We start from the raw sequence: 60,948 nt of genomic DNA, 5'->3' as shown, positions 1-60,948 counted from the left end.
GTTGTTGGGCATACTGAACTTAACTTGTTCATCATATAAGCATGAGAGAAAGAAAGCATGTGTGTATTCTAGAAATGCAAATGCAAGTGAGCACACTGCATTTTCATTTACAAATTATCAGCTAAATGGTTTTGTAAAACAAACAGACTGAGCAGCATGTAGCCATAAATTTTATCTAAGTTATTGCTATTGTTATTGTTGGGTTTAACGCCATTTTTCAGCACATGATAGGCTATGCATGGCAGCCAGTATTAATGGTGGAGGAAGAACCTGGGAAAACCCCTGGTAGAACCACCAACCCACGAGAAGCTACTGGCAGGCTTTCTCACATACCCACATTGGCCGAATCCTAGTCTCGAACCCACGCAGACAGAGGTGAGATGGCAGTGATCCATAACTGAGAGCGCTTTAGACCACTCGGCCACTCAGGGCCCCAAATTTTATCTAAGAATTGTAACACAATCATAAAAATAAAGTTTGTCATGTACAACTTAACCATGTGAAGTGACACTTCCTGTTCTTGATCAACCTGTTGACTGGGATTGTGAAGTGCAATTGAACATCTTGGAATGAAAATCTACTCACACTGATAAAACAAATAAAAGAAAAATTGCTTTAATAGTATTTGTATATTTTCATGTATAAATCAACATTTCTGTTCTTTATTTCTATTTTTAAATTGGTGTCTGACACAGGTTTTCATTTGAAGAAAGTGGATTTTTATGGATTTTGTATCAAAGATGAATTGATTTATCACTTATAAAAATGTTTCATTCTTATGCATACCAATTTTAACAAATATACATCCTAATTAATAACTATATGCATACATTTAGTAAATACAAAAATATAGAAGAAATCTGAGGAATGTAGACTCCAATAAAAATGTGTACATCCCATGCATTGTCACCAGCAATATGTGTTGATATGATGTCACCAGAAGCAAAAGGGAGATAAGTCAGGTCATCTTGGAATACCTGGATAAAGCAAATATGACACAACCCCATGATCATTAAATTTCTGGCCTACATCTTGAACATCTGAATGACCACATCTTGAAAACTGGTACAAAAGCTTTGAAGGCCAGATTTCCCTTTCATCACATGCACCTCTACCATGGAAATACCCCACTCCCTTGATAATGTGTGACCCCACTTATAATGTGGTAACAGGTATAAGATCCCATTTTTTTTTACAATAGGAAATGTCAAAAGAATTTACCCTTATTTGCTCATAAAGAATAAAAATTCATCAAAATTGGTCAAATAAATCTTAATATATTGCTTGTTTTACTGTCAAAATACGCAGTTAGTGCCCAGAAATTTTAATCAACATCATGAAATTTTCAACTGATAATAAGAAATCCTTTATTTTGATACATTTTCTTTGCAAAAGAATATAGGTACACTGTAAATAACAGTCTTTGATAAAATGTCTATCAGTGAAAATGTTACTGATGCTTTCAAGAGGCAAAACTTTAAGAAAACGCTAGCAGTGAAACAAGTTTTATCAGGTGAAATTTGTATTTTAGTTATATATTTTAATTCAGCGCTAGTGTAATTGTCATAAATGCAATATGCCCTTTTGTTTTCAAATGTGAAAAATATCTGCAAGTGTTTCTCTCAGAACCTTAACTGATGGCTGTGTTTTGATCTCCAATTTGTAGTTGCATTTGTTGGATTGTTACACTCTGATTAAAAACAGACCTGCTTTGTATTATCATTGTGTGTGTGTGTGTGTCTCTCTATCTCTCTCTCTCTCTATATATATATATATAATAATTATAGTATCAAATAAGGGCTAGTGGTCACAGTAGTGTGTCAAGTCAACTCGTTTCAATTGACCATTTGAACACAGAAATGGATGTATAGGTAACAATTAAACTACCTTAAATTATCCTAGTCAATCACAAAATAATGTGATCAAAGATAGCAAGGCAACCAAGTGAAAGGAGTACCCAGTGAATTAAAAGTTTTGTTTGATTGATAAAGTTCATTTCGGAGAAGTGAGTTCCGAATTTTTGTAGTGAACTTAAAATTCCTGAATTGGCATTCAGAGATTCGCTCAAGGATGAGCAGAAGTTTCACTATTACTGCACAGAAATCACAGCATTAATATTTCACTAGTAGGAACACTCCAGTGGTCTAGTGATTAGAGTGTCCGCCTCCCGCATTGGGAGGTCAGGGATTGAACCCCAGCCGAGTCATACAAGACTTATAAAAAATGGTATTAACAGCTGCCTGCCTCACTAGGTGCTCAGCATTAAGAGGTTAGCATTAGGACTGGTCGGCCTGGTGTCAGGGTAATATGACTAGATGGGACTTCATACTACATGTCTGCAACATGATGCCCCAGTGTATACATCACTATAAACTGCTACATTGAAGACGTTGTAGCAATATGACTGAAAAATTGTTAAAGCTACATTAAAAATCCAACTCTCAAACACACATTTCACTAACAAAACAGTTTTAAAAACGGGAGTTTTAATGTTGGCTGTCTTTGCATGAAACAAATGTCTCTACACAATGTTTTGTAGGTACACATTGAGGCACACATGTACATGATGCACTGAAACCTCATGGAGTTGTTTTTCATAATCTTTCAAAGATTGGTTATTTTGAAAATAAAGGTTGTTGCTGTTGTTGTAGGATGTAATGCCATTTTTCAGCACAAGATAGGCTACACATGGCGGCCAGTATAAATGATGGAGGAAGAACCCAGGAAAACCCCAGAAAGAACAACCAACCCACAAGAAGCTACTGGCAAGCTTTCTCACATATCCACATTGGTCAAATCTGAGACTCAGACACATGCAGACAGAGGTGAGATGGTAGTGGTCTGTAACGGTGATCGCTTTAAACCACTCGGCAACTCGGGGTCCCGAAATTAAAGGTAATTTACACTGAAAAGCAAACAGTTTAAAATTATCAGAAAAAGTTGTTTACTGAGAACTATTCCCAATGCGATTATAAAATGAGTATTCATCCACTAAACAGCTTTCTTGATGTCTGCATTTTTAGAGATCCCTTGGTAACTCGTGCCCTGACTTATAGTGCAGTCTGTGTTTTTGGACCCAGTTGTACACAAGTTATCAAGGAAGAGGTGTATATTTCAAAGGATGCCTTGGTGGCTTAGTGTGTTAAAGTGTGAACAATTTGGTGAAAAATGAACCATACTGAGGCTGTTGCTTGAACTGTCTTATCTCTAAGTACACAATCAGTTCATCAAATCAGCATTTTCCATGACATGCTATACACTTCCCAGACAATGCAAACCATCTAAACAAGTTGAACGGTATGGTCATTTCAGATGAACTAACTTGATTCAGTTCATGTTATGGACTGCTTAAAATGTGGTCCTGGAAATCTGCACATCTAAAGTCCCTCAGTATGTCTACCCTTGTTGTCTGGGTAAATCTTAACTTCTTTCTCCAGGTTCCCAGGTTTTCCCTGGGCAGCAGCCATAAAGTCTTTTGCCAGTTCCGGGTTTTCTTCTGCCCACTTCTCTGCTGTGTTCTTTTCAAGCCAGTCACTGGAACTGATTTGATGCTTCACCTGCATCACTAGACCTTCCAGGGAATCTATAGGGAAAAAGATTTATTTTTAATGTTATTAGTTTTATTGACTATTAATTAAATCATTTTCATGTGGCTATAAGAACCAGAATGTTTTTATTTATCCTTAATTATATATAAAATAGTGAACTTTTTACCAGGCAATATAGGGTCATGTACATTTTGCTAATTTTTTTCTTCATGTTTTCCAAGGAAGGGTTGAACCTGGGGGGTGCAATCTAAGCTTCAGATTCTTTCTGTCAGCCATTTCAATAAAAAAATTGTGTATTACATGTATCATCATTATTGTTACTATTATTATTATTATTACTGCCTGAAAACTATGAAGAGAAATTAGAGAACATGGAGAACACATTATTTTTATTATCATTATTATTATTATTATTATTATTATTATTATTATTATTATGTGGTAAATAACCTAAAAAACTGCATTTTTTTAATATTCCAGTGTCATATGCAAGTCTGATATTTAAAAAATTAAATCTGATGTCACAAATTTAAATGCATCAAATCAGAACTGGGCTGATCATATAAGAATATGCAAAACATACCTGGAGCAAATTAAAGCAATATTTTTTCCAGCCAAGAAGCGATTTCATTTTTCTTTTAATTTCTCGCATCAACATCAAATAATCAGTGCTGTATCACTATTGTAAAATTTGTCCATTCATTGTCTGGCATCCTTTGATTAACAAGTACAATTTTATCTTTAAGTCACTAGCCCAAAGTTTCACAAAAAATATGAAGGTTGTATGGGTCTGAATTCCTCTGTAATCTCCATAAAAAATCTGTTTCAGGATAGTCAGTAAATGACTGTACATACATATTCCACTACACAACACAAATGTCAATGATTGTACATACGTATACCACTACAAAAGTAACACAAAAGTCAATGGCCGTACATACGTATACCACTACACAAGCAATACAAATGTCAATAGCCAGTAAGTTAGACAGACATTGCATACATAAGCATGCATATCCACTTAACCTTGCAAACAATGACATGAAGTACTAGAACTAGGGGCGTTTTAGATTTTGGTTTACTAATATAAATCAATGCCTTATATATCCCATGACTTTACTAATTTCTACCCTCAAATTACATGCAAGTGTGCAGTGTGGTTAAAATCTGGGTTATAAAAAAAAATTCTAACACCAGCATGATTTTGTCATTGTATTATTGTTTATTATGTTTATTAAATTGTTTTATCCAAACCTGCACAATATTTTCCCTGGATGGAACTGGAAGTTCTGGTCAAGTAAATATCAGAAGACTATACACCAACAGCAAGAACATCATCGCAGTTGTCCCAGCTCACTTTAGGTAGATGTGCATATTGGTGTATTATGTTTGTGTTTTGTGTCAGCCTCTGGAAAATATTTTCAAGCATCACATCATCATACACAATGTTATTCGTGCATGGGTTGGGGGCCCCGAATAGCCGAGTGGTCTAAAGTACTCTTCGTTACGGATCACTGCCATCTCACCTCTGTCTGCGGCGGTTCAAGTCTCGGATTCAGTCAATGTGGGTATGTGAGAAAGCTTGCCAGTAGCTTCTCGTGGGTTGATGGTTCTTTCCTGGGTTTTCCTGGGTTCTTCCTCCACCATTAATACTGGCCGCCATGTATAGCCTATTGTGTGCTGAAAAATGGCATTAAACCCCACAACAACAATCATGCATGGGTTGAGGTTATCAGTGGCAGGAGCTCCATCAATTGTGGATGGTGCAATTACCAATCCATGTAAACACAATTATACTCATATTCAAGAATAGTTGGGTTTTCTCAGATTCAGCTGAACCAACAATGAGCATGTGAACAGAGTTTGAAAAGATGTCACTGTATTTGGGTGGTTTGGGATTTGCCTGTACAGAGATGTAAATGACAATAAAATCTTTTGCAGTTTTTCTCTTTTGTGTTGATGCCATGTTGAATATCTCTTGTTTCAATTATGCCTTCATATTGTGAGTGATGCCACATGAAAACTCATACTGCAAAATCCAATTCCTGTTCAGACACATAATGATACAGCCACAATCACAGAAACTTGTGTTTGATATGGAGCAAAGAAATTCATATCCTTGAGAATCAGACCTTTCAGGCCTATCAATGGAGCTGAAAGTTCCATGTTTTTCAGAAAATCAGCGGTGATTTGTGTTAACAGTACTACCAGGGAGATCGTGAAAATACCCTGGTGAAAAACAACTCCATGAATACAATTACTACAGGCCTGAAGCTTGTCTGGATATAAGACTGGACTCTATTAACAATCGACCTAAGCCTGGAGAAGAGCCTACAAACCGCAATGATACTGATCGTTACTGACATGATATTATGTGTCAAGCATCAAATGATATCCATGCAAGCCAATGTGCCAATATCAATCTTATATATTTCTTGAACGCGATCAATCATGTACTCGGAGAAAGAATCACTAGCTGGATCATCCAAGCAAGTAAAAAAGCTATGATTGCTCTTGGTGTTCGCTTGTATGACATTTGGTGGACAGAGTCAAGAAAGTCCACTCAGTGAAGGTAAAACTGTAATATAACAAACACAGACAAGAAATTGATTGCAAAATACTACAGTCCCTGAGTTAATGGAAAGGTGAAGCAGCTGTTGAACAGTTAGCAGGCACAGCAAAAGTTTCAGTCATGGTTAGCCAAACAAGCATCGTGGCAAATTCACCTACCCACACCAAACAAGACTTCCCATGGATGGCTTGATGTGAAGACACCCAACGAAATTCACTGGGTTGATCTTGTTTTTTTCCAAGTGATTGGGTACACAGTTGCACATACAAACACATGCTAACCATCATAGATGTTGCCAGCAGACAAAAAAAAGACGAGCCATATATGTCCAAAGATTCAGCAACTGTCGCAGATGCACTGAAACATATTTATACATGTTTGCCATGAACAGGGCCAAAGCTGTTGCAGATGGATCTGGGCAAAGAATTTCATGGAGCTGTTGCTGTGTTATGGGCAAAACATAAGGTGCTGGTTTGTGTTGGACATGTTAATATACACTGTGATCACATTTTAACCGTACACTTGCAGAAAGATATTTTTTGGCACCAATATGCACAGGAATTTTTAATGAATTGTAATCAGAGTTCTAGTACTCTAAAGTGATCTTGGATCAGGAGTGCTAGCATTCTGCAGTGATCTCAGACCTTGAGTGCATACACTTTAAAGTGATCTTGTGAGTGGGTGACGTGACTTCACTAGGTCATAGCAGTGTTGAAAAATGAAAAAACATGCATAATCAGAATAAAACCCATTGAGGTGATTCAACAGAAGACCATTGCCGTTATCCATAAAACAGTTTACAGCCATCCATTTAATCTCACTTGAAAATAGTTTGGTTTGGTATCTGTATGCGCTGGGCAAATTACATTTATAATCTCAGACCATACTGACATTCCAGGACAGTCAACATGTTACCATCAAGCACCTGCTGGCAACAAGTTGCAAAGCCACCAAGTAGAGAATTCAAGCAAGAGGAATTGCAAGTCATTTCTGGGGATAAGGAACTACCTCCAAGATTTATTTTGAAATCCTAAGGTGATTTACAACTACATGGTGCCCATATGTGTAAGCGGTGACACCATCAGAGAAAATCTGTCGCTCAGTGTCAAGTGGGTACAAACTTACTTTGGTGCAACAATACACACCCATATGATGTATTTTACTCCTGATCACTCATGTCAGAAAACCTTGGTGACAACAACCTTTTGCCATTTTAATATTGTTACCTACACCATATATTCCTAAATAGGCTTGCCTGCACATTCATCCTTGAATTTAGCCATGACTTTCTTCATGGTGTTACTAAACAGTGGATAATCTTTTAGATACTTGCCTGTGTCAAATTTGCCAGTAAGCGATGCCTCACACGTCTGTGCAGACACTGTTGGTAGTTACATGCAACAATAATGATTAATGTCATCACTATACCTTGATCAAGTTATAACAGAACTTGTTCATAAAGAGCTTGGAAAAAATCGAGCACTAACATGCCTAAGTAAATAGGCTTTATCAGCCTCAGATTTCTTTTTCAACTATGAACAGCGATGAGTCTGCAATCAAATAGTTTTCATGACATGAATGGGAGTCAGCAGCAAGCCTGCTATGTTTATCTTGCTCACTGTCCCAAACAAGATCAATCACAGGCTGTCCCTAACAAGATCAATCACAGGCTGTCCCTAATAAGATCAATCACAGGCTGTCCCTATTAGCAAGATCAAAATGTATTCACTTTCACAGGCTCTCCTTAGACATTGGGATTGTGCATGTAGTCACTGGCTGAAATCCCTATGTGAGACAACAACAAATTTAATGACTCGATCAGTGTAAAATGAGTTTCAGCAAACTCGTTCAAGTCACTCATGTACTCATAGGGTTAGATTCCTCTGCAAGTAAGGCAGACATTTCCAGTTTGGCAGGGAAGCATCACCATATGGACCAGTGACTGTAAAACAATCAAAGCACCACCATATCAACCAGTGATTATAAAACAATCATTACCATTCACTGCAAGGTTGCTAACTAGTTTATCCAGACTGGTACTGAGAAACTGCAGTGAGTCAATGAACTGCAGCTGACTCAACCGGTATTTCTCCATGTTGTTGGGAATGACACATATTGGTGCATCTGTAGCCTTTGTACTCCTTGCATGATCAAGTGACTATTGTACCCATGTAGGTTATGAAGAACCACAGTGATATTTGTTTTATCAGGGTAAATTTGTACCTGTACAAAACATGTGATGTTTGCAGCTCCTCTGTATTGTTAAAACTCTGTGGTCTTGAACTACGTAACAGAAAAGAGCGAAAACCACATATTTTCTAAAATTCAAAAAACAATTTATTTCCCTAGATTACACAGTGAAAATTTAAAAAGAGCTTACATTATTGTGAATTAAATCCCAAATAGTCCAAAAAGTTCAATCACAGGTCCAAATGTTTGAAGTTCTAATTAAATTCCAGTGGTGTTCCAAATAAATCTAATACTGAATGTGTTGATGTGCCTGTTGTCTCTAATGTGCCAATGTACCAATGGCCTGGAATGTGGCAATGTGTTAACAGTCTTTTGATGTATCACATTAATATAATCCAAAATGTCCTAGCCTGAATACACTAGACCAGGTAATTCCAAATTAATGTTTAAGTCCAAGAATATATTTGAGCACTTTGTAATTTGAGTAAGTAATAATTTGAATGAAGAAATCCACCCAAATTAAAAACAAAATACAATATGACTGATTCCACTTTGGATATTAAGGCAAGAATTAGTAATTTTTCAAGTAAATGATAACAGTACCAGGATACAGGTAAGTCTCCTTTCTAAAACATTCAAAGTTGTCAACAAGTTTATGAATGTCCAAGTGGAAAACTGATGTCCTAGACCAGTGCTGTCCAACCCGCAGCCCATGGGCCGCATGAGACTCACGGGCTGGTTTTAAATGGCCTGCCAGAGCTCAAGCAGCTATGTAGTCATTGCTTTTCAGTTTTCTGCTGCAGCCCTCGGCTTCAAGAAAAACATTTTTCAGTGGCCCATGATGTCAAAAAGGTTGGACAGCATGTTTACTGCCATTAACAATGATTTGAATAATGTTAGAGAATTAATATCTATGAATTACGTTATTTGCAAAATAAATGGTTCAGGTCAGGTACAACATTAATTTCATTATGGACAAAGGTCAATTACAAAATAGAGATATACATAACATATAATCATTAAGAAAAGCCAACAAACAATACAAATTAGATATACATAAATGTATGAGCGAGAGATATGGGTGTGATCATGACTTTAGAGCATCCAGTGGCCACTGAAAATTCACATGTATCATGGGTTATAATAAAGTTTGCAGGCATGGAGAGCTATTGATGGATCAATTTCGCGATTACATTGAGTGATTTAACAAACACCTCAACTGAGTCCTGACCTCAATACAACATTGGCTGCTCCATCACATCTTACTACAGTGAAGTGAAACCTACTTGTGTTCTACCTGAATGAACTGCAGGTCACCACCCCTGGTCTGCATAGATGATATATGGAACTTCATTTTTCATTGCACTATGGTGAATTTCAAACTGTTTCTTGCCAAGTCCACAAAAATAAAAGTCCATAGTCATCAAATGTCAATATGGAAAATTTTTTAATATGGTACTTGCTGTGTTGGTTAAGTGACCGAGAAAGATGTTTTTATCCACAAGTAATTATACTGCACTTCTGAACCATTAAAACCACTCAGTAACAAAATTTTGCTTTGTACTTGAGAGGATAGTTCAAACACATAAAAGGCTTTGCTCAAAGCATAAACATCAACAGCAATACCAGAGTTAAGTTCTTTAAACTATCTGAGTAAGTTTCCAGTCTAGCACTGACCAATTTAGTCACCTTCTAGGTTGAACCCTTACAAAACTGGGCAACTGGAAATCAGCTTGCCCGACCAAGTACCATATAAACTTGCTAACAAAAATTGAGTTCAACAGCAAATGCCATAGACCCTGATCTTTCACTGCATAATGCACCTGCAGATCAGGATCAATACTGTCTGATAGCTCCTCAAAAACTGCATAGATCTAGATCTGCCAGCACATTATGCTGTGGTGTTATAGTTCAACTTGCAAGCGAGTATATGCTGTTAGACAGAAATTACTTTCAAATTTATATATAATTCCAACCTTACATACCTTTGAAAATTTTTCATCCAACTTTCATGAAGTTTTTGCAAGTTATTCAGTAGTTTTGTTTTGATCACTGGGAAATATTTCAAAACAAAAAACATCACTTTTAAAGATTAATGCATGTGGTGCATTATCCATTTGTCAGAGAGGTCCATTTTTTGGAATGGTCTGTTTTTGGAGGAGTCACTAATAAAAATTCTTAATCAGGCTGTTTGGAATTTAGTCCACAAAATGGGTGATATTTTTCTCGAAGCATTATAAATTATTTTTTTTACCACAACCAACAACAACATAAGTCTCCAACAGTAATAACCAACAACATCAATAATCACCACAACCATTAGCTCTCACTGACCTGCATAAGACACTGGTAAAAAAATAAAAGAGAATCAAGAGATCTATTCTACACACCAGACTTCTGATTTTTACAACTGGCTTCAGCAGATGAAGTATTGAAATTCATGGTCTGCTCTGAATTACATTTGTGCCCATCTTGGGGGTCATTTTTCTCTGTCTCTTCATCCAGTTTGTCAGCCAGTGTTTTCATCAGATTTAACAAGGATGCTACATAAGAAAAATAGTTCTTAGAAGATTACATTTTATTTATATTTTGCTGACTGTATAACACATTTTTGTACAGGTCCTATTTTTATATGAAATTTCTTAATTGACTTTCATAAAAAAAAAATTTAAAAGTTTAATTCGTTTGGCATATTATTTGTTAACATTAGCAAGCAAAACATTAAAATTCTTTTTTTTAAAAATTGTTAAATGCAGAATTTCATTAAAAAAAATTGGCACAAATGAAATATTATATACATTATGGGATTAAAATTAATTAGCAATGCATAATGTAGCAAAATGATGTACAGAAGCCATGAACATTTACCATCTGTACATGCTTACAAATCCAACTGCAAACCTGGTATTGAAGGTCATTAATAAAAGAAATTCCGACAGAAACGTCCAGCTTTAAAGAAGTGACCATTATAAATTTTTCACCAACATGCCAGAAGTGAGAATCAAACATAGAACCCCAAAGGTTCAAATCATGTTTATTACTCCTGCTATACAGACACCATATTATAAATACTTTCCAAAGTGCTCTTGTCAAATCTCTCTTAGTCTGTACTCAACAAAATACAACTTGCTCTTTTATGTGAAATTAAATACAGGAGTGCCTCAATACAAAGTTGTCTGTGGGAACTGTTGGGTATACAATCTTATAAAGAAGCACATTATACATAGTACTGCATTATACAATGTGATCCATTGCTTATACAAGCAAACATGTTGTAATGAAGACTGCTGTATTTTTCCAACAAAATATACAATAAAGTGATAATTTTAAATGTTCTAATGTTACATCAAAGCAGAGGTCAATGTTGCTGTCTTTCATGTGTGTGTACACACACACACACACATTCTACACCAAATATTAAGAAACTCATTATTTATATCATGATGGCCAAACAGTGGGTTTTAATTGGAAAAGAAAGGTTTGACTACCCTCATCATCCATGGTTCTTTGTTTATTCTAGAGTGAACTGAAGTCTTGCTATGCCACTTTTTTTATTTCTTCTTGAATTGACTGAAAAAAAAGAATGTAAAAACAAATTCATGTAAAAAGGAATTGAAATCATCAAACATGTCTTTTTCACCCAAACCTAAAAATTAAAATGGGACCTTTTGAAACTTTTCTTATCAAAATTTATTTATTCCAATACATGTAAAGAAAATTGAATATTTTGGGTAAATTTCAATGCAACTCAAAATGTTTTTATTTTCCTATTTACAGCTCAAGAAACGTACAAAGGGTAAAAAAGATGGTTCAAATTAACAAAACCAGTCACTTTAAAAACTGACATTAAACTAGACATGCACCGAGTCCATTCACCTTCCGGAACAGGGTGTTAATCAGCAAGCTTTTCAACATTATCAATCAAGAACGACAACTCAAAATGTGCCAGGTAAAAAGGACACAATCCCGAGATATTGATACGAAGACATGCATTAAAGTTCAAAATTCAAAGCACTCAAGCGTGGTAAAAACAATTATATTGAAATTTAGAGGATGAGAGATTATTAACTTTAAACAATAACATCCAAAAGCATACAATATAAATTTTAGAATTGACTGAGAAGTTTCAGTTAAGTGAACTATTCAAACTTCCGTCTTCCTAACTTAAGATTTCTCTAAAGTCTACGGCACATCCAGTACGTTATTTACATCGAATCTTACTGCAGATTGTTAAGTAAAAGAAAATGAATTTGTAAAATAGGTTGATTCGCCAATGTAAAGTAGTACTCACTCTCGCATACAACGGCCAAAGGGGAAAAATTACAACAACGGCAACAAAACATGCAGAAGGTACACAAGAAACTTTGACCCGGATTTTTATACGTCATTGTTAGCAATGAAAAATAGTCAGTTAATACAACGTAATTAATTTAAATTCGGGATGTTTTTTGAAGCCTGTTTTCAAAGCAAACTACTGATTATTCAGCCAATTTTATCAGATTGAATTATATTTTTGTAGCATTATTTAAAATTCGGTAAAGATATAAATACATACAGGTACACTGATATAGTGCCTTTGTACATACGTGTATCAGCATTAGAGTTGACTATATTATGGCAAGATTAAAACCTTTGCTCATTAATTAAAGCCACCTACTAGATCATCCCCCAATTGTTGATCCATCAAGAGAGGTGATGCTTCAGGATCCTGTTTGTGCACACAGGTGCTCTCTGAGGCATGAAAAACATGTGCTGCACTATCCAACAGCTCATTATGACTGTTTAGTCATAATAGCAAAACAAGCACTCAAGTGGGTTATTCAGCTGGCTTATTGTGGTTAGAGGATCCACTTCAGATGTGGGAGATCGTGGGTTCAATCCCTGGCCGAGTCATACCAAAGACTTACAAAAATGGTACTAACAGCTGCCTCACTTATCGATCAGCATTAAGAGGTTAGTGTTAGGACTAATCAACCTGGTGTCAGGATAATGTGACTGGGTGGGACATCATGCTACATGTCAGCGGTATGACGCCCCAGTGGTAGACATCACTATAAACTGCCACACTGCAGACATCGTGGCAATATGACTGAAAAATTGTTAAAGCTACGTTAAAAATCCACAATCACACACACACTCACAGATTGCTTATTCTGAGCAATCTCATGATCAGGTACACTTCATAAAGTAGATTGATAAATCTGCCCCTCATCTATGATAAGATTGACTGGTGGTTTGGGGACTGATATTGTCTATTCATTAAAACATACCAAAATCTGCATCCACTTTTGTCTGTACACATTGGTGTATATTTTATACACTTGCCAGAATTTCTCACAGCTGTTGAGCTACCATCTGCTAGAGGGTTCTTTTGGCGATATGTACATACTATTTCCGGATCAACTCTTATGTTTGGCAATTTGTAAATCCACATGGAATAACACAACCCTCTGTCCTGTGACCATTTTGAATTTTGCACTTGATATGGCAGTTACCAAATACTTGTGTCTAAACAGTACATAGGTGTGTTTCTGAAAGATTTGCATGCAACAAAATTGTACATTTTATTAAACAGGTGACATCAGACCCACATATCATCCATCAGTATCAACACAGATTTGGGTGGCTGATTTTTATCAGACTACTCATGAAGATCTTAGCTAACAAAATTTTAGGAACTTTGACAAGTCTTACATTTGAATGTAATGTTTCCATTCAAGACGTCATGGAGTCATTTGGATGGCATCTACCTTTATTTGGATGAGTTCCATCTTTGTCATTGGCATTGCATAGGTAAGAGGTGAACCTCATCTGGCATCTGTTGGCTGCCTAGACTGTTAGCTGAGCTGGTTCATCACAGCACATCCTTCATTCCAAGCATGGAGTTTTTAACTTTTACTGGATTCACCTGGGAGACTTTTCTCAAAAAGGTGAAGTAGCATGGTTTGGCTTGCACAATATTTTAAGTTTATACTTTCTTTTCCAGTTGTACTTCCTTTATGTTAGGAGAAAGTTCTTCCTTTTTTTTTCAAGGGCACAGTGATATTGCCCCTAAGGTGTGGCAGGGATAGAGGTTGGATGCTCTTGCATTACCTTCTCCTTATTTGCCTTATTTTAATGTGATTGAGTAATGTATTCAAAGGAAATTGTTTCGTAAATCATGTTTCTTGGAGAACACTTAATTTTCACATTGTTGTAAAAACCCTCCCACCTTCCCTGTATGTGAGCTTCCCATTACTAACCTTACTAAAGCATAACCATGTAATTATCTAGTATATCCAGTAATCTAGTGGAGGCAAGGGGTGGTAATTTGTAAGAGTTAATTCATTTCAGAAATATGATAAATAGATAGAAAAATTACTTTTTTAATCTTTTCAAGAGGGCTGGATTCAAAATGTAATGAATTTGTTATTCAAATGTTAATTTCATTATGTAAGTACCGCTCCAGTTGCCTAGTGGTTAGAGCGTCCACCTTGGATGTGGGAGATCGTGGGTTCGATCCCCAGCTGAATCATACCAAAGACTTACAAAAATGGTACTAACAGCTGCCTCGCTTGGCGCTCAGCATTAAGAGGTTAGTGTTAGGACTGGTCAGCCTGGTGTCAGAATAATGTGACTGGGTGGGACATCATGCTACATGTCTGCAGCATGATGCCCCAGTGCTAGACATCACTATAAACTGTCACACTGCAGACATCATAGTGATATGACTGAAAAATTGTTAAAGCTACGTTAAAAATCCAAATCACACACACACACATTATGTAAGTATTTGAAGATAAATATAATTTGCAAAAAATTCATTCTGTTAACATTGAGATAATGTAAACTTTTAATAAGGGAAGAAAGAAGGAAGCTAACAAAGAGACATATATCCAAAACATTATTGACCTTTTTATGTTTTTCATCAGGCATGGACACCAAATGTGAGACAGAAGTTTGATGAAGATAACACCAATATATATGGGGGGGGAGGGTTTGCATGTTCTTTCCAGTTTGTTGCTTTCACTGTTTTACTTTTTGTAGATGAACTTGAGCTGTTCAGGTCAGAATTTTTCCTACAATTATTCCAGTATAGACTTGTATATTTGCAGGGAGCCTGTTATCCATTTTGATTGTTTTAATTGAAGAATATGAAAATGATGTAGAAAATTATACAGAATTGATATCCTTATGCAATTATTAGCTCAAATTTATCATTAACAATAAATGGAAATAAATCAGGTGTGTAATTGAGTAATAGACTGGAAAATTTGATCCAGCATTCATCTTTTGTTGAAAATATGATTGTCTCTGACTGTTGTTATGTAATAATTCCTCTTTAACTAATGGTGAGTTTGGTTTTCCCTTTTGTCTGTGTTTTGACAGGCTATTGTGACATTTACTGGATAATTGTCTTTCATTAAATTGTTAGCTATTTTACACACACTTGTCTGGTGTTATATATTCAAAGAGAAAATGTTAGGAAAAGTCACTCCTCACTTTTTATTATCTTTGTTTTGGATTTAGCAAAAAGTGATATGGCCATGGTATTTGTCTTGTGCAGAGAGCTGATGTTCACAAAATGGAGAAGTTCATTATACATAAATTGGAAACAGAAGTTGTTTGGAGATAGAACTTGAAGAGAATTTGTTCAGAATCATCACAATGAAACAGAAGATGTTATTTTGAATTTTTATTATTTTATGCAGCAAATGTCCAGTATTGATTTTCAGTTTAAATAAAATTCATTAAATCATTTCTTCTTTCAGGAGTGATCTGTGGAGTAAGCATGGCTGAGCACTCACCATCTCCAACACCAGAGAGAGCCATTTATGGATTTGTGCTGTATCTAGCCGCATGTGTGGGCTTTGGTACATATCTCTGAGCTTGTCTCTTTCTACCAGTATATCTGAATATTCTTAGCATTAGAAACTACCTTGAATAGATGGTCATTGAAGATTATTTGTATGCATTTTTATTAGTGCCACACTCTTACCCAAAAGTAGGTCACAGTGACTGCTTTTCCCATTTTACTGGTTTTTGTTAAATTTTGCATTTGGTTCATGATCAGATAGGTTTTTTTAGTACATTGTATGTAACCTGGTATTACTAATTTATGAAACTTTGTGACTGAATGCATTTTGATGAATTCCTCTCCTGTGTCACAAAAGTAGGTTACTGTGACCTATATTTCATCCTTCACCAACTTTGGTTTCATTGTATGTTTATTTCAGAGGTTCTGTTCATTGCATAATCATCAAACTCGATGATTGTATGTAGCTTAGTACCAAACCTTACCAACAAAGACTGTCACTGTGACCTACATTTTATATTTTACTGATTTAAGTAAAGGTTTTGCATGCAGCTCGTGACCAAATATTTTGTTGCACCCTGTATATATACTGTTGTAACCAAATTCATGAAACTTGGTGAGGGAATGCATCATGATGTGTGTTACACCCTCAGTATGAAAGTAGGTCACAGTGCTCCAATATTTCATGCTTACTAACTTTATTTAAATTTAAAGTTTTAAGTCTATTTCTCCAGTTCTGTTCATGCTAGAATCGAATCATCAAACAACATTATTATATGCATCTTTGTTAGTATTTTGACTTGTATTACTAAGTTTACTGGCTTAGATTAAGTCTTTGCACTCAGTTCATGACCTGATAAGTTTACACATTTTTGTACTTAATAATTTTTTTCTGCTAGTACCATGCGATTTGTGTGTCTGGATGAGCACTACCTTCTCATTTCAATGTAGGTCATTATGGCCTATATTTTTTACTTCACTGTCAATCTCTTGGATAACATCCGACTGGGATATTTCATATAAAACAAATTTTGCGCTGTCAGGTGAACCCAGCTGATATAGCAGAATCATCCCTGTATTGAGGAATCTACCAAAAGGTGATGTTATGGCACCAACCAGACATAAGTGGAATTTAAAAACAAAAAGAATCAGTCCTTTTTTGTCACAAGGTTTAGAATGTTTAAGGGTTTTATTTGTCCAAATTTAAAACAACCCTAAAAGACTTTCTTCCTACCACTATGTGCGGCTAAGTGGAGTAACATTAACTTTTTAATTGTTTAAATTAAAACAAGTTGCATGCAATTAAATAATGATTTCATTAGTTTTACTTGTTTTTAGTGATACATTCATTGATTTGGTACACTGTCATTTGTCTGATTCTGTTGTTATGGGAGAGTCTCAAAATAAAAAGAGTTGTTGATTTTAAAATTGCATTTTTTCTAAACCCAAATGTTTTTTTAATATTTATTCCATTTAATAATGGTCAGAAGTGAACCTTGAAATAAGCAGTTCATCCAGGTAAAAACCTGGATAAGACCTGGACATTTTTGTTTTAAAAAGGCATGGAAACTCTGTGAGTAGACTCTGGTTTATGGCAACATTCTAACATGCCATTTTTCAGTCTATATCTACTTAATATAACTGTATACATGAAAGGAAATCACTAAATAGTTTTGATTGCAATGTCTCTAAACCTTGTTTCAAATGCAGTTGATTTATTTTGAGCATGCCTTGAAAGTAAGAATTTAAACTAGTATCACCATTTTCTGGTGGCAATCACACAATAGAGTTTTACACATTTGTGTTGACTGCAGGGTTATAAATGTCTTTTGGGAGCACACAATAGAACTGATTCTTCCAGTTAATGTGATATCTGTTTTAAATAATTGAATTTTATTATGTGCACTATGAAAATGCTGTATAGTTATAATTTCTATATTACTTTCATCTTTGTTCTTATATGGATCTCTGCATTCATCTTTTATTTTAAAATGTTAAATATTCTTCACTTTCAGTTGTGTATTTGGTGTGGGCCTATGTACCAGATCAATGGCTTGATGCAATCGGACTATCCTATTGGCCACAAAAGTAAGTCCCAGAAATATCCCAGAAAACAGGTATGTCAAAAATAATTCATCTTGACGCCTATTGCTGCCAAGTTTTTAGGACTTGAAGATTGCCTTGCATAGATCCTTTTGGCTCATCTATAAGTTAATAAATACAAAAAAACAAAGAACAACTTTTGTTTTATTGTCAACCCCATCTTGGTAGATGTTCTTTATAACAATCAATTTGGTATCTATGTGCCTGTCAGTCCATCCATACATGAATACACACTATAGATTAAGCTCACTTATAAAGTTATTTACTTTCATTTTATTTTATAAACATTTTATCCCACCATCTTCAGATTTGGAATTAAGCTTCAGTATACATTTATATTGTATTATAATATTTCAAGACTCATGGGACGGGGATTTGTCCTAGTATGATCCTGTTTTATGACTCTGGGATGAGGATTTTCCATTTTTGTCACAGTGATGGCACATTATGCTTGAGTTAACCTTGATGTTAAACTTTTTATGTGGCTTATATGATCAGTTTCTTAAGTACATTTGGCCACAGAGTCATATAACTTGGTTTGTTGATACAGCTTATCTGTGTAGAACACCAGTCTGCTAAAGTATGTCAGTGTGACATACCTTTCAGACTTTGGTCATGTTTTTTGTTTATCTTAGTTTCCTTTGTCCTGTTGGAAAGGGAGTCATGGATACAGCTTTGTTTGTGGATACAACTTGCTGTATAAAAAACAGAATTGTAGAAGTAGATCAGATGATCTAGATTTCACACTTCACTGACTTTGTTTATAGTTTGCATTTTTGATCAGTTTCTTGTTGGTACTTTTGAGCAGAGTCATGGAAATTGATACATTGAAGTGTTTTGATTGGTACGACACCTTTCCATCAGAGTAAGTCACTAAGACCTTGATTTCTTGCTTTTTTGACTTTTGTCTTGAACCTTAGTTCATGTGTGCACTTGAATGAATTCAACACCATTCTACAAGCTGTAGATCATGTTGATTTATTTTTAAGCCTGCCTTGGTGAAGCTTAACATAGTGACCACTGTGGCATCTGTGTGCATGTCCATATATTATTATTTAATAGTGTGCCTAATGTTTGTCCATGATTGCAGGTTGTACTTTAGATAATGTTATCAGAATGTTTACATAGCTAACTTTGTCCATGATGGTAAGTTATAAATAGAATGTTTACATAGCATTTTATTTCAGAACATTCTTGCTTACAATTATACCAGATTTTCTGATGGAATGATTCACTTCTGGGTCAATCAAAAATGTGTATAAAAAGGGATTTGAGAAGTAAATCATTCATTCCTGTTTTTGGTTAGTCTGTGGGAATCCATTGATTAGAATTTACAGTTATGTTCTGATATGATTCAAGAGGAATTATTTATTTAAAATATTCATTTGAATTAATAAAGTGCTTATTTACTTTGGGATTTATACACACTACCTTGGATTATTGTGTACTCGTTCAAAGACATTCTGGATTGCATCACTGTGTTAATTCATTACATTCAAAACTGTTGGTATTCATTCAGAACATTTTATATATTTGCACTTGTGATAGGGCATTTAAGATTAAATGGAATTTAGTTCACAAAAACTGTAAATGTCTCTTGAATTTTCACTTTGTATTGTAGAGAAATTGATTGCTTGATGATTTCACTTAAATTGTTTCACTTCTTTGTCTTACATGTTTTAAGACCCTGAGTCATAACTAGATCCATCCATATCCTAGATTAGCCTTGGATGTGGAATAAAGCTGACAACGGACTTGAAATGCCTGTTATGGCTAGCTTCTTACAAATTTTAAGTAATGCATCTATCAAAGGGATGGAGCATGTAAGTCAATCAGTTAATCAAGTCATACAAGTCTTAGAATCCTCTCAGAGCATTTCCAAGAGAGTCATTAACATTGAGTAACCTCGGAATCATGCTTTTTGCATAAGGTTATCTACCCATGAGGGCAGATAATGTCAGTTTACCAGTGCTATAAATCTGGTGGTTAAGTGCCACCTGGGAAATGAATGTTTCTTTATAATTTGCAAAACTGAAAATTGTATGAAATGTGATGTGTTGTCAAAGCACAGTATATAGAAATATATTTGGACAATATAGTTATATATTTGACAGTAAAATGCACTAGAGACAAAAAATTATTGGATTCTTATGTCACACTGGTGCATCTCCAGAACTTGAACAGTCTTGTTAAATTCTGGCCACATACAGTATTGCAAGATTTTTGTGGCAGTTTTTTTTCATTTGTTTTCTGACAGAAAAGTTTGCATGGGATGACCATCAACTTCTCTACTCTTAATACAGTGTACACTTGCATTGCTAATAAGATATAACAGTTTTGCACATTTTGACTTGTTTGCAGAAAGTCCCTAAACCACACCCAACACTTACACCATTTGGAATAAGTTAATATACAGTGTCCTTTAAAATTGTATTCATTAAATTGCATATGATTAGTTCACATAAAAACATAATCATAAAAAAGAAGGTATGAAGCAGTAATTTACATCGTGTTCAATCATGATTTCTAATCAGTTGGTCCCTATTCGGAGTATGGTTGATCCCTAGTAGGGGTACAAAATAGTTTTGGGAGAATCATTACAAGGCATAAGCAGCTTTTCTTCCCATTGGAATGCTTTCAAATTGTGTATTAAATTACTATTTGAAACTGTGTATTAAATTACTATTTGAAACTGTGTATTGAGTTACTATTAGAAGTTGTATATTGAATTATTATTAGATGTTGTGTATTGAATTACTATTAGAACCACACCAGTGGCCTTAGTGGTTAGAGCATCCACCTGGGATGCAGAAGGTCATGGGCTTGAACCAGAGTCAAGTCATACCACAGACTTATAAAAATGGTACTCGCAACTGCCTCACTTTGCATTAAGTATTATTAGGTTAGTGCTAGGACTGGTCGGCCTGGTGTCAGGATTGTGTGACTGGGTGGGACATGATGCTACATGTCTGTGGCATGATGCCCTAGTGCTAGACATCACTACGAACTGCCACACTGCAGACATTGTAGCAATATGACTGAAATTTTTTAAAGCTGCATTAAAAATCCAGATAACACACACACACACACACGCACAATTGCTATATTAGAAATAGTGTATTGAGTTACTATTAGAAATTGTGTATTAAATTATTATTAGAAATTGTTTGTTGAATTACTATTAGAAATCGTTTATTGATTTATTGTTAGAAATTGTTTGTTGAATAAGTATTAGAAATTGTGTATTGATTTATTATTAGAAATTGTTTGTTGAATTACTATTAGAAATTGTGTATTGATTTATTATTAGAAATTGTTTAATGAATTACTATTCGAAATTATGTATTGAATTACTGTTAGAAACTGTTTATTGAATTATTATTAGAAATTATATGTTGGATTACTAATCCAATAAAGAGTGTGGTTACAGACTAAAATAATATGCTATCCTTGAATAAAGTGTTTAACACATTAACCCCTGGAGGTTTTTGTTGTTTTCGCCTGAAATTTGAGTAGGAAACACATTTTGAAAGCTATTTTAGAAACATCGTTTTTCATTGGCTATTTGGCTCTGGCATGAGCAGAAGGGTAAAAGTTGGAGTTTTTTCTTCTTCTTTATTTTTGCTTAATAGACCCATTATTTTCGTATTGAGACCACTCTTTATTCCAGATGCCCATCTTATACTACGTTTTGCAAAGGTTCATCTGTCTGTTTGCAGTTCACACCGGTCTGTCTTAGATCTGAGACCAAAAAGTATAAAATCCGGACACAAAATGGTATTCTGACCACAGGCAAATTTTAGATGGAAAAATCGGGTCCAAAAAATGAGTATTTTTCCTCTGTATTTTGTAGTGGAACTAGAACTTACAGATTATTTGGTATCATTGTAGAGCTACATCTGTCTACCTTTCTATAATATCACCCACTTTAGTGTATCATACATACCTTGACGCTACAGAGCTCGGCAGTAGGATACTACCTTCTGCCCCGTAAAGTCGTCAACAGGGGTTAATGAGTTAAAGTGTTCTTATAAGCCCCAAAAGATTTATAATGACTGTATAAAAATATAGCCCCATCAGAATTCAGATTTGTATTAATTTAATAAAAACTATTGGGTTGTCAACTTAATATTGGGCATGGTTGTCAACTTAATATTGAGCATGGTTGTCAACTTAATATTGGGTATGGTTGTCAACTTAATATTAAGCATTGTTGTCAGCTTAATATTGGGCATGTTTGTCAACTAAATATTTCAGTGAAAATGTCAAAATGTGCTAAGCTGTTATTTGATCAGTAACATTTATTTGCATTGTACTAATAAAATGCTTCTTTTTGAAAAGTTGGTGGTAGGTAGTTGTCCTTAACAATCTTTATTCCTGGCCTTTTTTTTGGTCAGTTTATAAAAAAAATAGTTATTGCCAAAAAATGTGCAGAAACATATTTTGTTCATGTTTTAATTTATTTTACAACTTTTAGAGAATTTATCCAAAATTTGATGCCATTCTCTGAAAGTGTAAAGGTTTATAGTGTTATCACCTGTCTAGACTTATAATGTTATTGCTTGTCTAGACTTATAGTGTTATCACCTGTCTAGACTAATAATGTTATCACCTGTCTAGACTTATAATGTTATCACCTGTCTAGACTTATAATGTTATTGCTTGTCTAGACTTATAATGTTATCACCTGTCTAGACTTATAATGTTATCACCTGTCTAGACTTATAATGTTATTGCTTGTCTTGACTTTCATCTGTAAGTTAAGTTTTTTTTAGGTCACTCTTCATGCAGTCTGTCCTACATGAAGATCTGACAGCAGCTGCTTAGGGATCATGTTCTGTTGACCTTTAAATTAGCCAATGGAAATGCAGCTTTCAGAAATCTGAAAGTGAATCAAATTGCTCGGCACACATCGATGCACTTCATTCATTTTACTCAGTCTCCCAAATGTGATGATATAAGACTTCGCTGATAAAATTAATGATTATTGTTACATAAGTCACCAGAACATGGCCTCAGAGTGGTTGCTGTCAGGTCTTCACATAGGACAGTAGAGATTTGATTTTAATCAGATTGCTTTTTATGTGTATTAGTGGGGCATCTTTGTTCCGGAAATGTTTTTAATCTTTAAAAATTAAATTAAGTTCTTTATGTACATGAATATATCTGTAGACATGAATGATAAACTTTGCTTATATATAGGTACTGGGCTATTGCCGTGCCCTGTTACAGCTGTGTGGCCTTCTTGCTAATGTATCCTCTGTACCTGGGATATGTCTTCCTGAACACTCCCACTTTGGATTCCATGGACAATATTACAGGTAAGATTCAGGCCCCACAGACCTGAATTGTCCAGTGTTTTACTTACGGGTTTTAAAAGCTTTATAATCACAAAATTTAGTTCCTAGGTCAGAGCATATCATGTTACGATGCTGTCCATCAGTTCTCAGCTTTATATCTGCACCGTGAATTGAGTTTGACACCATTACCAAACTTTGCAAATGAGCAATGAAGAAATTGTTTGATTTTGGGCACTCAAAAGGTTCAAGATCAAGGTTTCAATGCCTGGAAAAAGGAAAATTGTTTCCACACAATAACTTGATCTGTATACCATTTGCCTTGACCAAACTTTGTAAATTTTGCAGTGGTCACTCGCTCAAGTCACTGTTTTACCAGATTTTCTAGTTTCCCTCACCTTGAAGACCACAATACAATATTTTTTATTTCAAGAGTACCTCATGTATAAGTTGTGAAACTTGGTGCAATTGACCTTAAATTTTTAAGTTTTCAGCATTAATTTATAATGTTCTATACCACAGATAAATCTTACTACAATTCTTCTGTATATGTAAGTCAGATAATTCTAAATACTTTTCATCCAGAATGTTGAACTTTGGCTTTCTCATTTTGTGTTTCAGATGACTACTCACCAAGAGTCTCACCAGATAGTTTACCTGAAGGGGCCATACCACTACTGGGGGACCTGTCCATATCAGAGGTCAATCACAGACTGTATATGTAGGGTTGGAGGTCAGAGTTCATGGGGTCATGATCATAGTTTTTAGTAGGTGCCATTGAGTGCCATACCACCACCATTCCAAGATCTATCCAAGTCAGAGACCAATCATAGATACTACTGGTAGGGGTGCATGGCAGAATTCAATTTAAGGGTGGATGGAAATGTTCATTGTAGGGGTGCATGGCAGAGTTCATTGTTGGGGTGATTGGAAAAATTAATTGGTTGTATGCTTGGAGGAGTTCATTGTAGGGTTGCTTGGAAGAGTTCATTTTATTGGTACTTGGAAGAGCTCATTGTAGGGGTGCATGGCAGAGTTCATTAGATAAAGAGTCATCATCATTATCATACTGATCACAACTTTTGAATCAGGAAAAAGTGTATTCCTTTGTCTGCAGATCGTCTCCATAGTAATCTTGGCAGGATGTCAAAGTTCACCAGGAGTTATTGCCATAGTAATCTTACAAAAATGTCAAAATTCACCAGGAGTTATCACCATAGTTATCATAGAAGGATGTCAAAGTTCAACAGGAGTTATCGACATAGTAATCTTCTCAAGGATGTCACAGTTCACCAGGAGTCATCACTATAGTAATCTTCACAGGATTTCAAAGTTCACCAGGAGTTATCACCATAGTAATCTTACAAAAATGTCAAAGTTCACCAGGAGTTATCACCATAGTTATCATAGAAGGATGTCAAAGTTCAACAGGAGTTATCGACATAGTAATCTTCTCAAGGATGTTACAGTTCACCAGGAGTCATCACTATAGTAATCTTCACAGGATTTCAAAGTTCACCAGGAGTTATCACCATAGTAATCTTAGAAGGATGTCAAAATTCATATTCTAAATCAAGAATCATCAGCAAAGTGAAGGATGTATGATCTTAGAAATAATGCAGATAAACATCAAGCTAAAATTCCTGTCTCTGAGTGGGACAAGAAAGAACCTGTGTATGGAAAGTTTCATACTCAACCAACCTTAATATAGATGTTGGAACATTAAAATATTTCAAGATAAAATGCATTTTCATGATGTAGAAGGTCCTAAGATATTAAAGTAGGATGGTACATTTAGCAATTAGTCAATTCCTGACATCAGACACTGGATTGAGACAGAATTGGGATGCATAGTCTGTGTTACACTGTCATAATCCACTGGGGTACATCTTCAGTCAGTACACACATACACAGAGTGTGTTTGTTAAACTTTTCATTGAAATGCAGAAAGTTTGCAGTATGAAGCATCAGAAGAATCACCTGCTTATAAAATGCAATCCTTATAGAAATAATCCTGAATATGCCCTTGAATGCATTAGAAGTGAGTGGTTCCTGCTCTAACTAAATCGCAGTGAGAACTGACTTTGTATGATGTCTATAATGGTCACATATTTGATAATGTGAACCTAAAGCTGTGTAAATGTTGTGTTTCTCAACATCCTTTAAGACATTTTCATTCAAGCAGCAGGAACAAAATTATTATTTGGAAGATGAGGGAAAGCATTCTGACAATCTTTCAAAGTGAAGTAGAGCAACCTTACAGTTGATGGAAAAATGGTATAATGCATGCTGCATCAAGTACATAATTATTTTAAATTTTGTTTTACAGTTTTTTTAAAAATACCACATGACAAAGTGCTGGACTAGTTGTAATACAGCTTCATTCTTTCCATCTTTCCATCCAAACTTTGTAAAAGAATCTTTTCTTGTAGCAGCTCATATCAAGTTCAGAATTGTGCTATCACTTTATTAGAATTGTGTCCAATGGGAAAAATTATGGATTTTATTACAATATCAGGATAATCCAAGTCCAACCATGTACATCTCATTAGATTTTCCCACCCTCTTTTTGTGGGTTTTATTTTGGTTTTCCTTAGTTAATAACAAAACTTTGATCCATTATCTTACAAGTGTTCTTTTCATATCCATTTTGTAATATCTAGCATTGACCTAGAAAACTGCTATGGTTTCAATCTAGCATAGACCTAGAAAGCTGCTATGGTTTCAAATCTAACATAGACCTAGAAAACTGTTATGGTTTCAAATCTAGCATAGTCCAAGGGAACTGCTGTGGTTTTAAATCTAGTATAGACCTAAAAAGCTGTTATGGTTTCAATTCTAGCACAGACCTAGAAAACTGCTATCGTTTCAATTCTAGCATAGAACCAGAAAACTGCTGTGGTTTTAAATCTAGCTTAGACCTAAAAAAAAAAAATGCTGTGGTTTTGAATCTAGCATAGACCTAAAAACTGAAAATGTTAAATTCTAGCACAGACCTAGAACACTGCTGTGGTTTCAAATCTAGCATAGACCTAGAAAACTGCTATGGTTTTAAATCTAGCATTGATCTAGGGAACTGCTCTAGTTTTAAATCTAGCATAGATCTAGGGAATTGCAATGGTTTCAAATCTAGCATAGACCTAGAAAACTGCTATGGTCTTAAATCTAGCATAGATCTAGAGAACTACTATGGTTTTAAATCTAGCATAAACCTATAAAACTGCTTTGGTTTTAAATCTAGCATAGATCTAGGGAACTACTATGGTTTTAAATTTAGCATAGATCTAGGGAACTGCGATGGTTTTAAATTTAGCAGACATAGAAAACTGCTATGGTTTTAAATCTAGCATAGATTTAGGAAACTGCTATGGTTTTAAATTTAGCAGACGTAGAAAACTGCTATGGTTTTGGACCTTTCATAGACCATATATATGCCATAGGTGGTTTCCTTTGGGCATCTCAGAATCAGAGTAATTTCCCTTGACATTTATTTCCAGAACTTTTTATGCCTTATTTAGCTTGGAAGGCATTTGATACATTCTGATGTCACAAAAGCATGCATAAAAAAAATGGTAAACCTTAAACTAGCCATTTATTCTGAGTAGAGGTATACAAATACCTCAGTTTCTATGGTATATATTGTAATAATCAGTTTCTATGGTATATATTGTAATAATCAGTTTCTATGGTATATATTGTAATAATCTGCATTTTTGGAGTGCATATTTACAGTATTCACTATGAATACAAGCCACGCGATTCAGTCTTGATTCTTTTAATCAATGCATTACCTAGTCTAGCAAATTTGCCCAACACGTGATAATATTAATATTTTCTCTGATGTTACATTTTGTTTTCTTCACTGAGTAATTGTTATCTGCTTTAGTCTTCAGGTTTTGACTTAAGACTGTACGATATATATTCAATGTGTTTATAGTCCCCATTTTGTTTTTACATGTCATTGTGTTTAATTTGTGATTTTTTCTATATTTCACTTGGTACAAACACATTGCTGACTTCCCTTGTCATGAGGTCCACCTCAGTAATGTAGAAAGAGTGCACGACTTAATAGAGATTCATAACAATTGCTATGAGTGACAGTTGTAAACATGGTATGTGCCTTGTAAACAAACTGATTTTAATTTTTTCCACAATATAATTTTAATATAATATGTAAAACTAACAAGATGGTATGTTGTCCCTATGTTGTCTAGGCTCTGCTGGATTTCTTTAAGCGACCTGTACTGCAGGAACTTGGCACTGTCCGGAGAGGGGTCTTGCTGTTATGCACAGGAATACTCAAACCCAAAATCATACCCATCACACCAAGTGGCAAAGTAATCCTTGAACTAAGAGAAAAGATACCTCTACTAAAAAAACAGGTAACAAACAATACAGACCAGAACAAATCACCATGGTTACAAAAACCACCAAGGATTAACATTGAAGCTACCGAATTAGGCAATAAAGAAGGACAAGAAAACTTACTAAAACCTGTACTGGTAAACAAAATCAACCAAAAATACCCGGACTATGTTAAAATATATACCGATGGATCAAAAACAAACAACCCACCAAGAACAGCAGCAGCAATAGTCATCTCTGAATTCAATATACAAACGGGATCCAGATTACCTGACTATTGCTCCATTTACACCACTGAATTCTGGGCTATACTTGAATCACTACAATGGATCAAAGACAACCAAATATCTAAAGCAGTCATTATAAGCGATTCCCTAAGCATTATCAAATCAATCCAAAATCGCAATACACACTCTAGGGAACAATTCCTTGACAGAGCATGCCAATAATTGACGATATCACCACAGCACATCAATTAGTCGAGCTCATGTTGTTACCGTCGCACATTGGAATCTCTGGCAACGAAACAGCAGACAAAGTTGCAAAAACCAAACTAGGAGGTCAAAACTCTATCAAGCTTAACTATAGCTCTACAGAAGCAATAAGCTTCGCACAAACATATATAGACCAAACATGGCAAGATTTTTGGAACTCCTCCACAAAAGGTAAAAAGCACCAAGAAACCCAAAAGAACGTAGAAAGGAACATACAGCTACCTAAGGGTACCTATTTAGAACAGAAAACCATAAACAGGATAATAACTGGAAAAACTAAACTAGCAAGCAGTTTTGGAAGGTTTATAGGACCCAAACCAGCAACCATTAACTGTTTTAACTGCCACACCACCGAAGATCTACACCACATATTCAATATATGCCCAAAATATCAACCCGCTCGGAAAATATTTATCAAAAACCAAAAAGAGATTGGATCACCACACAAATACCCAGAGTTACTTATGGACTTTAATAAAAATAAACAATCAGCATATAAAAATATAAATCAATTCATAGACTCAGCAGGACTTAGGAACAAAATATAATTACTATCCCCACAAAACCAAAAGACCCAGTAACTAGCTAAATAAATTTAGAAGCCACCACATAAAACCCATAACATATCATTCAGTTTTATAAAAGTATTAATAAATAATTCACTTATGAAGCACCTATAAAAAACTAAGGAAACCGCAAAATCGGATGTCCTAGATGTCCTTAACAAACCGAGTAATCAGCTAGGATTCCAGTCCTAGATGTCCTTAATGAACCGTGTAATTGGCTAGGACTCCGGTCTCTTGCTAAATAAAGTATAAATAACATTCAGTCTCTAAAAACATTGATTAATAAATAACTTAAAGAGGTAATATCTAAAAACTTATAAATAACATAACGTAGGAAACACACCCTAAACACCTCGACTAGTAATACCATAATAACCTTGAAAATCTCTCTTCATACATGATTTCTACTAAGAACCTCTATAAACAGCATAGAACATCCCCTCCTCCTTTTAGAACATTTTGAAGAAGAAAAAAAAAATCGAAAAAAAAAAATAACAAAAGAAAATCGCAAGAAACACCAGGCAAATGCAACAAGAAACCAGCGATGTAAAAGCAAGCAGGACCAATCCTGAGCTCTCCTTCCCACTAATGACAGCCAACCATTGAACTCTAGGGACCTTTATGGACCCACAGATTGAGGCCAAACTATCAGGGTTCCTTGAATCCATAAAAGCCTGGGGGAGGTGGCACCATCCCCTTCCCCAGGAACAACTAGCAGACTGCAGTGCAGTCAGAAAAAAGTGGTACATGCACAATTGTGCGCACGCCACTATAATTAAACTCAACAACAACAACAACAAGATGGTATTTTCTTTATATAATCTTTGTGCAAATGTACTGTCTTGTTGCCATACTATAGTAAAATTTAAAGTTTTCTAAGTCATGTATGCATCCAACACAGACTTTTTCAGTAATGTGATTGTGATGATTAGACTTAATGTGCTCTTTTCTAGACCAGTTTATTACCTGGCCATCATTGTAAATGTCCATAGTGATCAAAAAATTTTGCCTGGAAGTTTCTTGGTGACAGGATGCAGAGCATCAGGATTGAATAGACTTTGGTTAAACAAAAGTAGTATTAAATTTTAAAACAATATTTTATGTTGAATTTAAGATGACAAAATGAGCATACATGGCCTGTATGACTTTTACTATAATTGATATTTTCATACCTCCCTTCCGATTTAAAAATGGAAAATAATCAAGGATATAAAAACTGCACAAAGTCATTTCATTCATTGGTTTATAATTTCTAACCTGACTGTTGACAAGGGGTCCCTAACACTGTCAACTTTTGGCATTTCAAAGTAAACAGAAGCTCCTGATGTACACAAGCAAACAGACTTGTCACTGTCCTTTTCCAATTTCTAGAATTGTCCATTTCAGTAAAAGCTGTGTCGTCTGCATTCAATTTTTTCAGTGTCTAGTTCTGATATTTATAAAACAAAATGAACAAATAAAAAGGAGGAACTCTTGTGTAAATGTGTTCAAACAGATGTAACTCCAAAATTTACACAAATTATTGAGATTATCAAAGGTGGTGAACCACATTACAGATCTTGCTTGAAAAAAATAGATTTGCCCATGCAAATATGGTGGACTGTGTTACCAAAGAAACTCCTGTTTAATATGAGATGCCAAAAGTGTCTGGGACCCCCAGTGAGTCAGGTTAGAACTTATAAATCAGTGAATGAAATGACTAATAAGGTTTGTGCATTTTGTATATTTTTGGAACCTTTTGTTTTCAAAATCAGTAAAGAGGTACAAACAATTTGGATGATGTTTGAATACTATAACAAATTTTGTGGGTTTCATTAGCTGTGAGCTGTCAGCTCAGCAACTTTCAAAGTAGTCACATCACAGTTATTTTGTGATTTTTAAAAAATCTTTTTATTTGTTTATTTATTTACTTATTTTTGTTTAGGTTTTTTTCTTCACTTTTTGATATGAAGTTTTTGAACTTTAGGCCATATTTTGAACAGTAAATTTTTGTTTAAAGTTTATTTGAGCACAAAGCAATATTTATTTAAGGAATGTTCTGTGCTTCTCTCTATTAAAAAAGTCTATGTTTAGTTTTTATAAGCAAACTATAGATTATTATATCAGTTATGATAAGAATTATGGTCCAAATGAGTGTTGTCCTCACTGATTAATAATTTATTTAAATTTATGTAATAAAATGTCTTTAATTATTTTTATGAAGCTAAATGCATCTTTATGATGGATGTCCTTCTATGCTGAAATTGATTCATTTTTGTTTTCGTACCATACAGGAGAATTTTCGTTGTGCTGCAAATGTATAATTCATTTTCTTAAATTAAATATCAGAATATTCATAGGAACCTAGACTGTCCAAGTCAGTATGAGAATTATTCTCACTGATTTGACATTTTCAATCCAATTTAATAATTACCCAATCTAACACCTCATAAACATAATTCCAACATTTTCATGAGATCAAATGTCCAAGTCATTATGGACATTATCCTCACCAACTTGGCATTCAAAATTCAGCTCAATACCTGATTAATCTTGCACTCTAAAAACGTAATTTATTGAGGATTTTAAAATCTACTAGTTATCTAAGTTATTGTAAGAATTGTCCTCACCAACCTGTCATGCAATCTAATGCCATTGAAATCAATTCAGAAAACTATTACCATATATGCTGATGTATAAACTCGTTTGTTTATAAGCCAACCCCAACCCCCAAACTGAATAGGTAAAACCATTAAAAATTGCATGACCTATGCACAGGTGACCTGCAAGTCCAAGACAACATCACAAGATGCAAGCAGTAAGTTCTAAATGCATTTATTTAGGCAAACTGATATTAGGAAAAATTATGTGTTTACATCTCTCGGGGTTGGCTTGTATGATTATTAAATGGAAATGTTATAAGTTAGTAATATTTGATTAATAAGTCAATGAATTTATTTCATTTTCTGTTTTCTTATTATGTTTGCCTAATTCAAATTTTTGTATAATTTGATCAGAAGATGACAAGAATTGAGCATTCGTGTCTTGCTGTAACAGTGCCTTTCCTTTTTGACTTTAGTTAATTATTGTTTGTTTATGCATTATTGCATTAGAATTTTGTAACAGTGCACCATTAATTATGTTTTTATTTGGACTTGAAATTGTAAATATCTAACTCATTAAAATGTGATTCTAGTATGACAAGAACAAACAGCAATAGGATTTGGTTCAACACTCACATTTAGGCTAGTGAGCATGTTTGCATAATGGTACCACCTCATGTGCATTGAAGGCTTGAACTTGTACTGAATGAAGCACAACCCTTGCCTTCAAATCATATGTACCACTACACTAAACTTAAATAATATCTCTGAAATAAAAAAAATGAAGTTTCAGAAATAATGCTTCCAAAGTTATCAAAATACCATAAAAACTGAGTTGTAGTTTGCTTTGACATAAGCAACCTTAAACCCAGTTTAACATGACTATGGTAATCATGCTAATATTATGGAGTAAAAGACAATTACATATCAAAAAGTACTGGCATAGTCACCAAACAAAATTGCCTCTTAACCTTAGCCAGTTTCAGGTTTTATTGATTAACTGTCATGGATTGTTGTCGGAAAACAAAATGCAAATCTGTTAATTATAAGCAGAAGAGACGCAGAAACAGCCAGCTTTCCAATGTGTGGAAAATTTTGATTTTCTTCAGCCAAACTAAATTAGATTAATGGTGATCTCTGTCTATATTCAGAATTTTAGCTTTTATTATTATCATTATGAACATGTAACAGTTATGTGAATATATATGCTGGTTTTGTGCCTTGTTCAATTAAACATTTGTACCCTTTGATAAAGATTACCTCAATTTGTAGGATCATTGAGAAAGAGAGCTTGTAAGCATGTGGATCAAAGTAAATGAAACAGCTATATATGTCTCCTGTAGCTGAAATGGAAGAATGCAATTTGGTAGAAATAATAAACGAAGCAAAGTCTGAATCTAGTGTTTTTTGGAATACACAAGGATTTATGTGATGTTAAGTACAATTTACAGTGGGGGCCCTGAGTGGCAGAGTGGTATAAAGCACTCACCGTTACAGATCACTGCCATCTCACCTCTGTCTGCGTGGGTTCAAGTATCAGATTCACCTATGTGGGTATGTGAGAAAGCTTGCCAGTAGCCAGTACAGCCAGGTCTCCCAAGTCAACTCAAACCAGTGTGTAAATACTGTACATTTTGAGTACAGCCAGGTCTCCCAAGTCAACTCAAACCAGTGTGTAAGTACTGTACATTTTGAGTACAGCCAGGTCTCTCAAGTCAATTCAAACCAGTGTGTAAGTACTGTATATTTTGAGTACAGCCAGGTCTCCCAAGTCAACTCAAACCAGCCAATGAAGTATGATGTTTTTATTTATCTTTATTTATTTTCACATTGGAGACATCAGAAACTATGCACCTGCAAAATAATAACAGAACCAATCATAGTAGTTTATAAAAGGTTATTGACAGATGTGGTTATTGAAAGAGCTAGTCACTGCTGTGTGACCTATGTCGATCTTGCCAAGTTTTTCTTTACATTGTTTGTGTCTACAAGTGTCTTGATGCCATAAATGTAATTTTTTTAATACATGCTTATAAGTCTTGGGACATGAAACAAAATATAATTTTTTGTGTCCCAAGACTTACAGCCATTACAGCAGTCAACAAAACAACTTTAAAGTTTAGACCTTGGCCCATGTATAATCCACCCCCCCCCCTTTCTTCCAAGCTTTTATTTTTTCTTAAATTGTTTGGCTTATTTGTGAGTATATACAGTAAGCTATAGTTGAAGTGTAAGGTCAAGCAAGTATACAGTATGCTATAGTTGAAGTGTAAGGTCAAACAAGTATACGGTATGCTATAGTTGAAGTGTAAGGTCAAACAAGTATACAGTATGCTATAGTTGAAGTGTAAGGTCAAACAAGTATACAGTATGCTATAATTGAAGTATAAGGTCAAACAAGTATACAGTATGCTATAGTTGAAGTGTAAGGTCAAACAAGTATACAGTATGCTATAGTTGAAGTGTAAGGTCAAGCAAGTATACAGTATGCTATAGTTGAAGTGTAAGGTCAAACAAGTATACGGTATGCTATAGTTGAAGTGTAAGGTCAAACAAGTATAGAGTATGCTATAGTTGAAGTGTAAGGTCAAGCAAGTATACGGTATGCTATAGTTGAAGTGTAAGGTCAAACAAGTATACGGTATGCTATAGTTGAAGTGTAAGGTCAAACAAGTATACAGTATGCTATAGTTGAAGTGTAAGGTCAAACAAGTATACAGTATGCTATAATTGAAGTGTAAGGTCAAGCAAGTATACAGTATGCTATAATTGAAGTGTAAGGTCAAACAAGTATACGGTATGCTGTAGTTGAAGTGTAAGGTCAAACAAATATACGGTATGCTGTAGTTGAAGTGTAAGGTCAAACAAGTATACAGTATGCTATAGTTGAAGTGTAAGGTCAAACAAGTATACGGTATGCTGTAGTTGAAGTGTAAGGTCAAACAAGTATACGGTATGCTGTAGTTGAAGTGTAAGGTCAAACAAGTATACGGTATGCTGTAGTTGAAGTGTAAGGTCAAACAAGTATACGGTATGCTGTAGTTGAAGTGTAAGGTCAAACAAGTATACGGTATGCTGTAGTTGAAGTGTAAGGTCAAACAAGTATACAGTATGCTATAGTTGAAGTGTAAGGTCAAACAAGTATACAGTATGCTATAGTTGAAGTGTAAGGTCAAACAAGTATACAGTATGCTATAGTTGAAGTGTAAGGTCAAACAAGTATACGGTATGCTATAGTTGAAGTGTAAGGTCAAACAAGTATACAGTATGCTATAATTGAAGTGTAATTCAAACAAGTATGCAGTATGCTATAATTGAAGTGTAAGGCCAAGCAAGTATTCTTCTTGCAGATTTTACTTTTAACAAATCATAATCAAGTCATAATATCTCTTCTCTAGTAACTTTATTGTTACTGAATCCAAACACTGTAAACCTTGTATAATTTACATTTGTCAAAAGTGGTATTAAAATTAATGATATGTTGCTATACCTTGTGTGAGATTGATGTAAAGATCTGTACCTCAAGACAATGGTAATATTCTGGCTTTTGTATCAAAATAAGAAGACTTTCATGGTTATGAACTGCAACGTTATTCATGTGTTTTCTTTAAAAGAAAATCATCTTGGGTTATGGTTGAAAAGGAATCAAATTGTTGAGTGTCCTCCTTTCTCTCCTCCTAAGTAAGTTGGTAAGAAAGATACTCATCCCTGGTGTCATACTCCAATATAGTCTTGGATGGACCTAGTTTGGCCATTACAATATATTGAAAATAAGATAGCCACCATTTTTATTTAGGTCTACAATGCTTGCTGATAAAACTATTTTAAGTTATATGAACTTTACAGTAGCAGTAATACATCACTTATTTATCCCTTATGGTCAAAAATGTATATGCTGTTTACATTTATTCCCTTTGTATTGTTATCAAGAACGCATTATACACATGTGCCTTTATATTTGTAAGTCATAATTTTGTCCCAGTGTAGGCACGTGAGATAGCTTGCCAGTAGCTTCTCGTGGGTTTGTGGTTCTTTCTGGGGTTTTCCCAGATTCTTCCTCCACCATTTAAACTGGCTGCCATGTATAGCCTATCTTGTACTGAAAAATGGCTTTACACCCTACAACAACAACAACATAATTTGTCAGAATTATGTCCTTTTTAATTTCACATTTTTTGCTCCTTTAAGTTAGCTCAAATTTTAAAATTACAGGGCGTTCTGCTGTGGTGATAATTTTGGTAGATTTGTTCTCTCTCTAGGACATGTAAGTGATCATTTTTCAGTTCTGATTTTTACAAAGAAAGAGGATATCAACTATTGTCGGCTTTTGGGTTGTGAAATTTTTGTCAGTTTGGGATACTGAGATAAACTGGTGCTGAAAGATCAGTGTGCAAATATGTAAAATGGACCCTTTTTATTTTTAACTCTAAGCATGTAAAATTCTTGAAGATTTAATAAAACCCGCTTAAATTACTTAATATGCATGGAAGGTTTTAATAACAATTACAAAAGTACACCATATGCTTTATTTGCACTTTTCGTGCATGAAGACTTTTTTGTAATTGTTTTACTTTTAAAAGTTTTAAAATATATTTTGATTTCAATGCTTTAAAGATATATTAAACAGTAATTTTTTTGTCACTTTTGTTGGCTTATTTCTCTGTTTGTTCTACTTGTTTGTTTTTCATTGGCCAGTCTTCAAGTGTTGACCCCCCCAGTCCAGTTGCTGTTAGGACCATTTTAAAGGGTGAGCAAACAGGATGGAGGAGAAGCACCATTTCACAAATATGTTCTTTTATTTTGTATTTTTTCCATGGTGGGGGGGGTACAATTGCTAGGGGATGGGGGGGGTGTCTTTTTGTAAAATGGTCAAGAATACTGAATGGAAAAAAATTAGTTTACACAAACTACTCATCTATAGTTACTGAATTTTGTGGGTAGCTTGCACTTGGGGTAAGGAAGAAGCCTGTTGATTCAAGATGTAAAGGTCAAGGTCACTGATGACATTAATAAAAATGGTTTCTGCACAATAAATTGAGGTGTCCACTATCTACATTTACTAAACTGTGTGGATGGCTTGCACTTGGAGTAAGGTAAAGCCCAATTTATCTTGTGGAGAATCTTTCCAAAGTTTCAATTCAGTAAATTGAGTTCTCCCATCAGCTACAGTTCCCAGACTCTTGTGGATGGCTACACATTGAGGAAGGAAGAACGCTATTTTATTTGGCATCAAAAGCTTACAGGTCATGATCACTGTGACAGTTCAAAGAAAACTGATTGATTTTATTCTCCACCATCTACAGTTACTAAGAAATAGAATATTTTTCATATAGTACCTGAGTTCTCACAATCTGCAGTTACACACTTTGTGGTTAGCTTGCACTTGGGCAAGGAAGAACCCTATCAATTTCAGGATCAAAAGATCATAAGTCAAGGTCACTGTGACTGAAGGAAGAATACAATCTTGCTCATGTTCTCCACCATCTTTAATTACCAAACTTTGTGGACATCTTGCATCTGGGATAAGAAAAGAAGCCTTTTTGGGGGGGGGGTCAACTGGACAAGGTTAAGGTCAGTGGGACTGAATGAATAAAAAGTTTCTGCACAATAACATTAGTTGTACATTGCATACTTGCACCATACTTTGTGATTACTTTCGCTTTGGGTAAGGAAGAAGCTTATTGATACTGGGGTCAAAAGGTTAAGGTCAGTGTGATTTAAAGAAAAAGTTGGTTATTGCAGACACATTTCAGTTATCTACATAAATTATATTAATGACTGGGAGGCATGTAATGTGCAGTTTATGGTACTCTTCTTTGACATGTGTCAAAGTCATTTCCTAATATAAATTAGGGGGCCCCAAGTGGCCAAGTGGTTTAAAGCGCTCTCCGTTACGGATCACTGCCATCTCTCCTCTGTCTGCGTGTGTTTGAGTCTTGGATTCAGCCATTGTGGATATGTGAGAAAGCTTGCCAGTATCTTCTTGTGTGTCTGTGGTTCATTCCGGGTTTTTCCCAGGTTCTTCCTCCACCATTAATACACACTGCCATGTATATCGTGTGCTGAAAAATGGCGTTAAACCCTACAACAACAACAATGATATAAATTAGATGTCAAGGTGCATCTGTACTTACAACTAATCCACTGGATATTTTCTTTTAAAATAGACAAATAAAGGAAATCTAAAAAAAAAATAATTAGTTCAGTGATGTATCACCTAGTTAAATGAAAAATCCGTTATGATCTGAAGCATCCATACACGCATTCATAACTAATAACTTTATGCATGTAAATGAAATAACCAAATAAATCAGTTAATTGGTGTATATTTGAAGAATGCAGTACTGAAAAATACATCTTTTTCCATTTTAAAATTGTAGAGTAAATTTTTTCTTACAAATGCACCGACAGTGACTTGTTAATTTGTTACATCATTGCATAGCTTTGAATTTATAGCTTCATTTGGTTGCAAAAAGATATTGATTGCGTAGTTGTTACTACAAAGTTGTTACTACAAAGTGTTTTCTTCATACTTGGGGGTACAGCTACAGTGTTAGTATGCTACTTGTGGATGATTTGGTTCTTCCATTTGAAAGAAACCATTATAATTTTGAGGGTATTTGCACCATAACTGGGGTAATGCATTGGCTTTCTTTACAAGAATTATGAATTCTGACATTACGTTGCCATTTTCTGTATGATGACATAGATTGTTGTGATAAGGCTATTCACGATGACAAATTGTTGTGATAAGGTTATTCACGATGACAAATTGTTGTGATAAGGTTATTCACGATGACAAATTGTTGTGATACAGTTATTCATGATGACACAGATTGTTGTGATATGGCTATTCAAAATGACATTGTGATAAGGCTATTCATAATGACAAATTGTTGTGATACTACTATTCATAATGACAGATTGTTGTGATAAGGCTATTCATGATAACACAGATTGTTGTGATACAGCTATTCATAAAAAAATGACATTGTTGACGTAGGAAGCACACCCTGAACACCTCGACTAGTAATACCATAATAACTTTGAAAATCTCTCTTCATACATGATTTCTACTAAGAACCTCTATAAACAGCATAGAACATCCCCCCCCCCCCCATTTAGAACATTTTAAAGAAGAAGAAAAAAAAATCGCAAGAAACACCAGGCAAATGCAACAAGAAACCAGCAATGTAAAGCAAGCAGGACCGTTCCCGAGCTCGCCTTCCCACTAATGACAGCCAACCATTCAACTGTAAGGGACCTTTATGGACCTACAGATTGAGGCCAAACTATCAGGGTTCCTTGAATCCATAAAAGCCTGGGGGAGGTGGCACCAATCCCTTCTCCAGGAACAACTAGCAGGACTTGTTGCAGTCAGAAAAAGTGGCACATGCACAATTGTGCGCACGCCACTATAATTAAACTCAACAACAACAAAAATTGTGATACAGCTATTCATAAAGACAGATTGTTGTGGTATGGCTATTCATAATGAGAGATTGTTGTGATAAGGTTATTCAGAATGACAAATTGTTGTTATACAGCTATTCATAATGACAGATTGTTGTAATAAGGTCATGCATGATAACACAAATTGTTCTGATAAGGCTAATCATAATGACACAGATTGTTGTGATAAGGCTATTAATGATGACAGATTGTTGTGTGACAGATTGTTGTGACAAAGCTATTCATAATTACAGATTTTTGTGTTAAAGTTATTCATTATGGCACAGATTATTGTGATAAGGCTATTCATAATGACTGATTGTTGTGATACAGATATTCATTATGGCACAGATTGTTGTAGTAATGCTATTTATGATAACATGATGACAGATTGTTGTGATAAGGCTATTCATGATAACAGATTGTTGATAAGGCTCTTCATGTGACATTGTTGCGATAAGGCTATTCATAATGATATACACTGTTGTGAGAAGTCTAACCATGCTGACAGGTTATGTGATAAGGCTCTTCAAGATGACAGATTGTTGTGATACAGCTATTGTTGTGGTATGGCTATTCATAATGACAGATTGTTGTAATAAGGTTATTCATAATGACATTGTTATACAGCTATTCATAATGACAGATTGTTGTAATAAGGTTATGCATGATAAAACAAATTGTTCTTATAAAGCTATTCATAATGACACAGATCGTTGTGATAAGACTCCTGCTGCTGTCACATAGGAGGAATATACTAGATGTTGGCATTGAAGGCATAAAATTCTAAAATCCACTGCTTTCAATAGTTTACTTATTTTCTGACAATTAAAATTCAAAATACAAATGAGTTTATTTGTATGTCAGTGTTAAGTGAACTAACATATGTGCAGTTCTTTATTGCTACAAATTGACCATGGTTCTCGTGGGGCTGCAGGAGGCCTACTGTTGGCACTCGCCTTTACAGCTCTCTGACATCTCACCTCTCTCTGCTTGGGTGCGAGTCCGGGTTTGGCAAACTTGATGTGTGAGAGACCTTGTCAGTAGATTGCCCTGGGTCAACTGTTCTTCCCATGGTTATCTTTGGTTCTTCCGGAATCCTCTGCCAAATATACTGGCAGCCTCGTATAACTTATGATGTGCTGAAAAATGGCATTAAACCCAGAAAACCACAAACCTGTGGCTTGGCAAACTTCCCATATTTCACCTTAGATGTGTCAACTATCCAGTACCTCTGCGCATTGCATTATGCAATGCCCAGTCAGTAGGACCACCGGAAAAGCGCACAGAAATAGTTAATTTTAACAACGACCAGAATATTGATGTATTTTTCCTGATATAAACATGGCTAAAAACATCAGGCGATGAGCCTAAGTGTGCGGATCTAACACCCACTGGTTACTCCATCAAGTCGTTCCCCCGTAATTCTCGCGGAGGTGGAATTGCTGCCATCACAAAGAACTCCATGATAAAATGTCTTAACCACACCACAACATTCAGTTTTGACCACACATCGTTTAAACTAGTCCAAGCCACACTCACACTGAAGCAAAAGTCAGTCCATTTTTTCTGTATATACCACACTCCTCCTAGTAGAAAAAAAACAAACAAGCTGGCTGACTCTGTCTTTTTGGAGCAGTTTCCGAATCTCCTGGACTATGGAAATTCAATAGGTGGCAACCTGATTATTCTTGGAGATTTCAACTTTCACTTTGACTGTCCCGGAAACTCAAATACATCAAAACTCATAGATTTCATTAATGTTTTCAACCTCAAACAGTCAGTTAACCAACCCACTCATAAATATGGTCACATTTTAGACTGGATTCTTTATAGACCTGATGATAACATTCTACAGTCCTCCCTGGTATCCCATGACCTTGCATCAGATCACCTCTGCATTATATGCCATCTTGACGTATCAGTCCCTAACCATCCACCTTTATCTGCTACTAAGAGAAACTTCCGTATCATAAATAAAACCAAACTAATGCACGACATCCAAGCTAACATAACAACTTGCTTACATCCTACCGCAGAACAACTCGATAACTGCCTGCGTTCATTGCTTGACAAACATGCCGCAGCTACCAAGTGCAGAGTATCAATTCAAAAGTGTTCTCCATGGTATAGCAGTGTTAGGGACCAGCTTCGCACAGCTAAAATAGACCGCCGTAAAGCTGAGAGGCTCTGGCTTTCCACCAGACTCACTATTCATAAGCAAATCTATGAAGTCGCTAAGAAGAATGTCACAAATATAGTCCATGCAGCGAAATCAGCCCATTACACTACTAAGATCATGGACAGTTCCAGCTGCAAAGAGCTCTTCGAGATTACTAATAAGCTAATGTCAAGGAACCAATCTACACCACTTCCAACTACCTTCTCTCCAGTCGACCTTCCAGACATGTTTGCAAATTTCTTCCGTGACAAAGTACAAACCATTAGAGATAAGCTTGACACCACAATTTCAATTGACTCATCGTCACCATACAGTTGGGATACAGAATTTGAGCGGCAACCGTTAGCAGCATTTGAACCGGTCTCTATGGATTTCGTACGTACAGTCGTGATGAAGTGTGCACCAAAGTCATGTGAACTTGATCCAATTCCAACATCACTGCTGCTTGAGTGCTTAGATCCAGTATTGCCTTCACTAACTGATGTTATTAATACCTCTCTCTCATCTGGGGAATTCCCATCATTTTTCAAAACTGCCATTGTAAAGCCTCTGCTGAAGAAACCAACACTAGACCATAACGATTTAAAGAACTACCGCCTAGTTTCTAATCTCCCATTCATATAAAAAATCTTAGAAAAGTTTGTTCTATCCCAGCTTGTATCTCATCTAAATTCAAACAGTCTTTTTAGCAATGTACAATCTGCATATCGCCCTTGCCACAGTACTGAAACTACTCTTCTAAAAGTAGTTAATGATATTCTCTCTGCGTTGGATAGCGGAAAGATTACAGTCCTCACCCTCCTTGATTTGTCTGCAGCATTTGACACAATAGACCATGATATATTACTTCACCGTCTCCATCATGTATTTGGCATTAATGATACAGCCTTACTGTGGTTCAAGTCCTACTTGGTCAATAGGACACAAATTGTGTCTGCAAATGGAATACACTCCAGCCCAGTTGATCTATGTTGTGGTGTCCCACAGGGGTCTGTTCTTGGGCCTGTTCTCTTCATTCTGTACACTCAGTCGCTCTCAGGTGTCATAGATCATCATCCAGTGTCTCACCAACTGTACGCTGATGACACCCAAATATACAAATCTAGCCACCCAACTGAAGTTGATGCTACCATTCAAGGTGTAGAGAGGTGCATTTCTGATGTGAAATCATGGATGATTTGTAACAAGCTGCAGATGAATGATGATAAAACTGAGGCCATTCTGATCACAACACAAAGACTTTCTCATTAACATCCTTTACCTCAAACAATAAATATCAGCAACAACAACATTAAATTCACACAATCAGTACGAAACCTAGGTGTTATTCTGGACAGTACTCTCACATTGCACCAACATGTCATAAACATATGCAAGGCTGCATAGCTTGAGCTGAGACGCATCAGCTCCATTCGCAAATATCTTTCAGTTGATGTCACTAAAACACTTGTGTGTTCATTAGTACTTTCAAGACTGGACTATTATAACTCAGTTCTGTCTGGTTCATCTCAGTATCAGCTTCAGAAACTTCAAAAGGTTCAAAACACAGCTGCTCGGATCATACTTAGAAGGGAGCAGGACATTACCCCCCTGTCAATTACCCACCTGAAACTACCCCCCTGCCATTACCCCGCTATCAATTACCCCCCCCCCACCCATATATTAACCCCCTGCAACTACCCCCGTATCAATTACCCCCCCCCCCGCATATTACTCACTGCCGTCAGCATCATTTAGACATACAGACACAAAATCGAACTAAAGCAAATACGACGAATTTAATTAAAGTGTACACAAACACAATCTGATAATCCGTGCTCAATCTATACTATTGTTTTGTCTTCAGCTCACTGAATATACTTCGAGCAGAAATGGTTTCTAATTAAGTGTACACAAACACAATCTGATTAGAGTATTGGCTTCACAACAATAAAAATAATTTTAGCAGTTTAATCTGTGGTCCATCTATACAGTTGTGTTGGCTTCACCTCACTGAATATACTTCGAGCAGAAATGGTTTCTAAATATAACATATTTTATGGTAATATAACATTATGATATGATGATTTTACTATTGAATATTCCAGGACAAGTATATGTTTTCAAGGCTGAGATTCATTTACTAAAATAAAAATTTAAAATAAATTCTTTTGAAATTTATTTTAATGTATTATTTACTCTTGGGATATAACAATTATATGGGGGGGGGGTAAAGGCAGGGGGGTAATATACGGGGGGGGGGTAATTGATAGGGGGTAATGGCAGGGGGGTAGTTGCAGGGGGGTAATATACCGGGGGGTAATTTCCTAGACCCTACTTAGAGTACCACGATCAGAGCACACCTCACCGCTGCTCTGTACCCTACACTGGGTATCCATTCGATCCAGAATCAGACACAAAATTTGTTCTGTGCTACGCTTCACTGTCGGACTCTAGTCCAACATACCTATCCGACCTCACACATGTGTATACACCAGCAAGATACTTACTCTCCTCTTCTGACAATCGTTTACTCATTATTCTCACTATGAAAACAAAGTCATATGGACAGCGTTCTTTTGCATACCAGAGCCCAGCAACGTGGAATGAATTGCCCACTGAACTTAGACACAAAGACACAGTGATCACATTCAAGAGTGCTCTCAAAACTCACTTATTTCGACTGCAAGAACAAACTTAAAGACATAATAATGTTTCCTACCTTAAATATTCTCAGCATGGTTTTTTTAAAAATGTTTTCTAATTTCATGGTGTTTGTTTTTGTAATCATATCATTATATGTTTTTTATTTTATAGGTGTTGTCTAGTGTTGTTAAGCGCTTAGAGCTTCTAAAGATTAGGCGCTATACAAAGTCCTCATTTATTATTATTATTATTATTATTATAAAAGTTATATTCTTTTTTTTCAGGTCATTTGGTTGAGAAATTTGCATTACCACTTTAAACTTGGGGAAGGCAGGTGGAAAATTTGGCCAAAAAGTTTGACATTTCTATTTCTTAGAAGTTAATGATACAATAAAAAATTGAAAACAATTGATTTAAAAAAAAATTAAAAAATCTACATGTTGAAATGAATTAAATCTAACTTACTGATATAAAGGAAACTATTTATGAGACTGGCAAGTAAGTCTATGTGTTTGAAATTTACATTTGTCACCCATAGCATCACACAACACTCCACTTTACTGAAGTTGAACTTCGGAGCAAACCAAACTGAAACTTGTTTGCGCTGAGGTATTCTTGTTCCATTAACACATTTCTGGTCGATTCTAGACCTATCATAAAATGATAGTATGATAAAAATTAGGAATCAGACGGCAATGTTTATATATATGGTTTAAGAATGTAGACCAGAGATTTTGACATTTTGCAGAGCAGATACCTTTGGACAATCATTCCATTGAAACTTTTACTATTGTAACTCAAGTTTCTGAGATTTAGGCTCTTTATCTTGTGTGTCTGTGTGTGTGTTTAAAGTTTGTGGCCCATTTGCCCCCAGACTTCAGATTATTAAGTCAATGTCTTTGCAGTATGTCCGATCTTTCCCTCTACTTAAAACCTTCACAATATGCACTGCCTCTATTGCTGCTGAGTGTTCATGATTCTAACAACAGCAGCAACACCAGCAACAACAATAATAATAATAATAATAATTATTATTATTATTATTACTCTGTCAAACTGATGTTGACGACGAAGACGATGATATCATTCGTTTATAGATATTTTATTGCTGCAATTGGTAAAAAATTATACATCGCAAAAGGGCTCCAAGAAAGTTCGCAATGTACACGTTACTCTGCCTTTGTTAATCAGATACGAAAATGTTGGCCAAGGATATGTATATATAACTCGAGCAACATTTTCGTGACGTCACGTTACCGCAAAGCGTCACGATATACATAGCAACGTTAAATCAGGCAGAGCAGGCACTGTTGCCTGAAGGTGAAGGCTAGGGAAAAGTTTGAATCTGTGCGCTATACATTTGAAACCTCAGGTAAGTGTCAGTCAGCCATTATCGTTCTTAATCATAGTGCATATAAATTTCCATAAATTCATCTGATACATACTAATGTACATAAGTGAGGTAGTGTAAAGCATGCTACATCAATGCCAGGTTATAACCTGAATGTTATTGTTATAACTGATTTTTATGCGAGTTGTTTTAACCTTCTCAATGTCATGAAGCCGATGTGCTACCGGTTGGTACGCCACATTCTTTAACTGGCGTTGAAGTATTGAATAACTGCACTAATTCCGATGTACAATAGGGACTTGGAACAAATCTCACAAGCAGGAGCTTTCCAAAATCACATTCTAATGAACTAGTCAGCTACAAGTAAGACCTAGTGATTCTCAGGGCTATGCCGGTTGAGGTTCCATATCTCATTGCCGCTACGGTAGCCGGATTGGTCTGAGTATGAAGGGACGAAAACGTACACTGACACACTTTTACTTATTTCTGCCTTTCCTATCATTACTCTTCTGACTGTCCTATCACTTCCATCTTTACTTTATCTTTGACCACGTACCACCCGTTGCTTAATAGTGAAGTGTGACTGCGTCAACGTATTTATAGATATATAGATAATTAGGGCAAATATATCATTCATAATTCACGAACAGTTTCTCTCTCTCTCTCTCTCTCTCTCTCTCTGCACGCTTACACACCGATTCAAAATATGAGCCTCTGAAAGCAGTTGCTAGTAAAACTGCTCTAGCGTTGGACCCTGATCCTTCCATTTTCCATCTTAATTCAAACTTACGGTTTACTTGACTGTATTCTTTTGTTGTACATTTTATTTCTAAATCTACTTGTATACAGTCCAATGGGATTGGCACTGCATGTACTTGATTCATGCACCCATACCAATGTAAATATATACCGAAAAGACATAAAACTAGATGTCATACTAAATTATAAGTGGTGAGTACATGTTGAATGCACGCGAATGGTGGACAGATGTCGCATTTCGTGCCAAGTATTCCATTCTTTATGAGAAGGTGTCATAGAGACTGGGAAAGTTCTGTTTTTACATATTACAGTTTAATTGTACACTACGGGAATATTGGATGTACCCTAATACATATTGGAATATGTATGAAAAACTGCGTATACATTAAACGTTAGAGTACACGCCAAACTGGTTGTGTCAGAAATACACTGGTGGAATTATATGAGTAATTTTAGCTGTCACGAGTAGTGTGGTAATAGCGGATTTAGATTTTCTTGCTGGTCTAGGTCACAGCCTTTTATCTCCCGTGACTATGCTCTCATATCACGTGCAAATACCCACGTGTGAATATTGCCCACAGGAGCCAATGCAGCAGGAAAGTCATATGGGGTGGAAGGTAGTGATGCTAGTTCAGGAATCAAGAAAACCATTGTCATACCACTTCGTGTACGTCCGTATACGTGACAAGTAAATACGCTGGTGCAGCGCGAGTACATACATGATTTGCATGACCACCATCGTTTGACATGAGTGGAAATGCATCACATACACAATCTTTGAACATACATTTAGACTGCAGTGTTGTAGACTGATCAATATTTGTAAGGACTAGATAAGTCTGTTATTGTCTTAAAACTAATGAGAATAGCTCTTCAATATAGATGTATTAAACTCCGTTCTTTGCCTGCCAGTTCTCAAATGAAAAACATGCTTCGTAAAGAAATGCATAAATTCTGAGTTTTTAAACGAATCGTACATTTCTTGTCCCTATGCAAGAGCCAGATAATCGATATTCTCGTGTTGAAAGCTACTAATTTTTTTCAGCTGACGGAAGACTAGCAAATATGTGAGATACCTAAAATTATTATTCCAATACTGTATATGCTTGCCATTGCACTGACCATTTTATATTTGTGTATAATAAGTCATGAAATATTTATTCGAAATGGCGTAGCAATCATATTGGCTTATTACGGGGTGGGTGCGCACACTTATTTTTCATCAGCATCTTAACTTCATTAACGAGGTATTTTTCTCATTTACTTTCTAAACGTTTGCTGAGGCCTAAAGAGCTACTGTTATACAGCTGATCAGAATATTATCAATTCGACTCAAAGTCGCGGAAGTTAATTTTATTCATTATAATTGAGGAAACGCCTATGCTCGTGCTGGTTGTACATGAAAATGGAAGTCAATCTGTATGGTCGATCAGTTACGAGTACGAGGCACGCATAAATCTTTGAGATGGGCTTAACTTGAATAACCTATGGGCCTTCTTGTCTGTCATTGGCACGCTAAGGTCTCATCTACGGTTGTATTCGAACCGTTGTAATTTATATGGACTACACACATTAGTTTGAGCGTAAGAATTGCATGTGTAACATTTAAAAATCTGTAGCGTGCCTATAATATCAAGAATACCAATCCACTAGTACAACATTAGTGGAGGTGTCTCATTCATATTATTATTATTATTATTATTATTATCATCTATCTATCTATCTATCTATATATATATATATATATATATATATATATATATATATATATATATATATATATATATATATATATATATATATATAATGGTGAAAAAATAACAGATCAATGCGTATAGTATTTTGAGAGTATTTATGAGCGTATCTAACGATAACTTAAAACCGTTGACGTTAGCCGAGTCGCCAGTGAGCTAATCTAGTGACCAATACACTGAGTAAGCCACCAGCGATAATGAATACCACTGTAAAGGTCTCGTAGACTACCTTAGGTTGGGGTGGGGTGCTCCCAGTATTATCTTTAATTATTACAGAAGATCCACTCTGGCTCGTTTTTGTTAGAAATTGAAATAGTGATAGAGATGCAAAGCTCCCAGTCAGCGATGCCGACAGTTAAATTACTGAATACACAAAAGGTGGAATTCAAATAAACAACAAATTTAATGCCATTCAATAACAGATAGTCCTTCCTCACTGAAATTCAATATTCAAAACCCTATCACTCGTCTTTCACTCGACCAAGTGACGGCCTGTTTCATCATCTGACAGTGTGATAGATTTTCCTCCTGTCTTGTGTTTCTACTCGTCTGAAGTATTTCTCGACTGGTATCCGGTACCCCTTCAGTCCAACAACCACGTCCTTCACCCTTCCACTTCCTCCACTTCCGTTCTCTCCTTTTCTTGTCTCCCAGAGACTTGGGACCAACTGTACCAGAGTATTTCCCTTCTCTGTAGAGGCGTAGTTGGGGGGGGGGGCAGGGGGGTACATATGTCCCCGGGCGCCAAGGTACAGGGTAGCCAAAATGAGGCTTACAACGTTACATTATAATAAGTAAACAAGGGTAATATTCAAAAATGTGATTAAACGGGGAGGGGGCTGGGGCGCCAGTTTTATAGTTCGTCCCCGGGCGCAAAATATCATAGCTACGCCTCTGGTGCTTCTCTGACTCCTACAGCTCCTCCGGTTCCTAAAAGCTTCCTGTCCGAAGCTCCTTTGTAATTCCCAGAATAACAATGTTTCCCGCCAATTTCGAATGACGTCGGAGTAGCTTATAACTTCCTTATGTAATTCCCGCAAGATGGTTTAGCGACTACTGACGTTTAGTTTCAAGATACTATATTTAAACTTGCGATTCCAATGGTGGCCACTCCTTGCTCAATTCCGAGTGGATGTCGATTCACCCATGGTCTACATAATTAGCAGACATTGCCCCCTCCCCGGCAGTCTGTCAAGGGTGGATTTACGACCCCCACTTGATGTTCCTTTGAGCCCAACACCGGCAATTCATGCCCCTTACCTGTGAATCGCACGCACCCAAATAAGGCGCCAGTAACAAGTTCCTATGGCCATGTTATATACAACTGGCTTCCCACCCGTCCTTTTGATGTCGGCTTACACTATCGTAACATAAGCCGGCCGGCCAGCTGTGTACACATCGCTTTGATACTCATTGTTCGCAAGGCTGACACTCGCAACATTTATGAAGCGAATAATTAGCCTCAGGGTCTAGAATATACATGTGCAATCTGGCTTTTGTTCCTTACTTATAACGTGACAATCACAAAATACTTTGAGTATAATATAATGATATCCCAGTATGCAAAATTATATGAACTCCTTTACAGGTCTAATGAAGCTAAAACAGTAGCTCATATATAGAAATAAATCCAAAATGTTTAGAATTGTTGGATTTGACGCTGCTAACGGTAATATGAGGGTTGGCGCAGTCCTTAGCGATGAATCATTTGAGCTGATCTGGACCAACACCGACTAAGGCCCATTTTTGTATAAGTTTATTGATTTGCTTATTTCCGATTTTTCTGACTAAGCGTCTATTTACCAGATCCCAGTACATTATTACACATTACCAAAAATGAAGAACTTACTCTACATGGTACTGTATTTGGCCCAGTTAAATAACGCTACATGTATCTAAAAAGAGTTCTATGGCATTAGGACCCAATCACTGTAAAGATGTATGCATTGGGAAACGTGAACTATGCGGAAGAATATGACACTTTGAAACTTTAAAATACGTTTGACGGCGCTACTTGTCGGTCTCGGTGTACAAGCATGTATTAAACGTGGTATTGGAGCAAAGTCGTGTTATCAGCTTTGCCAGCCATGCGGGTATGTTTGCGAATATTACTGCTCAGGCAGGCAAAGATTCACCGAATTTATGATCATAGATGCACATGAAGCCATTGTAGAAACAGACACAGGATTTGATGAAATAATAGTTATGTTTGAAGTGATTGCAGTTTCTAATCCCGCTAAAATCAAAGCAATAATACAAAATTTTCTCAATTTAAACAATGATTTCCTCATATATGTATATAGACATGCCGAAAGTGATTCATCTGAGGCAACTCACGCGACAGTGTGGGATACGAAACGCAAGGGGTATGAGTAAAGCTTAAATATTTGTAGTGTTAGCACTCCCCCACCCAGAGTAGCACGGTCAACTGTAGTATTATATCAAGACCTACATGCACAAAATGGGCTGAAATATCACAGGTAGTTGGTGATGAACAAGAATGCCGTCGCCGTACTGCACTTACCAATGCTGCTTATGCTGTCGCAAAAGCACGACAATTACAGGTACCTGAATTAGAGTTGAATAAACGTCGTGTTGATTTACAAGATTATCGTGTAATTATCCCGTGGTCAGGTAAAGATCAGGTAAAACATCTTTCAAAGATGCGTCCAAGAGTGATACGCTCCAGGTAAAGACCAGGTAAAACGCCTATCAGAAATGCGCCCAGGAGTCATATCAACATTACATCGCACATGTTTATCTGTGTGTATTTGATTAGTCCACTTAACGATGCATCTGCAATCACAAATCCATGGATTTATAGCGGTGCTCGCAGCGTGCAGTTGTAAATTAAGAAATGATGACTATCGATGTTTCGAATGGGCGCTCTTGTCTGCGTTGTATTACGCAAGCGACAATACAAACCAACCTTGAAAGTATAAATCACATCTGGGTGAACTCAAGTTCGGTAACTTAAATTTTACCAAACAAGTCAGAGTCAGTGACATCGGTAAGTTTGAACGACTGAATCCTGGCATCGCTGTTATCGTATTTATTTAGAACGCATGCCTGCAGCCTAACCGGCAACCAAGACACACATGCAGACAGATTAATATTCATTTGGTAACGTTGCACAGTCTACAGTGATTTTATCATTACACGTGGATTAAAAATATTCAACGAATAATATACAGGCTTAGTAAAGACTAATGTAAGAAATTTCCATGCGGAGGTTACATTCAAGTATGTAGTAACCAGCAGCTACTTGATCAGCATGACTTTACTGCTGTGGAATCAGTGAAAAGCCGCAGCGCACTAACATGCCAGAACCTTGTAAAAACATTCTGCAATTTACAGCGGTAAAACGAAAACTGAAACTACCATATAACATCCACGCGGATGCTTTAGCAGTAGGGTGGAAGCATCAGACGGTCAGTCAAATTCAACGCACATCACTAAACAAGTTCCATACGGATTTATTATACTGTAGTCAGATGCGACGGGTAAAATAAGTCACCATTATTGTATATTGACCATGACTCTGTTGAAGTTATTTCTTAAATCGCTCGAGGTTACGGCGAAATTCATCAGACGAGATCTTCTGCATCGTGGACATGATTTTGACTAACCATAATATTCGGGATTCTATCCGTGGCCACTCATTGTTGGATCTGTGTTCGCGATTTTAGCTCCACTAACGAAAACAACATGACCATTGTCACATTGCTTGTATGTATAGAGGTGACGCACAAAGTGTACAGTTGCGAATTTACCCAAACACAATACAAATCCTTTGGCGCATCATAACATGCGTGGGTATGATGGCTTCTTAATAATGAAAGGAGTCTCAGCAGCGACTATGAACATGCAGAAAGGTCTGGTCAACATTTGGTTTTCGACGATCACGATCGTTATTTGAAAATATATTTGCTTCTTCTGCTCGCAGATGTCTTCGAGACGTTTCGTGATACATCTACGCTTGTGTACAAGTTTGATTCTCAGCACCACTTTTCGTCACCGGGAAAAGCTCCAGATACGTTGCTGTCAAAATCCAAGGTTGATTTGGAATTATTCACCGACACAGCTTTGTTTGTTGAACGTGGTCTTCGTGACGGTATATCTTGAATAACATTGAGAAATGAAGCAGGATATGCCTGTTGGCGGATTTCAGAGGGTTAAATGTCGTCGAAGCTTCCCTTCTCATTCACACGTATAAAGGTAAATGTGATATCGGATACTTTTATGAAGTTGACCTGGAGTATCCAGACTAACTTCACATCAGCCATGGTGATTATTCGCTAGCACCGTAAGCGTTGTCACTGCCACACGTGTGGCTGTCACTGTATCATTGTGAATGTACATTGCTAGTATCGAACCTGAGAATTAAAAACAACTATGTAGTTCACATACGTAATTTGCAGATATATCTGAGATGGGGTTTGCGTGTGTTACGAATCCGTCGGATGCTTGGGTTTCGTCAGAGCGCATTGATGACACCGTACGTTGAAATGAATACGGATCTGCGTACAAAAGCCAAGAAAGAGTTTGAGAAAGATTTCTTCAAACCCATGAACGATGTGTGTTCGACAAGACTATGGAGAATCTTCGGAAACGTATTCTCGTCGACCTTGTACGCGATAGTGAACTAGACAGGCTTCGAAGACTTATTTCTGACTGGCATTCGAGTCTCGAAAGATCTTCGACGGTGGACTCGTTGCTGTACACAGTAAAAATGAAATTAAAAACTAAACCTGACAAAGCATGTCTACATTGACGCGTCAGTGCTGAACTTATCCATATTGCTCATGTACGAGTTTTATTATGATAATATCAAACCGCGTTACGGAGATCATGTAAAATTGTTATCCAAAGAACACCGATTCGTTTTTTATGCATATAGCCATCACTGATGTGTACGCGGACATGGGTGGTTGTGCAGTCACCTTGCTTCCTTATTTATGTTGGCAACATCCGCGATAGTTAATGAATATCTGTATATTAGTACGTATACGATCGTGTGACAAAACCAGAATATAAACCTTACAACTTCAGTGGGAGTCCTCACATCAAACCATCTACAGGAATTTTTTTGTTGGTTGGTAGGTAAATTCGCCACAACACTTGTTTAACCAGCCTCTATAAACAGCATAGAACACCCACCCCCTTTTTAGAACATTTTGAGAAAAAAAATAGGCAAGAAACACCAGGCAAATGCAACAAGAAAACCAGCGATGTAAAGCAACCAGGCCAGTTCCCGAGCTCTCCCTCCCACTAATGACAGCCAACCATTCAGCTGTAAGGGACCTTTATGGACCCACGGATTGAGGCCAAACTATCAGGGTTCCTTGAACCCATAAAAGCCTGGGGGAGGTGGCACCATTCCCTTCCCAAGGAACAAATAGCAGGCTGCGGTGCAGTCAGAAAAAAGTGGCACATGCACAATTGTGCGCACGCCACTATAATTAACTCAACAACAAAAAGAAGGTGACATTTTCAACAGCAACTTCACCTTTCGAATAACTGCGTGGACTGTAGTAGATCGCGGCTAGTTTCATTATATCAACTGCTTTACCTCCAGTGAGAATCCTGGCTTCTTATCACCTTTGATGATCCATGTAGCGATTCTTTCTCCGAGTGTGCGATTGATCGTCTTTTTATTCACTGATATGATTTATAATGGCATGAGGACGAGCACGGATACAATTTGATGCTTTATAAGCAATATCACGTCGGTAACATGCAGCATCGACGCGGTTTACACACACTTCTCCATGCTTCGTCAGGTTATTAGAATCGAGTAGTATATTCAGCCGTGTACCATGCTCGCAATAATTGTGTATAAGTCCCAGGGGGAATCAGATGTGCTTTTTCCCCGGGTTTTTTGATCCATTGTGTAGCCTTGTTAATGCAGTATCGAGATCACCGCCAACGACATTTTTATTGAATGTGAATCTGTTTATCCACATCAAATACAACTTTAGGCGGTCGCGGCTTTGCCATTACGTGTACGAGTTTTCTTGCGGCACATCACACAATATGAAGACATGACTGAGTTATACAGCAGGACGATATTGAATATGGCATAACGAAAGAGAAAATCCGACATAAATTTCTCCGTGCAGGCAACGCTTAACGAAGTCAAGCACGGTGACATGTTTCTAAATTCAGTTCGTGCATTGGTTATTGGGCCCGCCGGATCAGTGGAACCTCAACTGTTGTTAAATATGATATTTGAGATGTTTATCGTGGGATCGGTTGTATCGCCGTCAGCATACGATCAACGAGTTATGATGTAGTAAGATATTTTAAAGTAGCACATCAGTCGTCACCATGATGACAATCTTTCACTGTTGATTTCTCTTCCACAATCGATTAAGTTCCTACCTTTGACGACCTTGATGCGAGTGAGAATATTCTTGTCCTCTTCGATGATGTGATGCTTGAACGCCAAGAAAATCCCGCTAGAGAATATTTTCCGCGGTTGACACAGAATCACAGACGTGATCTGTATCATGCAAATATATGCACACGTGTCAAAAGTGATTCAGGACAACTGTAACTTGACGATGGTTCGTGGCATTGACGCGCATGACCTCTCACACATTCATTAGACTCGTGAGATGTTTCGTAATATGTTTGCGATGACCACCATGGAGCCGTATAGTTTCCTCGTTATTGACTTTATTGGTGGACTACGCAAGTACCGAGCCGGTTTTGACATGATCACTTAAACAGTTATGATAATTATGTCAAAACCTGCTGGTGATGTCGTTGCGGAGTATGGGGAGCAAAGCTGCTCGAGAATACCAGAAGCTGATTTGTTATGTTATAGGCGGCCTCAAAATTGTCAACGATATGTTACAGTTGAAACAAACTGCACGGGAAGAACTAACTAGGGCTTCGAGCAAACCTTTGTACCACTGCTCAAAACACCGCGCGAAACCTCTGAAGAGATAAGGACAGTTACGAGAACAACGGCGACGTTGATGGGAAAAGAAGATAAACCGGGTCCTGTTGTTAAGACAGCCCAACGTGCCACGATGGCAACCGCAGAGGTTCTTGAACGCTTACCTGAGGCGATGGCGGAAATCCAGCAAGAAATCGAAAAAAACTTGAACCCAAAGTTGATGATATTTAAAGTAACAATAATACACTTGACACAGAAGCCAATGCGGCTCTGAAGAATCATCCACGGCCCGTGTAAGAGTAAATGATGAGATCACCGAAGCAACATTTTTAAAAAGATGGTTACCAGTGGATCATTGAAAATTCCATGGATGCAGGGCTTATTTTACCAACAACTAGAGAAATCTTGTGTCCCACACTCTAACAAAGAATGAATTTGCTGTATAGGCCAAGTGGGTAAGGAATTTAATGGCTTTAAACAAGCCACCGCTATTTGACTATTATGAAAGACTAGATAAAGCTGAAGCTGAAAAGGCTTGTAAAAGCCAGGAAATGTTTAAAGATTTGATACAACGACTTCAGGCAATACGAGTTCCCCATGCTACATCACCAACTCAAGAAACTGAGGTGGCAGCCACACTCGGACCTGTCCGTTCACACGAAGCTACGCGAAAAGAACTATTAGAAGTGCTTCGAGAGCCATTTCTTAACAAACTTGCACATACACACACACAAACAACCCGTGTCAGCATATAAATCGTGCATCACCTCCTGCGCCCACACTGGAACAAAACGTTTGTTCCATCGAAGAAGAAGCACTAAAAGGGTTGATTGAGCAACAAAAACAGGAAGGAAAAAGGCTTGGTGGAATGTGTGACCCGACTGACCTTAGAGATCGGTTGGAAACATTAGACGGGCCATTTCGTGTGGGTATCAACGCGCCAGAAGAAATTAATGAGGCCACATCGATTTTCAGCTGTTACTCCCCAACAACATAGACCTGTTGATGCATGAACTTGCTGAAGACACCCATGATGTATACAGCAAACACACCGATGGTGATGTCTGAGGCGATTTTCGCAAAATTAATGTTGCAGTGCAGCGTATCGTTGCAGACACAACCCCGTGCGTTACCTGGATCACGAACCAGAATTGTATGTGACTTTTTCTACATCAATCACCGGGCGGCAAAATCGCACACTTTAGATTGAGCTAGCATCGTTGCAGGTAAATTGTCAAAAACAGCCGATAACTTCTTTACTTTTTATATATTTTGTAATTCATTCATTGCACTTTCAGAAACTGGTATTTCCTAGTTTTCCAAATAAATTTTTCCCTAGTTTAATAACTGTTTACGATAGTGTACTTTAGAGTAATTCAACTGATTTTTCGGGCTCAGCTGAGACTTCATTTTCCTTAGCTGTCTGGTTGGAGATGTAGGCGATTTACGGATATTTTGAACATTTGAGTGTGTGTAAGGTGAAGTAGTTTGCATTTTCAACTTGCGCAACGGAGAGAATGTTGTCAAACGTCTATGTTACTTTTACGGAAATGGCCTTGATGATGCCGTTCGTATATGTTTAGAGGCGCACCATTGGTGCTCGTAGCCTTGTCTTCGCGCGCTGCATCAGTTGCTAAACAAGTTGCAATGCTAGTCGTTGATAGCATGAAAGAATTTGCTGCCGATCGATTACATAATTTTGGCATTCCAGGTGCTTCAGTCTATTCGAAATCGACTAGGACAATTAGCAACACGGCAACCAAAGTTTGAACCTAAAAATATTACACTTCCATCAGCAGAAACAATGTCAGCTTTGTTCAGTTTAATCATCAGAAACGTATAGTTGATTTAGCTATTGCAAGTTTGATAACGGAAAGCGGATTACGGTTGTCTTGCAAGTATTAGACGAAAACAGTATCAACAATGGCCCAATTAAATAATAAACCCGATTCCGCGTTTTCCATGAGTGCGCCTGTGTTTTTAGATTGCATAACAAAAGATTTTCAGTATTATTCGTACCTTGCTAGGACCTCTGATGAGCCAAAATTAGAATTACATGTGCATCTCATGGCTCTGGTTTTGCTTCCATGAGAGACCTCCTTGTAAGTCGATGGAACACTGATGCAGGTGAAGAATAACGATTACCCTGCAATGTTAACCATTGTATTGTAGCGTTTTTTCGCAACATACGTTATGCCATCTACAGAAAGGAAATTGAGTCGATTCTCGACAACGTTGGCTTGCTGCGACGATTATCGGACTCGCCACATACAGTGTAAATTATACGAAGTCTGCCGGCCGGTCTGTGATATTTCATAATTACTTCATATAATACGAGAGCCCCGTATTGCTGCAAATAATGTATAAAATGTACCGTTTCATAATTTTAATTTTCACCTTTGATTTTTGATCGATCGCCGAAAACTTTTTGATGGAGGCTCTTTAGCAAATAAGTACCCAACATGGTCATACCGTACCAAAAACACGTGCTTATATTAGATGTTTCAAAGTATGGATCGTGAAGGTAAACAAGATAATAATGCTATGATATTCGACAAACGCAGCGTGCTTGATGTTTCTTTGCGGTAAAACGGTCATCAGGGACCCTCCGAAGAAATTCTGCATAACTTCCTAGACAATCTAGTTCCACGTGCATTCCTCAAGCTATGGTCGTGCATGGACCGACATCAGTACGTTGACACGGTTATGCAGATTATTTGTACGTTGTATCTGTTTTATTACTTTTCATTTGAACACCTGGAGTTGTTTAAGTAGTCGGTGGTTGACATGTAATTTCATGTACATATAGGTGGGACCATTATCGCCTACGTTACCAACGTCACAAGTGGATACAGATGCATTGCTGTAATTCTCATATGTTTCTGTCGGGGTGGCGGGTACAGATGGTCCATTTAGTCTCCTTGACGAGCCTGTTGAATAATTATACCTGTTACGTTTTCAGATATTAATGTCCTATCTTTTAGTTACGGTTGACCTTAGCCCAAAGCAGCTTGCAAAAATAAAGAGCGCAATATGGAATGATTGCGGGTTATATTGAGGCTTATTCCCATGTGGTTGACGTAAACACAACTTAATCAGTTTAATACGGCCAAGCGAAAAACACATCGGTGAATTAAAACTGTCCAAATTATGGGTGGTAAAGAAGCAAAGGACTTGTGAAATATTTCTGTTTCTCGCGGTCTTTCCAACGCTCTAAGCAGCTGCAGTTCCTGCGGTTGCAAAAGCGGTTGGGTTAGGGTTTGTCGAAACTGCATCTGGGATTCCTGTGAAAAAGGCCATGGGAGGCGGAGCCTCTCGAGGACGAATAGTCTAGTGAACGAATAAAGACCGGACAAGCTCCTCGATCATCCCCTTTCCTTCAAGCACAGACATGGTACCATATTCTTTGGTTGTGACCCCTCCGTTGAACCATCCCTTAGCCAGTTTTGATTCTCTTGCGATGATAAAGTCCTTCAAACATTTCCGATGTGTCTTTGTGCGAGAAGAACTTGCATTGATAATTCTCCGCAAGTGGGAAAGCGGCATCATCAATCTAGATTTCACAACAGGACATGGAGCGTATTAGGTACGTCTCGACATTTTTATATTTTGACCTGTACGGACTTACACCATCACTTGAAATTCTTGATTATGTACATAGGAAACAAAGTTTTCTAACTCTGCTTTATTCAACACTGCCGTTGCAAAACAGAATAGTCGGTTCGATATGTAGACATATTTTTGTTAATGGGTTGTGTGCATTCGAGCATTCACCAACCTCGCAAACGCTTAGTAATTTTACATTCATGTACGCTTAATAATTTGAAAAATGCGACGCTGATATGAATCAGACCAGGTATGCACCAACGTGGACTTGTTGAGTTCACCTTCCAGGTTGTTGTTCATGTTGACCCGGACGAGCATCTGATTTTTGAAGATCAAGCTGGAAATTTGCTAACATGTAACGTGAACATTCTAGATCTTGTTATAATGATGTAAGGCGCTGTTCCTGAAACTTACGAAAGGCGGAAATCAAAGACGCTGGTTTGTTGATTGCATTAATAAAAAATTACATTGATGTAGCGAAGCCGTTCGTGAAAATACTAGAGTTTTTCACCCACGAGATGAAATGTATCCGTTATTCACTCGTTTCAAGCAAATATTCTTTTTATTTTATGCTCACATACGTTGGCTACCTAAAGTATGTGACACAGTGAATTAGCAGATTTTTTTACGGTAATGTCAGCTGTTTACCGTATATGTTCTTCTGTGCTATATGTACCTGCGCACGAAATTAGTTCCACATCAGGTTGATACAAATTAACTGATATTTCCAGAATAACAAACTACAAGTTTCAAGGATAACAGACAGGGATTATTAATCTGCAAATAATTAATTATTAATTATTAATTTGCTAAGGTGGCGCTCTACAGTTTGTATTTTGCATAGGGTTAGGATTTTAAAGAAAAAGAATTTCCCCGGCTTTCCTCACTGGTTATACTGGCTATTTCAAAAAGACCTTGTATATCTCAGGTATACAGGGTCGGCGCTACCATATAGGCAAACTAGGCAGCCGCCTAGGGCTCTGATTTCAGGGGGCGCATTTTTAAAAAAAAAACATATTGTTTATAAATTTTGAAATTGATATTTTCCTGGTGGTGGTGGGGGGGGGGGGGGGGCGCCAGAATCTAACCTTGCCTAGGGCGCCAGATAGTCTGGCCGGGTCTGGCTCCGGCCCTATAGGTATAATTCAAAGAACATTTAATTCCCTTTATTTTGGCATATGATTGATGGGTGTAATATGAGTTATAGAGTATACAGCTTGGCCTTACTCCAGATGTGCACCTTTCAAAAAAGTGCTTGCTCTACTTGGCCATTTTCACTTCCTGAACTTCAGAGGTAAATTGTATAAAAAGGAGCCGATAACTTTTTTTACATTTTATATATTTGGTAATTCATTCATTGCACTTTCAGAAGTTGGTATTGTCTAGTCTGGCAAAATTCATTTTCCCTATTTTAATATCTGCTATGTATAGTGTACATTAGACTAATTCAGGCTGATTTTTTAACACAAGGAAGCAGTCATTTTAGTTAGCAGTGTGCTTAAATCATGTAAAATTTCCAAAAGTACAATAACTAAAGAAATATCATCCACATTACATTAATGTAGCATAGAGGTATGAAAACATTCTCTCCACTGTGCATGTTTTAAATGCGAACTACTTCACCTTACATACGTCACTCTCTCAAAAGTACATATTAACTGGTGAGCGCCCTCAAGGTGCAAAATCAAAGGGAGGTAAGTATGTTCTGACCCAAAAAAGTAGTTCCTGTAGTGAAAAAATATTACAGTGAAATATCAATATTATTTTAATTAGAAAATCAAGTAATTCACTGCTTAGCATAAAAAACATGAATATTTACAGCATAAAGATCATATGTCTTCGCAGATGAAATTCATTTTAAAGGAATTAACTTGGTTCCATTCGAGTGCTTAACCATCTATGGTGTTTATTTGTTGTTGTTGTTGTTGCTGCTGTCGGGTTTAACGCCATTTTTCAACACACGATAGGCCATACATGGCGGCCAGTATTAATGGTGGAGGAAGAATTCGGGAAAACCTCGTTAAGAACCACCGACCCACGAGAAGCTACTTGCAAGCTTTCTCACATCCGAGACTCGAACCCACGCAGACAGGTGAGATGGCAGTGACCACTCGGCCACTCGGGGCCCCCGGTGTTTATTTGTAAGATTAGGCTTATACATACATACATACATACATACATACATACATACATACATACATACATACATACATACGAGGTTGCGGAATTTGCCGACGGTGTGTTACATCGGCTAACCAGTGATGCCAACTTTGACGGTGATTTTATGCCTATTGTCAACGATTTTCAGCGTCAGAGTGGCTTTAACTAACCCGCATATACAATGAAATATATTATTTTTAAAGGCTAAATAGAAATCAACCGTTGGTATCACTCTAATGTACCTATACCAACTTTTGGTCAGCCTGGTGTTATAGTATTAACACATGAAAACACTCAGTTACGTAAAGCACAACCAGGAACCCATGGATTGTTTCTACAACGACGAAATGGGATTCACCGTCAATTCCACGTTCATTCGATTCCCCGACGATTGTATTCAACCAGCATTAACTCAACAAAGAAGAGAAAGATCTCGACTGTTATTCAACAAGTACGCGTTTGTTCGGGTACCAGTGTTTGGACCAAGACGTGAACATCATTTAAGACCTGACGCACTGGTGCAGTCCTTAGAGTTCTATATGAACGTGGTGCTAGGCACCCAGAGAGTGCAATCGCCGAAAACTTGCCTGTAACTGCTGTGCAAGTGAAAAGAGTAATTGGCTAGAAGTACATGTGCATC

The 60,948-nt window shown here is 36.6% G+C and overlaps 3 protein-coding genes across 4 annotated transcripts in view; 2 read left to right on the top strand and 1 right to left on the bottom strand.

Moving 5' to 3' along the window:
- Positions 1-599: 599 nt before the first annotated feature.
- Positions 600-12,660, bottom strand: LOC149781999 (uncharacterized). The gene is made up of 4 exons (XM_089933403.1): positions 12,602-12,660; positions 11,799-11,880; positions 10,701-10,853; positions 600-3,583 (listed from the first exon to the last, which is right to left on the bottom strand). The coding sequence occupies exons 2-4, from the start codon at positions 11,809-11,811 to the stop codon at positions 3,378-3,380; spliced, it is 372 nt and encodes a 123-aa protein (XP_089789529.1). The 5' UTR covers positions 11,812-11,880; positions 12,602-12,660; the 3' UTR covers positions 600-3,377.
- On the top strand, positions 12,139-36,157 carry LOC149781998 (phosphatidylinositol N-acetylglucosaminyltransferase subunit P-like). Of its 2 annotated transcripts, none has more exons than XM_089933402.1 (5): positions 12,139-12,259; positions 16,062-16,163; positions 18,121-18,193; positions 23,411-23,529; positions 24,127-36,157. In XM_089933402.1, the coding sequence occupies exons 2-5, from the start codon at positions 16,082-16,084 to the stop codon at positions 24,228-24,230; spliced, it is 378 nt and encodes a 125-aa protein (XP_089789528.1). In that variant the 5' UTR covers positions 12,139-12,259; positions 16,062-16,081; the 3' UTR covers positions 24,231-36,157. The 2 variants fall into 2 exon arrangements, with proteins under 2 accessions (XP_089789528.1, XP_089789527.1); XM_089933401.1 differs by having other exon boundaries at positions 12,245-12,334.
- An 8,832-nt stretch (positions 36,158-44,989) lies between these two features.
- The window catches only part of LOC149781997 (uncharacterized), a 20,408-nt gene continuing 4,449 nt past the window's right edge, over positions 44,990-60,948 (top strand). The window contains exon 1 of the mRNA XM_089933400.1: positions 44,990-45,143. The gene's annotated coding sequence lies outside the window, so the exon portion shown is untranslated. The remainder of the gene's footprint in view (positions 45,144-60,948) is intronic.

Source organism: Sinohyriopsis cumingii, chromosome 15, assembly GCF_028554795.1.
Source record: "Sinohyriopsis cumingii isolate HCF-2022 chromosome 15, ASM2855479v2, whole genome shotgun sequence".
Classification (NCBI taxonomy): Eukaryota; Metazoa; Mollusca; class Bivalvia; order Unionida; family Unionidae; genus Sinohyriopsis; species Sinohyriopsis cumingii.
This window is presented reverse-complemented; position numbering and strand designations above follow the sequence as displayed.

Excerpts from the sequence above, each read along its gene's own strand:
- LOC149781999 (XM_089933403.1), bottom strand. Across the intron at positions 3,584-10,700 it reads TTGTAAAAATCAGAAGTCTG|ATTCCCTGGAAGGTCTAGTG; the intron begins GTGTGTAGAATA and ends TTTTCCCTATAG.
- LOC149781998 (XM_089933402.1), top strand. The coding sequence starts at position 16,082 with ATGGCTGAGCACTCACCATCTCCAACACCAGAGAGAGCCATTTATGGA. Across the intron at positions 16,164-18,120 it reads AGCCGCATGTGTGGGCTTTG|TTGTGTATTTGGTGTGGGCC; the intron begins GTACATATCTCT and ends CTTCACTTTCAG. Across the intron at positions 18,194-23,410 it reads CTATCCTATTGGCCACAAAA|GTACTGGGCTATTGCCGTGC; the intron begins GTAAGTCCCAGA and ends GCTTATATATAG.